The sequence below is a fragment of the Octopus sinensis genome, linkage group LG14, assembly GCF_006345805.1.
Source record: "Octopus sinensis linkage group LG14, ASM634580v1, whole genome shotgun sequence".
In the NCBI taxonomy this organism is placed as follows: domain Eukaryota; kingdom Metazoa; phylum Mollusca; class Cephalopoda; order Octopoda; family Octopodidae; genus Octopus; species Octopus sinensis.
Window position 1 is genome coordinate 33,396,310 of NC_043010.1, and position 72,089 is coordinate 33,468,398.

Genomic DNA, 72,089 nt, shown 5'->3' on the forward strand with positions numbered 1-72,089 from the left:
TACAAGGACTTTGAAGCCCAAAGGATGGAAAATGTCAAGACTGGGTGAAATCTATGGGAAAAAAGGGCCATGCAGTGAGCCTCTTTCTCCCAGTAACATGCACTGGGTGATCACTGTTACCTTTTTCAATATGCTTGTTCCATGCAGATTATTATAAATTTTAAAATAAAGTTTAACCAGTACATCTCAGCTTTTGGTTTAAATTGCTATACTGTGTTACTTCTCATATAGTTTTTAAGATATGGAAGGATGAAAATTAGGCATTATTTATGCTTGATGATATGTAGATTAATGAAATAAAACATAGCAAAGACCAGAGTTAATATAATCTTTCATTTTAAACACCTGTGGGAATACATATTACATGAACCACATTTCACAAACTGCTCTTTTTTCTGCTTTTTCCTGCAATTTATTCATGTAAACTTAACTTTTATCATATTAAGAGTTTCCTTGCAATGTCATTCTTTACAGACTATATGGATAAAGAATTTAAGTGCTCTTCAGTAATAGTAGAGTGAAATTTGTTCTTTATAAAGACTATCTTTGAGGAATTATTTTCTGCTTCGCAGCTCATGATAGACATTGTCAAGTACCTTGTATGTCATTCTTTACAGACTATATGGATAAAGAATTTAAGTGCTCTTCAGTAATAGTAGAGTGAAATTTGTTCTTTATAAAGACTATCTTTGAGGAATTATTTTCTGCTTCGCAGCTCATGATAGACATTGTCAAGTACATTGTATGTCCTTGTAGATGAACACAGCCAAGTGTATGTGCATATTTATTTAAAGTATCTCAGATCAAGAATCTTTTGAGAACATCTTTCAAATTTTTGCTGTGCCATTAACAGATTGGATTTTTTTTTGTGCAGATCCCTAGATACATAGCCTAATGCACTTATGATGATATGTAAAAATGAAAATTTATAGCCAAGGTTCAAGAGCTGTATATTTTGCATTAGTTTATCATAAATCTTACCTTTTACCAGAACGTTTTGAGGCCACATTCACATCTACATGCCTCGTGTAATCCCATTATGTACGAAAAGGAATAAACCCTGTATTTCAACAATTAGTCCAAATAATAGATATACTATCTAGTATATTCATTGGGTCAATTAATACAATTACAGTAATATTGTTTGTTCTCTTATTTTCCTTTTAATTCTCTTTCTGTTTCTGAAGGGTGTTGAAGTAGCTGAAGAAGCCATCACTCTGCCTGATAAAGTAATTACAGAACCTGAGGAAATAGATATACAATTGAAAGTAAGCTTGTGTTTTCAAGTTACTTCTAGAAGATCACCGACAATTTTATTGTTGTTATTTATATATCTTGTCTGTATTTCTCTACTGTTACTCTATCTCTACTAAAACAATAGTGAAAACTAAGTTTTACTCTCAATTTTGCCTTTTCTGTTTCATTACCTGTAATGCATGCATTGACTTCTTATACTAACTGGATGTATTAAAGCCAATGATGGAGACTCTTCATGATCACCCAGTATGCTAGAAATAGTAAAACCTTTCTCAAATCTTACCTTATCATCTAAAAAAATTGAAGAAGGCTACATTGGATAATGAAGTCCTAGATGCTCTATGCTTGAAGAGAATAATGATCATGACTGGAATACCATTAATTATAGGTCTGGCCTAGGGCTAAACAATAACTGGATGCATTGTCAGAGACTTGAATTGGCTTAATATTAAGCCAGTTATTGAACCAAACATGCTGTTTAAAGAAATGCATGTACTTTTATTTCACACACACACAAGTACACACCAGATACCTGTGACTGTATTTACTCCTTTACATTTCAGATGAATGGCAAAGAAGAGGTGACGGTGAAATGCCTCATTATTTTGAAACATAAAGACCCTTCGAAAGACGTTATTCCTACCAACTTACCAACCACGTTAAAAAGACAAAAGAAGCACAGACAAATAGGGAATGATTAAAGTTGCTATATATTTGCTAATTAGAAAGTTTTTTTTATTTGTTTTTAAATTAAATCATTTTAAAAAGTACCATTGTAGTTTCTTGTTTTTTAATATTTCTTTAAATTTTGCTTTTGTTTTGTTTTTGTTATAAAGTACCCTTGTTTGTTTTTTAATACTTTCAGATGTGCCTATCTAAGGTCAATCAATTTTCATAGAGGTTTTATAACATTGCTGCTATATGCCATGGACATATTGCATAACATTTTATTTGTGAGTGTATATAATGTGTTCATCTGTAACTGATATATTTACCCTGTTTGCTCTTTTCCCTCTTCTTTGTTCTCATTAGAGACTAGCAAGAAATTCAATATCTCTAACCATAGTGAAGGTATCTTTCTCCCTACCCACCCGGAAACTAAAAAGCAGGACACAAAAAGTGTCCTTCACAAGGAAGTAGATTGGGAAAGTTGTTAGACTCTTCGGCCAGAATACTTCACAGTATTTGTTCTGACTCTCTGCACTCTCAGTCCAAATCCCTCCCTGGTCAACTTTGCCTTTCATGTTTTCAGGGTTAATAATGGTAGATTGGCAGAATTTGGGTCAAGTGGGACACCTGGCAGTATCTGTTCTAGCACTTTGTGGAACAGATACAGACTGGTCTTTCTATTGGAAAAATATTAATGGTGTGAATAGGGTAACTGCTATCTTTAAGAAAGCTTACCTTATTTTAAAAATGTATGTGCAGATGTATATTCAACATAGACTAACCAAGACCCTATCAACCTCCACAGTTTAGCTGTCATTACAAATATTGCTAAGAACTTTCTGCCTCATACAAATACCACAAAATTTTCAATGCTTACAATATTAATTTAGCTATTCTTACCTAGATAACACATACTTTCAACAGTACTGAAATATTTGTTTAATAACATTTTATTTGTACTGTGAATGTACACAATCTATTCATCTGTAATATATATTAACCCTGCTTGCCCTTTTCCTCTCATTTGCTCTCATTAGAGACCAGCAAGAAATTTGATATCTCTAACCAAAATGAAGGCACCTTTCTTGAAGAAACCCATCAGTATAAAAGAATTTCTCTCTTGTTTAATATATATAGCAACTTGTGAAGAAGAGAATTAAAAGTGATACATGGTGGGCAGTCCCAAATACTAACTGTGACTATGTAATATTGTTTTTTCCTCACTGCTTACTTATTTCTAGTGAGCTTTTTTTAATAATCCTTGGAAGGGTTCACAAAATAAGAACATCTAACTGTAAAACAATGGATGAATAAGTAATTATTCACTCTATGCTAGCATGAAAAAATGGACATAGAATGAATGAACAAATTTATTTATTGCTTTTCAAGTAAAGGTTATTTCTGAAGCACTTATTCTCTAAATACTTCTGGCTTCTTACAATATACAATTTACTTACTGAAATATTTACCACTGTTTCAGCAATTATGATGAAGATTTATGCTTCAATGATGAGGTCAGAATTGTATTGAAATATAGCTAGAGTTGACTCCCATGCCTGCTACAAGACTGACAACACTATTAGTTATTATTCTTCAAGACTTAATTTTTTGAGGTTGCTTACATTAAATATGTTAACACTAACTTACTGTTGCTGGTTTTTCATGCCGATGGTGCTAGCATGAAGGGCAAGAAGTGTTCCGCACCCTGGATGATGCTTTTATGGTGTAGCTAGACTGTGTGCCGCAGAGGTAACTCTTGAGGTTGCCACCTACCAGGACCACAAGCTTACACAGGATGGATCTGTTCAGTTTCACTCAGATTTAAAAATTATTTTTTTTAACTAAACAGTTTGAAACTTGGTATACTGGTGTAATTTCTCATGCTGAACACGGTTCACTTTCAACATTTTTGACAAAATTTCGTATCTTAGAAGTTATTTCGTGTTAAAGTTGTCCTATTTGTGTAATTTTAACCAATCAAAGAGGATATGAAAAAAGAAAACAATTACTTATAAAGTTACAACTAAGAACCGTAAGAAGGTAGTAAAAATATTTTTTTATTTCGAGATTTGGAAATGAACTAAATTTGGGACATTTAGGGTGTCCCTCAAAGGTCAGTACGGGGCAGGGGACAAAATTATCAAATATGGGTCATGTCCCTTATATAAGGGACGTCTGGCAACCCTAACCTTGATATACAAAAAACCGAATGGTCGCAGCTGGAGCGCTTTTGAAAATAAGTATGAGACAGGAACCAAAGAAGGAGGCTGCTTCGTAGTTGCGCGCCATGCTAGAAATAGCTGCTACATCTTCAAATCATACCAAACCATTATAAAAGCGGAGGATAATGTAGTTTAAGTTGGAAAAAAAATAAACAGGATAATCAAGTCTAGAATGTCTTTGATCATAGTTCTGTAGAATCAGAGCTGACCTGGAACCAAACAATAAGAGGAAGGTATGATGATCACGACTGGAACGTCTTTGATCATAAATCTGCTAGATTAGGGCTGATATGTATTGGAAACATAAAAAGAAAATAAATACAAAAACAACAACTCCAGTCTAGAAAGAACCGCCACAACAATGACAACTGACAAGATTGCTGACGGAACCGGAAGTGAAATTTATAAATCAGCAACAATTAACGTTGTGTCTTTGTTATTTTTAATTCATCGCTTATCGTAGATACTTTGATATTCTTGAATGTAGATACTCCTATACAAACTGAAACTCCTGGACAAACCTCAAAGTAACTTCTAGCTCATGTTCTATATTTTTCAAGGTCTGTTGGAACGAATTATTGTCTTCTTTTTCTTTTAATATTTAATGTGTATATCTGTATGCAAACAGACATGCATGCTTTCTGAAGAATTTGTTTCATTTAATATGAAACTTGAAGTCACGTGAAAAAAAAAATCAAGTAATACTTAACTACTTCATTATAATAAATATAACTCTGCGCGTCTTGGGTACTCATTTTTGTTCGTGAAATTACTTACAACTTATTTTTAACATCTACGTACGTATGTATTTCTGACTTTTTGTGACTGTTTCGTTGGCACTACCATGGAATTAGCTGTCAGAAGGAAAGTTAAAAAAGAAGTGTGACGTCGTGCCGTTTCGTTTTATTTTGGTAAATTGCTTTAATTCTCGGTTTCGTTCAATAACTAAAAGTAGTATGTAATTAAAATGCCTCTTTCTATATACTATGAACCTTATCGTCTACCAGTATGTATGATCCCTCCCCCAGAAACCTGGCAACTACGAAGTTAACATGAATGTTGGACAGGAAGAAAGCTCACTAAAGAATAGTGTGCTCCTATAAGGCACCCTAGATTCTAAAGTAATTATTAGAAGTTTTGTTGATGTTTATACTCACCTGATTATGAATTTAATGGACAATGTATTTTCATTGGGCCTATCTAATTAAGATCTAAACATAAAAGGATATACAAACTAAAAATGTGTGAACTAGCTAACAGCGAATGAAGTCTAGATTAGGATTCTGCAGTGCGAAAATTTTTACATCTGTTTAGTTGACTTTTGGGGGTTGAGAGTGGACACCAGTCCGCTACTCAATTTAGCACGCATTTTGCCAGTGAACGGGTCTTAATCGCAATCCATGGGTCCACTGTTGTTATAGTTGTGTAATATCTTTAGTCAGTATTTAAAACTAATCTTAAATAATTTACTTACATAAAAGGAAAGATCGCCAGTATCTGTGTTAAACCGAAACAAGTTAAAAAAGTTGATCCAATTAGCACTGTTGACTTCTTATTTTTGTGTTATTGTTTACACAAATACCGGCTTTTTACGCTCTACTTTCAAATTCTGTTGAGGTGAGTTTTAGTTATCAACCTCCGGGGTTGGTCGATGAAATAAGTACCGGCGAAGGTATCGATTAACCCCTTTTCCCTCAAAATTGCTAGCCTTGAACCTACATTTTGTATGTATATTACCGTTAATGTACAGAACGGTTTAGCCCCTGTCAAGGCATTCCATCTCGTCTTCAATTCGGTGTTTCTATGATTATATTACCTTGTGTAGCCTTCCTGTTTGAAGACAGTAGAGATATTATTTGACTGGTAACCGGACGAATGAATCCTTGGCCTTGAGGAAAAAAATGTTTCCAGGTCTGTGAGTGGCAAAAATAAAATCTTGTCCCCCCCCCCCATCCTTTCATTCTGTTGGGGGTGGGGTAATAAAAGACATTCTATGTGAACTGAGACTAAACAACCACCAGGTTGAAACCCAAAGCACAAGTGTCAACATGAACTATTGTTTTTAAAATCTGATTGTCATACCAAGAATGTTTAGTTGATGACAATAGGCAATCAGTTACAGGCTGTCACCATCATCAATTTAGTTTTAAAGACCCACTCCAAATAACGTCTTTTGTATAAGCTAACAATATTCACTGTCAGTTGTCTTTATGAATTTTGCCCTTGTTAATTCTGATGTCTGTAATTCATTTAGCTATGTCATCTTACAAACAATGTTTTCAGTTATATTTGTTATAATTTAAAATTTTCCAGTGTCATTTAATTTTCTGTTATTTACTTAATCTTATATAGATCTGATATCATCAGCCTTTTATCATTCTTTCAGGGTATATAGAACAAAAAGAATTTATAAATTCTTTCATTCTTGTGTGGTGAAATTATTTGAGCTTGGTTCTACAATTTGTGAACCTACTTGTTAGTTTCTACTTAGTTTATACAACTCTCCTTATGTTCATTTTTAATGTTTTTCTGCTTCCAGATAAGGTTGGAAGAAAGGTGCATTGCTCCAATCACTACAAGAACAAGATAAGAATTCTCAACTCTCTGGCCCCAAAAGTTGTCATTATCTGTCCACTGGATCATTGCAGCTTCCCTCAAACATGTTTATCCTTTGAAAGATACAGTACAGCTTGTAGTATGCTGGTAAGAGCTAAGCAGTCTGAAAAGCACTTTAAAATAATTGCTTCCATATTATTAAGATCAATCTAAAATCTGGAGGCTGGGCCCATCCTCTGAAACTTCATCATATCCTTTTTTTTTTGTCTTTACTGCATTTTGTTTTCAGGTTATTTCCTCTCTTTTTCTTCTTTTCTTCAATCATTCTTTAACCATGGAAAATCAGCAGTTTTCTTATGAGTTTTTGCAAAAGTTATTAAAATGTAAAGCGAAAATGCTCTCTGGTGGGAAAAAATTTACTTGTGAAACATGCGGTAAAACATTTCCTGAGAATGTACAGCTTGTACGTCATGTACGGATTCATACGGGAGAAAGACCATATAAATGCGAACACTGTGACAAGACATTCACTGAAAAGATTAACTTGACCAGACATATTTTTACACATACTGGAGAGAAGCCATACAATTGTGAGTATTGCGGAAAGGCATTTTCTCAACGTTTTACTCTATCTAAGCACATTCTTACACACACTGGAGAAAAACCATACCACTGTGAATATTGTGGTAAAACATTTTCTCAAAGTTCTACCTTGTCTAAACACATCCTTACACACACAGGGGAGAAGCCTTATCATTGTGAATACTGTGAAAAATCATTTTCGCAAAGTGGTCATCTTTCCCAACACAGACTCACTCACTTAAAACCAAAATCTTATGACTGTGAACATTGTGACAAAAAGTTCTCAATGAATTCCACTTTAGTAATACACAGGCGTTTGCACACAGGAGAACGGCCTTATAGTTGTGACTGTTGTGAGAAAAGCTTTATGTCAAGCACTGCTCTCAAAATACACCAGAAGATCCACAAACCAAAGAAGCCTATAGAGAGTGAACATTGATCCATCTCATTTGATTGAAACAGTAACTTTTTGTTGCATTGGTAAATTCTATTCGAGATAAAAACACATCTCATTGTGATTATTAACTCCTGCCATTTGTATCAAACAATCTTATTAAGTAAGCATCTGAAGGTATTTTCTAATGCTATTATGTCCAATGTGAAATAAAGGGGACCTAAAAAAAAACTGAGGATAAAGACACAGCATCTACTGGCCCTGGCATCCATTCTTTTGAATTTGTTTTTTAACCCTACTGTGACCCAATTTCTAATGTAACACACAGACTGTGTTTTAGTTCACTTTAGTGAAATAGGTATTTCATTTATGAAATAGTGTTTCGAATGTAACTTAAAATACTCTTACATAAATTCAATATAATTTAAACATCAATGCTTTAAAACAGGAGGTTTTTGTTTGATAAAGGCAAGTTGGTATCAACATTTTTTGAAGAAACAGATATGCTTAGAATTTCCACTTGAAGATGACTATTCTGAGTTAAACTACAATTGAGTCAATCAACTTCCCTCCATGTATAAGAGTAATTTTTGTTACCATGTTTCTGTTGAAATATGCTATCTTCAACATCAATGAAAATAATGATGAATTTCAGAAATAACTTAGTTATTTATTAAGCTGGTGTTTGGAACACAAATTAACATGAAATTTTAATGGAAGGTTTTCATTTTGATCACTTTAAAACAGGAAGTTTGAGTCATAGAACTAGGGATAGTCTTGGGCGGATTGATAACAAAATAGCACTTAAATACTTCTATCTTCATCTCATGTCAGTTATATGACACTGTCCTATTGGGACTTATATGAGCCCTCATAATAATAATAATAATAATAATGGTTTAAAATTTTGCTACAAGGGCAGCAATTTTGAGGAGGGGATAAGTTGATTACATCGACCTCAGTGTTTCATTGGTACTTAATTTATTGACTCCGAAAGGGTGAAAGGTAAAAATGACACTGATGGAATTTGAATTCAGAACATAGTGACTGGTGAAATACTGCTAAACATTTGGTCTAGCATGCTAACGATCTGCCAGCTTGATGCCTTAATAATAATAAGAGAAATGGTTGAATGAGTTTGGAATAGACTGTCCTGTAGAGCTTCTGCAGAAAGTTTGCTTCTTAGGGACAGGAAAGATTATCTGGAGGATTTTGTGAATATCTAAGGTTATATGTAGTAACCCACTACCCACAAAAATTCTGCCAGGAATAAGAATGAACCTGAGTCAAATCAACAACAATAATAGAGTGTAATGTAGGATCATTATGTACTTGCAAAAGAAGCATAAGCTATATCAACACCATAATTTGATTGTTATTTCCCATTGTACACATGAAATTTAATGCTTTCTTTTCTAAACACTAAAAGAGTCATTTTTTTTTTGTTTCTTTCATGTGTAAGTAGAGATATAGTTGACCAACTCCCCTTCCCCCACCTTCTATTTTGTTACTGTTAACTGTTTTACAACATATGTTACACCAAAATATTAGATCATGTAGTAGTAAACATCTAGTCCTACTACCCCCTCAATCTGCACCAAATCCACCACATTATGTCTGACATAATGGAAACTAAAAAATCTGCAATAAAATGCTTCTTTTGATATATTTTGGAGTTTGTTGTGCATTATTTTGTCTTGTTTTCTTATTTGCTTAGCTGATGTAGTTTTTGTAAGGTAGGGAAGGTTTGTAAAAAAAAATATTTTTTCTCAAAGTCAAAAATGCAGTAGAAACTTCTTATTGTGTCCCCTCCCCCCTTTATTGAGGACTGCACAAAGTCAGTACCCTTATAGAAAGATTTTAAAAAATAGGCACTTTTCTTTTTGAATAAAATCAAAATTATCAATCTCAATGCACTTGGAAATATATCTGTGCACAATTTTAAAATATGCATTCTTAAGAAAGTTACACAGAAAGAGTATGTAAAAAGGTGGGGGGCACTAAACTGTAGTTATATCAGAGTCTTTAGGTTGTAGTGGATTCAATCCACCATTGCCAAATTTCAAGTAACAGTTCAACAGAACTTTTCTCACGGTGGAACAATAGTTTTTCTGTGATAGCAGTTTTACATTTTCCAGATTGCCTTAGCTAGGCCGAAATAATGTCTTCACCACTTGACCTTTCTAACCTCTCCTAGACCACCTAAAGCTAGAATTAAGATAACAAATACCACCAACTAAATCCAATGGTCAAATGGAGAAATGAAATTTACTGTCAGCAGCTATGAGACCCAACTCTCTCTTTCACTAACTCACTTTGTCTTTTCTGCACATTACCATATTTCTATAGTTTACTACTACAGTAAGAACACAGGCCAAAATTAACTTTTTTTAATTTGCACACTCTAGGATTTTATCACCTGCCCATCGAGGCAAGGTATATTCGATGTAACAGCAAATAAATATTTCCTTAAAACTTCATGCATTGTTTATCTTTCACATCTTACAACATTATCCATTGTACAAAATTAATGTTTACTGTTGCAAAATAAAGTTTTTCCTTTAAGTCTCCACCACTAAACCATTTTCTGAAAATCAAAAGCAGTCACATGGGATTTTCATGCAATTTGCATTCCCTTACTACCTTTTGATCAAAACTTGGAGAAGCTTAAACTGGTAACCTAATCTGTTTGTAATAACAACTAACTCTCCCTCAAATCACATACAACCTTCTTTAAAAAAGAGAAGGAACACATTTAACAATGGAGAACTTCCACCACCTGAAAGGTTCCAGCTGTTTTGGCTCAATACAATATGTATTGACTGTTGTGTAGTGCCCACAAGTGAGCACTACTTAAGCAGACTTTACAACTGAAGGAATTCCAGTTGTGATCATTCCATCTTTTATAGCAAATTTTATCAGAGTACAATATTCAAGTCTTTCCTTTGCAGGCAGGATGTTATTTAGGAGAGATCTTACTGCTATATCTAGCTGATCAAATGATCTTGTAGAAATTCTATTGTTGGCTCAAGTGACTCACCTGTATTCCATTTAGGATACCACCACCCCATCATCTTTGCCTTTTATCCTTTTGGGGTCAATAAAATAAGTACCAGTTGAGCACTGGGTCGAAATTGCTGACCTTGTGCCAAAATTTGAAAAAAGAAGTTACTACTACTACTACTACATTAGGACTTAGAGAATGGCAGTTTCAAAGAAATAAAGGAATTCAATAATAAAGGAATTGTGAACTGTTGAATAACTAATATCAAAACATTTTCCTGCTGACAATGAATTGTCTATTTCACTGCCAGAATATCATGATGAACTGCAGTGTTTATTTTTTTTCCTCTTGTATCAAGAACATTATTGTAGATACTATCCACAACATGCATCTAGCACCCATGCACACAGCATTCATGTAAATATCTATAATGAAGAAGTCAGTGACCTACAATCTACAAATAGAGAAGAATTAACTATCAAGAAATAATAATACAACTGTAGTATTGCCTTGGCAGTAACTGCAACACTGAAAAATTATTTATTACACAAATACAAATTTGCCTTTAAGTTCAAAAGTTAGTGAAACACCACAGCTCTCAAGTATGCACTAAAACAAAGACATTCCAAACAGAAGTGATACCATAATGAGAACAAGTTTTATTTCTTTAATATTATACACACTTAATCCTTTAGTATTTAAACCGGCCATATCTGGCCAAAATATTTAATCAGTTTTATGTTCAAACTGACCAGATCCAGGCTCTCACACCTACCCTACAATGTTATTCTACATTAGGTAATTACACCATCAAGATCTTGAAGATATGAGATAATGCATGATTAATTCAAATCAATGTGAATCAATAAGCATTATGTTTGATAGAATAATCAGAATACTAAAAGGTTAAACTAGATTAATTTCGCCAGTTGTAGATTACACCACCTTGACCATAAACTAACCTACTCAGCCAGAAGTTGACCAAATAGCAACCTAGATGAAGCCAACTGGAAACCTATATCATGAGTAATAAGATGTAAAATAGCCCAGACAAATTTATTCTCACAAAGGAATTGAGTTCTCTAGAAAATATTGTTATGGACAAAGAAGTATTTGCAAACAAACACCACCATTTAACATCTGTTCTTCATACTGGCATAAGTTTTGACAGGAGCTGATATGCTGGAGAACTGCAATAAGTTCTGTCTGCTTTGACATGATTTCTACAGCTGGATGCCTTTCCTAATGCCGACCACTTTACAGATGGTAATGGGTGCTTTTTACATGGCAGTGGCTGAAGTGAGGCTACCAAGGAACTTGCAAAATAAGGCCTCTCAACTGAGGTTGGATTAGTGTTGAGGAAGGTGGCTTTGTGCCAGGTGATGAGAGGTTAGTGCATGATGGAGGGATAGAAATAGATGTCTACCTCAGGTGGATAAGCGAGAGAGAGAGAGAGAGATGTGTTGGGGCATAGCTTTGAGTTACAGGGAAGCAAATACAAGTGAAATAGGACAGGCTGAGTGAGTAGGTAAGTTTGCAAGAGTGCTAAAGTAAGAGATAGAGGGGAGGGGAATGCATTATGTGGCATACACAGATGGAAGGAGGGGATATTAGGAAGATGAGTTGTGAGGGACAGATTAGATACAAATTCATGTCTATAAATTGTAAAATAGCAGTTTTACATTGGCATGTAAGCAACAATGTGTGTACTTTGTGTAAAAGGTAACAGGTTTTATGTAGATACAAACAAACACATTTTAATGCATCTAAAGATTTCCAATATGGGAAGAGGGCTTCAGATTTGTGACTAATCAAATCAAGTACTTGGCTGTAATATTTATATTAACACACGTTATAATTAAAAAGGCCACAAGTATGTAAAAATATTTATTTATTTTTAAAAAGATTAAAATCAAAAATATAGAAATACAGTTGATAAAGAGTATGTATAAAGATATATAATATAAAAAAAGGGGGTGTCTTTAAACTCAGAAAAAGTATCACAAGGTATTTTTGTTTGAAAGCACCAATTTGTAAATTTTCTCCACACTTGTGTGGAAATCTTTCACTAATAAACAAGTGTATCTGGTATACATTCACACATACCTGTGTGTGAGTATATATATACCAGATTCAACTAATCACATAACTTGGGAATCCACATATATTAAGAACAGATATGTTGTTAAATTATACTTTCATATATATATATATATATATATATATCGAGAGAGAGGGGAGGGCTGATATTTGTGAGCACAAGATTTCTAGGCCATAAATGAAAAACAACCTAACATAATGTTAGGTAGGTCTCAGGATCAAAACCACAAGTAAACATCCAGATATTAGACATGGTGATCAAGTTCTGGACTGAGGAGGTGCCATGTGTTCCTGGAGGACTGCTCCATACCAAATTGACTAAGTGGCTGAAAATTTTTACAACTGGCGTTAGGAAGGGCATCCAGCCATAGAAACACTGCCAGATCAGACTGGGCCTGGCGCAGCCTTCTGGCTTCCCAGACCCCAGTTGAACCGTCCAACCCATGCTAGCATGGAAAACGGACATTAAACAATGATGATGATGTGACCCCGAGATATGACATCCGAGCTCTTATGACTTGAATAACTTAGACAACTATGTTTGGGGCATCATTGAGAGGGACACTAACTGGCTACCCCAGGATTTATCAAATGCTGCTGTCAAAGATATGGCAGATAATAATATGAATGAGAATCACTGGAACCTGTAATTGCTTCCATGGCCACATCAAGACTGAGAACAAGTTTATGAAACAACTTGTTTCTTTGATATCAAATTGAAAAGGTGAAATTGTGAGAAGGACATTTCCTGTAATGATTGTAAACAATTATGATACAGATTGTTCAATGTAGTCCTTTGCAGAAAAAAGAACAATGCAAGGATTGTTCAGTGATGTCATCGTTTTTTGGGGTTTTTTTCTATTCAGAGGAGAGACCTGTGTTTGTTTCCTGAAAGTAACAAGAAATAGAATAAATATCAGCAACTTAGAATTGTTTGTGTAGAAATGTTATTTGCCAAGATCAAGGTCATGACTATGATGTAAATTGTATTCTAACAAAAAAAATCTTTTTGCCACCCAATTACAACAGCATGTATATCGGGAGGAATTGAATATACAATTTTTATATTAATTTTTATCTTTCATATGAAGTGTGCTGAAACATTCTTGGCTTTAAGAGGCCAACCTTCCCAATTCTTTTACCAGGCTTAGAAAAACTGAAGGACTGCTGCAGTAAGTGTGTGGATCTGAGAAGAAAATATGTTGAATAAAATCATAATTGACTGGTCCTCCTGTATTTTCTTTTAACCAAAGCCAGGAACTTTTCAGCACCCTTTCATAAATCACTTTTATCAACATAATTCTTATATCTTTAATTTTACTCTCTCCCTCTCACCCCCTCTCTCTCTCCCTTTCTTGGCTGGGTAACCATGTATCTCCTCTACTACACTCTAATCTTTCATCATCTGACACAAGATCACCTGCTCTAATGCCCCCTCTCCTCTCAAAATTCCTTGTCTTGCAAGTTACTTGGTGACCCTCCTGGTGCTGGTGCCATGTAAAAAGCATCCAGTCCACATTATGAAGTGGTTGGCATCTGGAAAGGCATTCAGCTGCAAAAGCCATGCCAAAACTGACCTCACCTTTGCTGGTGGCATGTAAAAAGCACTCGGTCCACTCTACATGGTAGTTGATGTTAGGAAGGGCATCCAACTATAAAAAAGTATGACTAAACAGACACAGCAACCTGGTGTAGTCATCTACCTGGCCATCTCCTGTCAAACTGTCCAACCCATGCCAGCATGGAAGACAGGCATTAAATGATGATGATGGTGATGATATTTGGGAACTTTCTTTTCCACATCCCTACATATCTGCACAGACCAGAGCTAAGCTCCACCTCCATTTTCTTTTGAGAAGGGCTTCTTAAAATCACAATATAAGTAACAAGTGTAAATTTGTACTTTTTTTTCCACTTCTTATCACATAGTGGCTTTCTAAAAGACATTTAAATTATAGCTGCTTACCATTTTCATTTTCTCACACAGTTCATATGGACTGTTTTCAGGCTCACTAACAAGACAAATCCATATACACAAAAATTGTCTGTCTGTCTATCTATCTATCTATCTATATAAAATGCACCTGTGTTTGTGTTTGCTTTTCATGTGAAAACAGCTGTGCGAATTGCTTCTATATTTGGATGCATGAATAATTTGATCTTGGATGCATAAGTTCTTCAGTTTATTGTTTTATGAAAAATAAATAATATTGCTTCATATATATGATTCACTTTTTTTTAAAATAAAATTATTTTGTCAGAGAAGAAAGTAGAGGAATTTTCTTTCTTGATGCTCCTGGTGGCACAGGTAAAACATTCTTGGGCAATGCCAGGTGCCTCTGCTAGTGTATATATATATACACACTCATATACACACATATAAAATGTGTGTGTGTATATATGGATTTGTAATGTTAGTGAGCATAAAAAATTTGCTCCCAAACTTCTTAGCTGAGTCCCACTGTGTGGCACCATGGGCAAGTGTCTTTTACTATAACCTCAGATTGACCAGGTCCTTGTGAGTAGATTTGGCAGAAACCAAAAGAAACCAGTTGTATGTGTCCATCTGTGTCTTGATATTACATGATTGTTGTTACTGTTATACAAGCAATGACATTCATTTCTGATATTTGGCAAAAACGTATCTGGTCATGGGGAAATATACCATCTTGCTTGGAAACAGGTGAATGTTAGCAACAGGAAGGGCATCCGGTTGTACAAAATGTACCTCAATAAGTAAGTGGATTTGGTAGACGGAAACTGAAAGAAGCTCGTCGTATATATGTGTGTGTGTGTGTGTGTCCTCCCAATATCACTTGACAAACGATGCTGGTGTGTCTACGTCCCCGTAACTTAGCGGCTCGGCAAAACAAAACGATAGAATAAGTACTAGGCTTATAAAGAGTAAGTCCTGGGGTCGATTTGCTCGAGTAAAGGCGGTGCCCAAGCAGGGCCGCAGTCAGATGACTGAAACAAGTAAAAGAGTAATAAACTTTGTTTGACCCATGCAAGCATGTAAAAGTGGATGTTAAAGAGATGACAGTTACGATGTGAGTGTGTGAATGATTGGATTTTGCAGTTTCTATCTACCAAGTCCTACTCCCAAGTTATTGGTCAAGCCGTCACTTTTGCTGCTGAATAAGATCAGATCCAGAACCACAGGGTTGCAAAATACCACACACCAATATAATATATTGCACAGAACATTGACCTCCTGGAATCTGTCCAGAGACGTGCAACCAAACGCATACCCTCCATCAGACACCTACCATATTCTGAGCGCCTTGTTTCCCTGGGCATGGATTCACTGAAGCTCCGGCGTTTGGCGACGGACTTGGTAAACACCCACAAAGTTATCAACCACCTCACCAACAACAACACTGAACACCTTTTTGATCTCCATGTGTCTAACACACGTGGACATGCCTACAAAGTCAGAAAACAATACAGCTCCCATGACTTTCGGAAACATTTTTTCACGCTCAGAGTTGCTGAAGCATGGAATAAACTGCCTGCGTCAGTTGTTGACTACCATGACACTGTATCTTTTAAGGCCCTCATGCTTTCCGAAATCCGCCGAAACTACACCTGATTATATATACACTTTAGATGAGTTGTAGTGCACCTGAGCACTGTACACAATTATTATTATTATTATTATTATTATTATATACAACCAAACCTACACACTTCTTTTTTTCTGCATTAGCCTGTGTGGATTTTTTTACAATGTTTAGCTAATACTCCTTCCTTGTGTTAAGTCTCAAGTAGTAGCAAACGCTTACTTACTCTTAATTTATGTTAACATTAATTAATGTTATTGTTGAACATTCCCTAAAAACTTCGATATCTAACAATCACAGCAATAAAAAAATATTTCAAGGGAGGCAATGGATAAATTCGATTTTTCGCAACTTATTCCCCCTTAATATCACCACCATATTTCGGGGGAATCGATTACATCAATCCTAGTGTTCTACTGGTACTTATTTCACGATCTGAAAAGGATGAAGGGCAAAGTCGACTTCGGCGGAATTTGAACTCAGAACGTAGAGGCGGACGAAATGCTGCCAAGCATCTTATCTAGTGTGCTAACGGGTCTGCCAGCTCGTCGCCCAATATAGCCAATATATCGAAAATTTATTAATTAAATGTAAAAGAAATGTTACTTACTTAATTTTCCCGTTTCCTTTTCTTTCCCGAAAGGTCTGTTGTAGTACTGGTAGATAATATATCCACAACATTTTCCTTGGAAGCCTGAGATTTATTTTGGAGCAATAGGGTATAAAGGTGGGGAAAATGGTCTCTTTCTGGCATATCTAAATGGAAAGCGAGATTGAAATATGTTGAGAAAAAATTGTACAAAAATGAACGGTGTTTCATTTGGGAAACCAAGCGAAGGAAGTTAAACTAAAAGTGAGATAGTAGAAATCTGACGTGAAGCAAACTCACAGGGAAAGAATAGGGCAGAAAGTGTGTGTGTGTGTGTGTGTAAGTGATAGAGGGATGTTAACATAAATTATAGCGACACAAGCACCGTCGGCTGGTAGACAAGAGACTTGAAGAGTTTAGAAAGTGACAGAAAAATAACAAAGCCAACAGAAAACTAGATTTCCATGTTTTCAGATTTTATGAGTGAATCACTTTGACAATGAGAAAGACAAATACAAAGATAATCGGGGGATATTAAAGAAAGAGGAGGAGAGGAAAACAGAAAATGCATATAAATAATGAAGAATGTGAATGAACGAAAGAAAGAAGGGAAATAGAAAAAGGGAGAAATAAAGAAAAGAAGGAATGTAATGAAAGGAAGAGAAAACGGAAGGCAGAATAAAAATAGAAATAATTAAAAAGGAAAAGTAAAAAAACTTGAAAACGTTTAACTTACCATTGGGTTTGGAATGGAAGGAGTTGAGAATACAATAAGGGTACAGTTTATTGAATTCCCTGTCATCAGGTGACATGTGTAACTTTGTAGGGTGTTTAGAGAAATTCTTAAAGACTTCTGGAGTATCAAGTCCATTAAGTTGTACAGATGTTAGCTTTGTCTTAGTGTTGTCTTCATTTCTTAGATTGGATGACACGGCTATATTACTGAGTTCTGAGTTGTTAGTTCTTTCGACATACATTGCACTGTGATGAGATGATGATGATGATGGTACAGCTAGCAGAGGAGATTCTTTGTCACTTCGGTTACACGTTTCTGACAACGGCAATGGAAGTTCACTGTCCAGTGACTTCCTTTGCAAATAATACTTGGCATTACCTCGACTATATGCTTGCGGCAACGCAGATGACGGTTCAGTGTTCTTAGACTTCCTTTGCCTGTGCTGCTTGACATTGACCACAGTTTGCATGTCTCTGCTGTTACCATATTTCTCTTTGCTTGAGTTGTCTTCAACTGCACAGCTACCAGTCCATGATTGTATCGATGTTTCGGTTTGTTGTTGTTGCTGCTGCTGTTTGAACGGCACATATTGCCTTTTCTCTTTATCTTGTTGATACTGTTGCTGATGTTCGCACGGGTATTGATGTTGGTATTGTTCTTGTCGACATCGCATCGGATGTTGCTTTTGCTGTTCGGATATATTTTGTTGTTGTCTGTATGTACTTTGTTGCTGTTGCTGCTGCTTTAAACGATTTTGTAGTTCTAACACTTTCATTGCCATCTGATATACCCGTTGTTTTCGCTGCACCTCTTGTATTTTTTTATTACTCCAAGTTTCTTTTGACTGGTAGTGTTGTGATTGCTTTGATTTCAATCTACGTTCATATTGCTCCTGTATTTGTAGTTCTTGTGTCTGTTGTAGTCGCTGTCGACATTCTGGTTCTTGGGACTGTTGCTGCTGTTGATATATTTGCTGTGGTTGTTTGGACTGTTGCTGTTGCTGTTGTTGATGTATTTGCTGTGGTTCTTGTTGTATTTGTTGATGAGGTTGGTGCCGTTGTTGCTCTGGATGGTATTCTTGCTGTTGATGTGGTTGTTCTAACTGTTGTGGTTGATACTGTTGCTGAGGAGGGTGAATTTGTTCATATGATTGGTACTGTCGCTGCTGTTGTTGTTGCAACTGTTTATGAGATTGTTTATGCAATTGCTGTGGTGACTGTTGGTGTAAATTTTGCAGTTGTGTACCACAGACTCTTGAATATTTTCTCTCTCCCTTCTTCTTCCCGTTACGACCCACTGCTACTGTTGGTGGTGAAGCAACAGTTAAAACTGCCGCAACAGATTTGTCTTCCAAGTTGGCTGTTTGGCTCATATTTGCTGACTCAGTTTGCACAACCTTGCTTACTTGAGATTCAAACCCTAGGTTTGATTTAGTTGTTGAACACAGATAGGAACCCTGAGAATATTTGTAGATCACAGCTTTGCATCTTGCCTCGTGCACTAAAAGTAACTGAGTTAGTTCAGCTGGCGACGAATTCATCAAAGGCTTTATAAGACCTGAATAACAACATCAACAAATAATACTGATAATTGTTTTTATGAAAATGTATAACGGTACAAATTTAGAGAAGGGGATTAGTTAATCAAATCAACACCAGGAGAGTTGGCACTCATCGAGATTTGAAAACAGAACAAATACTGCTGGACATTTTCCCAACATTCTACTATTTTCACCAATTCACTGCCTTAATATTACAACTAATTGTAGTTTCTATTTTGGGCTCAAGGCCAGCAATTTTGAGAGGTGTTAGTCGATGCCACTGACTCCATTACTTTACAGGTACTTTATTGACCTTGAGATAAATGAGAGGCAAACTTGACAGTGGTGGGATTTGAAATCAGATCGCAGAGAACTGGAATAAATACACCATAGGTTTTTTTCTGAATCACACGATTCTAACAAATTATAATTTTAATTTTGGCACGAAGTCAGCAATTTTTGAGGGGAGCGTCAAGTAGATTTCATAGATTCCAGTACTTGACCGGCACTTTATTTTATCGACACTCAAAGAATGAAAGGCGGGATTTGAGCTTAGAGACTTTAGAGCCAGGAGAAATGCCATTCTGAATTTTATCTGATGTGCTAACGACTCTGTCTGCTCACCGCCTTTAATAATCATTATCTATTACAGGCAAAAGGCCTGAAATTTTGGAGGAGGAGGCTAGTCGATTACGTCGACCCCAGTGTTTCACTAGTACTTGTTTCATCAACCTCGAAAGGATGAAAGGCAAAGCTAACCTCGGCTGAATTTGAAATCAGAACGCAAAGACGGAAAAAATGCTTTACAGCATTTTGTCCGGCGGGCTAACGATTCGGCCAGCGTGCCACTTTTAATAATAATAATTCTAATTAAGACACAAGGTTTTTTTTTTTCTTTTTAGGGCGGGGGTAGTCTAAAACAAAAGAAATTTTGCAACTTACTTTCCTGAACTGTTGGACGCGGGACCGAGTTTATTGGGTAAACCTTTTCCATAGCCAACACCATATTAAAGATTACGTCTTCGTAAGTTTGAAAATTCTTCTTGATTATCTCGCTTGCATTTAGTATTTGGCGTTGACTAAAGTTATCTTGCCTAACCTGCTGCTGAGATTGCTTCAGTTTCATATCCATGTCTATTGTTAATTATTGAAAAAAAATTAACATAAAGCAATGCACTATAAAATAAATAAAATAAAATAAAGAATCAATACAGAGAAAAACAACTTGTTTTAAATCTCTGAGTGAGAGATATACAGTAACAGTATTGGATAGTAATGTTTATATGCCAACAGAATGTGGCAGTCCTATAAAGAACGATGTTACTGCCGTTTTAGCCCCAGGAAATATCTTTTCCAGTTCGCTATCGACACGCAGTTTGTGTCCGTATAACATTTGCAAGGGAGGTAGGTCATAGCACCCATCTCTAGCCTTACGTGATACTCACAGAACTAGGTTTATGGATATTACCCGTCCTCAGTGTGAGACAAACACAAGCTAGTGACGAAAGCTCTTTCTACTTGCAAATACTATAGATTTTTTAAACGACGCACAATCACTGATCTCGTATAGAGCCGGAAAAGATATTTTCCTGGGGCTAAAACAACAGTAACATCGTCCTTTATAGGACGGCCACATTCTGTTGGCATATAAACATTACTATCTGATGAATCAATGGATCTTTTCGGTTTGAACGGCAGTTTTTTCTAGTGGTGTCATATGAAATTGTCACCCATAATTATGACCCTAGTATCGATCTTTTCCATTTCAATCTATTTTAGGGTTAGGGTATCTTTTTTTCTTCAGAAATGTAAATAAACCCAATCTGTTTCTTAAACGAGGGACATATTCATACGGCACAGAATGTTTTTTACTTCAATAGACGTCAGTGATTGGTTGAAATTGAAGAAAAAAAAACAACAAATATCTTACAAACTATAGAATTTTCTCAATAAAGCCAAGAGAAAAAGATGTTTTATAAACACATTCTACCAGTATACGAAGTTTAAAATTTTTTAGTTACCTAGAAATTATGTTAAAAATTGCCGTCCAAACCGAAAAGATCCGATCAATATATACTCTAGAAGTCTGATGGTAGTAGAGACGTTCATAACACAAGGGACTAATTCACATACTGCATCCAGTACAAGATTGAAATAGCGTATTAAAAAGTTCCATGAGGTAAATTATATAGTCCTTTTGTGGAAAAACATTATGAAGTGCGATGGCTATATGTGATATCATTGTCAATTGACAAGATTGTAGCGTACTTTGTGTTTAGTGTAAACAGTTTGAATCATGAAGTTTTCAACATTCACGCTATTTTGAAAGAAAACATGTGTATCCCACCTAACCAAATTTGGTGTTAGAATATGTTATTCAAAAAGCAAAAATAGGCAGAATGAAAAACATCTTCGAAACGAACCATAAATTAGCAAAATACAGAATGTAATCAATTTCAAGAATGACATAGAAATTGTAAAGATCATGACTGAAATGTACACAAAACTAGTTGACAGTTTTCCAATTATATACAGAATTCCTCAAAATAATGGTAATAACAACAATGGACCCTTTAATAATAGCAAAATATAAACTACCCTACAGAAAATTCATCACAAAATCTACCAGAACTATGACGTTATATAATATTGAAATCTAGTATTGATGATTTCACATGCTCCTCTATAACATACCGTAAATCGCAAAAACACAACATGATAATTATCGCTGTTTCATTCTGATGATGAGACAATGAAGATCTTAAAACGTTAACTGAAAATGCATAGAGGAACACTAATTAATGGTACACAGTGTCGAATTAGGGCATTTCACTTGCAGGAATAGTGCACCCAACAAACTTCCACAGTTTTTGTCTACTCAGTTTGATCCAGGTTCGAGCTGATAGAGTCTATGCTAGATGACAATTGTCAAAATGTTACAGAATGTATTCGAACCTGTGATAACTATATTTCCCTGGGCATGGATTCACTGAAGCTCCGGCGTCTGGCGACGGACTTGGTAAACACCCACAAAGTTATCAACCACCTCACCAACAACAACACTGAACACCTTTTTGATCTCCATGTGTCTAACACACGTGGACATGCCTACAAAGTCAGAAAACAACACAGCTCCCATGACTTTCGGAAACATTTTTTCACGCTCAGAGTTGCTGACTGCCATGACACTGCATCCTTTAAGGCCCTCATGCTTTCCGAAATCCGCCGAAACTACACCTGATTATATATACACTTTAGATGAGTTGTAGTGCACCTGAGCACTGTACACAATTATTATTATTATTATTATTATTATTATTATATCTGGTCGGACATATATGTGTGCGTGTAAAAACTAAAAGCACGCATATTATATATAGTTGCATACACACACACTATCACATTATTATAAATTTGTTTGAGCGTGCAAGGATACATGGAGGCCTGGTACTTAGGCTATTGGGAAAGGTATACCGTTTTATGTTGTTCCAGTCTATTAAAAAGAAATGCGTAGTAATTGAGTGCTGTGTAACCAAACAGATTTTATTCACCGACAGGTACAGCAAATTATTCTAGATATTTAAGAATTATACTTTTATACTGTATCATATAACATCGGAAGTTTCAGTTTGAAGAAATATCTAAGTAAACATGAGATTTAATAAGGAAAAAACATAAGTTACGAGTGGGTAGATATATTTGCTTGCGAAGGGCAGCAAATCAACGGGTTTGAAGCGTGTGTTACACCCCTTGGACAGCGTGTGTCCCTAGATCCTTCACCAAGCTACTTAGTCATGTTTCAGACATCATACATACCAACAAAATGATTTTAACCATTTAAAGCATCTCCCTAATAAACATTTAAAAAAAAAACTCAATAATTATTGTTATAGTCAACTTGTGTCGAAAATTCTGGGACCGTGCATCGCTTGTCAGCGTAACATGGAATTTACATACATACATACATACATACAAGTGTGGCCCCGCCACCGATTTTATTTTCTCATAACTTCCAGAAATATGGATATTCTATAAATGAAACTTTCTAGAAATACGCTTCGGATTGTGTAGATGTCAATTATATAAGAATTTGTTGTGAAAAACTTTTTCCGAGGGTGAGGTTAGGAGTTTCGGAAAATTCACACGAGACAGCTTTCTTTATTCATAACTTTCAAATAAAATAAAATAAAATAAAAATGGGTAATTTTTTAAAAATACCTTTCAGAATATTTTTAGGAAATTAAGATTATATCGGAATTTAATGTGAAAAAAATAAAGGTGGGGGGGAATTTGGTGGGCTCGTACATATATACGCGTCACATATCTAAAAAACGAAACTTGAAATTTCGAAAAAAAAATTGTGATGTGTGTCAGTGTGTACGAGTCCAACAATTTTCTTTTTCATATTAAATTCTGATATAATCGTAAGCTATACAAGCTGAAAGGTATTTGCAGAAGCACAAGAGTGGCTGGGCTGCGTGGTGAGAAGCTTGATTCCCAACCACATGGTTCCGGGTTCTGTCTCACTGCGTGGCACATTGGGCAAGTATCTTCTACTATAGCCTCGGGCTGGCCAAAGCCTTGTCAGTGGATTTGGTAGACGGAAACTGAAAGAAGCCCGTCGTATATATGTGTGTGTGTGTGTCTTTATATCTATGTTTGTCCCACAAGCATCACTTGACAACCGATGCTGGTGTGTTTACGTCCCCGTAACCTAGCGGTTCGGCAAAAGAAACCGATAGAATAAGTACTAAGCTTACAAAGAATAAGTCATGGGGTCGATTTCTTCAACTAAAAATCCCTTTAACGTGGTGCACCAGCATGGCCGTGTCAAATGACGGAAACAAAAGAAGAAAAGAATTTTTTTAAAGGTATGAGGAAACAAAGCTGAGTCGTGTGAATTTTCCGAAACTCCTCATTCCCACCTTGGGAAAAAAAGTATAATAGATCTTTTCGGTTTGAACGGCAGTTTTTTCTAGCGGTGTCATATGAAATTGTCACCCATAATTATGACCCTAGTATCAATCTATTGCATTTCAATCTGGGTTAGGGGGAAGGGTATCTTTTTTCTTCAGAAATGTAAATAAACCCAATCTGTTTCTTAAATGAGGGACATATTCATACGACACAATGTTTTCACCTCAATAGACGTCAGCGATTGGTTGAAATTGCAGAAATTAAAGAAAAAAAAACAACAAATATCTTACAAACAATAGAATTTTTAGAATTTGTTGAAAAGTTCATAGAAAAGTATCAATATTTCAGGAAGTTATGAGGAAACAAAGTCGTGAATGGGGGTGGGGTGAGGACTTACTTGTGTAGGCATGCGTATACAGGAGGAGTGGCTGTATGGTAAGTAGCTTGTTTACCAACCACATGGTTCCGGGTTCAGTCCCACTGCGTGGCACCTTGGGCAAGTGTCTTCTACTATAGCCTCGGGCCGACCAAAGCCTTGTGAGTGGATTTGGTAGGCGGAAACTGAAAGAAGCCTGTCGTATATATGTATATGTGTGTGTGTGTGTGTCTGTGTTTGTCTCCCTAGCATTGCTTGACAACCGATGCTGGTGTGTTTATGTCCCCGTTCCTAAGCGGTTCGGCAAAAGAGACCGATAGAATAAGTCCCGGGGTCGAGTTGCTCGATTAAAGACGGTGCTCCAGCATGGCCGCAGTCAAATGACTGAAACAAGTAAAAGAGTAAAGAGTAATGTACTCCTGAAAATCTGCCCGTGATGCGAAACTGTAATGCGAAATTAATTTCCCTGTTGATTCTTATATTATCAAGTGAGAATTACAGGTCAGTCTTCATAGAATGCATATTGTGGATCTTTTCCCTTTCAACGGCAGATTGAGAAATTAATTTTTTGTAACTAAACACTTTCAAACTTCGGACACTGGTAGACTGTGTCATATAAAACATCTTTTACTCTTATGGTTGTTGAGAAAAGTTTATATTTTCAAAGTTATTTCGTGTTAAAATTGTCGTATTTCGGTAATTTCAACCAATCAATTGAATTAAAGAGAATTTTCTCCTAGGATATGCTACAGGATCTCTCAGCCTGCTTCGATGTCTCAAGAAAATGACACATTGAGACAGACGTCAGTGGAGGTGAGGTGGGGTGGGCTAATGCAGTTTCGCAACTTGCCTTGAAAAATGCATTTTTTTGAAAATATTTTTTTCGCATTCCTACGTTTTCGATATTTTCGAGATTACAAATATACAAAAAAAAAATTCAATTTCTACCCCCCCCCCAAATGTTTTCAAACAAATGCATTTTTCAAGAAGTGCGAAACTGCATTAGCACCAGTCAGGGATAGGTCGCCCACATAAGTTGGATTTTCTCCGTCTTGATGAGGTTTTTTCTGATATTTTTTCGCTGTGCCTTTGGAAATGATAGGGGATGATCTATTTAGCAAAACAATTATCGTGAAATGATTATTTTTTCTTCCTTAGCTTTTTCCATAGCGAAACCATATTCAACGCCGTATTTATGAATTTGTTTCTCTCACCATAATACATGGAATTTTCAAAAACCTTTTTCTATTACTCAAACGAAAAATAAATGAAGCTAAAACAATTTTTTTCAAACTTATTCCATTGCACTTTTTCTATTTCTATTACTCGTTTGAGTAACAGAAAAAGGTTTTTAAAAATTCCATGTATCATGGTGAGAGAAACAAATTCATAAACACGGCGTTGAGTATAGTTTCACTATGGAAAAAAAATTAAGGGTGATTTAGCTGTTGTTTTTAGCACACCTCACGACCATCTAATACCTTCCTTGGTTCTGCCCACATTGAATCATATAATTTACTGCATCAAAAAAATAACAGGTTGATCACAGCTAGAACAGTTATGATCATAGGGTTGAGAAGTGGAGTAAAAAAAAATAAAAACAAGGACACTTGAGAGAAGAAAAAGACATCAAATACACATACACAAAAAGATCATCTGAAGCCACCATCTAGCATTACAAGAGAATGCACCTGACCTAATCAGCACTGTCATAGAGCCATGAGGTAGATTTACATAAGTTAGCTTCATTCCATTTTGATTAAGCATCGACGTTTCTCCTTCGCGAATTAATTCCTTTTCATATTCTATCATTGAAATGGCCACGTTCTCATTTAATATATATAAACAATTTAAACGAATAAAGCATATTGTACATTACTGAACATTATACAAATTCATATTTTAATATTTTCTAAAGCAACAGTTCGTTAGGTGAAACTATTTCATGTAAATAATATACAATATGGCCGAGCGTTGACAATGTAAACCTACTGGCGTAGTTTGAGGCATAGAATGTGTAGGTAAAATAGCGAGGCAAGTTGTGGTGGTTTCGCTATGATTCGATAGATATAGGGCCAAATGCGTCCAAGCCATGATCAACTTCATTTGGTTCTACGTTATCGATTCCTTTACTAAGAAAATAATGTGTTGAGCAACCACACAGACGGTTGTTTAAAATGTATATTAAATCGCCAAACTTACCGTTACCGTGTAATGACAGATAATCACTAGCCTTGGGTATAGACAGTTCCAAAATGAAATGAATTTGGTAAACAGAAAGCTGAACGTTTTCTTAAGTTGTCAAATTCTCACTGCATAATCATCAGTAGTAGGATTCACCACAGGTCATTGGCAGCAGTCACAAACTAATGAATTCAGTCACTGACCAATGACAGTCAACAGGAAAAAGAAGCTATGATCATCGCCTTCAGAAAGACATCTGTTCTTGATGACCATGACTCATTGACCAAACAATGAAATCTAAATGCCATACCTTGCTACCCAACCACATAGTTCCGGGTTCTGCCCCCCTGCGCACTGCGTAGTCTTTTATTATAGTCTCCAGGTCGATCAAAGTCCAGTGAGTGGATTTGGTAGATGAAAACTGAAAGGAGCCCATCGTATATATATTTTTACGGTGTCTTTCTATTTGTGGTTGTCTCCCTACCCTACCCCTCTTGACAACTGGTGTTGGTTTGCTTATTTAGTGGTTTGGCATAAGGGACGATAGAATAAGTACCAGGCTTTAAAAATTAATGCTGGGGTCGATGCGTTCGTCTAAGTAAAATAAAATATTTTAAAAAAATGCGGCACCCCAGCATGTCCGCAGTCCAGTGGCTGAAACAATATATGAAGGTATACGCTGTAATAGCACGTTGCAGCATCCACCATTTGCTGGTGCTTCACTACTCTTAGTGAATGAAACCTTTGCACCATTCAGCCAACAACCCTCCAACCCATGGATCTGTTTGGGTAATTGTTGCTGGTGGGGGTTTTACGAGATCGGAGTGCAAATACTACCTCAACCTCTTTTAGTTACCTTTTACGACACGCAGAGAAAATGTTGGTTCTATTCTTTGACATGCCGGTCTCCACACAATACTGAAACAAATAAAAGATAAACCTAGGGTATTTTATAGGAAAAAAACAATCGACTGCAGAACTTCACTATATTTTATTTCATCAGCATCCTCGCCACAAAAGTGAATGGGTGGGGGGAAGAAAAAATAGACGCCGGTAGGATTTGAACTCAGAACATAAAATGTGCGTAACTGAATACTGCAATCTATTTTGATCATTAAGAACAGATACATTTCTGAAGGCTACGATCACAATTTCAAATGGTGTTGGCTGTCATTTATCAGTGAGTAAATTCATTGATTTATGATTGCATTCAATAGTCTGTGGCTGCAGTCTCATAACTGACAGATAAACACGGTAGGACTTGGACAACTTCAGAAAATGATTAGCGCATCTTGGATTTTGCGAGTCCACTGAATGCAGCGAAGGTGATCCTTATCTTCTGACTATTCCATATTTCGTATTATTTATGTATCATATATGCAGTTTCTTTGCTTCTTTTCCTCCTCCTCACACACATACGAATGAGTGGACAAACGAAAGAAAAGGGTACTCAAGACAGTAGGAGTTACATGTATTATTCAAACTGTTATACACACACACACACACCAAAGAAGCGACATGTCTGTTAGTATAAGCATATATGCGCACAGAGTGATGTTCGAAATTTGTTCGATTGGACGGTAGTTGGCAGTGGCATGATAGAACTGGTTGATTCTAGAAATTGAACAGACCTGTGACCAAAAATGTTTTAGTTGGGATTATTCTGTCTCATTGTATATCTAGAATGCATTGACCAATGTGTCTCTTTTATAAAGACAGTACCTCTTAAGTTAGCTGTGAGGAGAAATGAACAACGTTTGAGACATGTTTCACTTCTTTTCAACGATAAGCCATCATTAACGTTATCGTACATTCCTTCACTCGAAACAGTGAAGGAGTTTCTACATAATTGCTTTTCTTCCAAGAAACAGTAGCTAAATTTCCCTCGAATTGTACCCTTCCGTCTTAAAAATAGATTTGTTTGAATAATGTAGTTCTTAGTTCCTTGTACACGGAAAAAAAAAGCCGGAATAGTTACAACTGAAGTATTGTTGATCATTATTCTGTCTGATCAGGGCCTACCTGGGGTTAAACATCTCATTGGAACAAGCAAGGATACCTCTACGTGGTCGCCCAACCTGCTCGTATTCGTAGCCAAATCAGTCAAATTGGATCAAGTGATTCATTAACGGTCATATTTTGAATGTCCGTAATCGTATATTTGTCCGATTAGGGATCACAAACATGTAAACCAGTGGTTCTCAACCGGGGTCCATATAAGATTTTGGGGGTCTGCATAACAAAATAGCAAATTAGGGACCCGCAATTGTATTTTAAGGCACCCTGAAAAAAGTTTTGCTTTAGATTATGTATTGGTATGTATTGCAAGAAACAGCTAGGTTTCGTTCTCCAGCATTTTACATAATTCAAACTACACAATGTGTGTAAAACAAACTAGGAACTTTTTAAGAAGTTTCTGTAAAACTAGTTTATAAACATCAAATGGAAATGGGGGTCCACCATAAAAAATAGTAATGAAAGGGGCCCATAGAAAAACAGTGGTTGAGAACCCTTGATCTAAACAATAATATAACTTCTCATAACATACGAACTTATTCAAATTCCTTCACTTCGCATTAGAATTGTCTGACATAAGTAAGTGGAGGAACAGTAGGATTGTCTGATGTTAATGGGCGGGGAGTAGGTTTTGCGTGACATGTGAGTACAGTGTTTGTCTCACATTGGTAGAAAGTCGGACATTTATAGAGGGCGAACATTAATCAATGAATGTTACTTCGTTTAACGACCCTGGAATAATGAAATACGAGCTGGTCTCGGTGGGATTTAATCGTGACTGTTGGACATTTAAATTGAAAGAGAAAGAATCAAATGTCCGTAGCCCTAAACTCTTATTTAGAAGTCAAGGATGAGGAAAGCCTTGGGAGGTAGATTGTTCTCCAGAAGATACTTTTTCTGTTTGTGGATTGTTTAAACGTTAGACATTGTCCAACCCTCCATAGCTTCTCTTACCTCACTAATAACAACATTTGATATTGGTAGAAATTTTTACGGCTATAAAAGAAAAATAAGAAGTAGTGGCGATCAAGCAGGCATGAGTGTAGGACAAAATTCTCCTAAGGAAAAAACCCCCATGAGGACAACCCTAGCCCCGCAGGACAAAACTGCTAGAAAAAAAACCCTGAGGACAAAACCCACCTAATATAAAAAAATAAGCAATTTTTAAATCAAAGTTTTTATTCTTATTATTTGTTGCATGTAAACACTTTTCTGAGATTTAAGATATTGTACGAGTAATTAGCTTTACAAGCCGAGACACGTGCGAATTTTTGTCTTGAAGTACGAGCGAAAATCCGCAGTACAAGCAAGTTCATAAAGCGACCGCTAGTCGGCGCTGAGCTCGCACACGCTCTCCCAACAAACGCAGTCTCCGTTTGTTTAGTTCAGGTATTTATTTCGTTTTGTGGCAGTTTCCCTGTTGTGTTTTACCCAGTGTTTTTGTTTAGTTTTGTGGATTTGTTACTATTATTTCATAATAATTAGTTGTGTTAGCCACGGGTCCTACGAAGGTTAGGAGGACGGTGTTGAAAAGAAAAATCTGATTACGATAGAATTTAAGAACGAAATCATAGACAAACATGAGAGAGAAGTGATTGTAGTGGACATAGCACATCAATACGATCGAAGCACATCAATACGATCTGCACCATCCTGAAGAAAAAGGACGAGATCAAGGCCGTTACAACAGCAAAGGGTGTCTCCAGGCTCTCTAAGTAACGCACATCTATCCACGAAAGGACGGAAAAATTGCTTCTCCTGAAGTAACTCGCAGGGGATACAATTACGAAGACCATCATCTGCGAGAAAGCACGAGCGCTGTATGGGGAACTCCTAAAGTAGAACTTTGGAGCATCGACGGAGAAGACATCAACGGATATATTTAAGGCCAGTCGCGGCTGGTTTGATAATTTCAAGAAGAGAACTGGTGTTCATAGCGTCGTCAGACAAGGAGAAGCGGTGAGTTCTGACAAGAAGGCAGCTGAAGATTTCGTGCGTGAATTCCATCAGCTCATCGCAGCCGAGGGGTACGTCACACAACAGGTATTCAACTGTGATGAAACTGGCCTTTTTTGGAAAAAAATGCCCAGAAGAATCTACATAACTGCAGAGGAGAAGAAAATGCCTGGCCATAAGCCTATGAAAGATAGGCTAACTCTCGTTCTTTGTTCCAATGCAAATAAAGACTTGAAGATTAAGCTGCTCCTTGCCTACCATTCCGAAAACCCACAAGCGTTCAAGTAACACAGTTTCCTGAAGGAGAAGCTGCAGGTCATGTGGAGGGCAAATGTTAAATCCTGGGTCACCAAGTAATTCTTCTCCGAGTGGCCCACTTTGTCTTCGGACCAGCAGTGAAAAAGTATCTTCTGGAGAACAATCTACCTCCCAAGGCTTTCCTCATCCTTGACAATGCTCCTGCTCATCCTCCTAATCTCGAAGATATCCTGGACGAATTTAAATTGAAAAAGAAAATTCTGTACCATTTGCGCAACACCACCCATATCTTGCAGCCCATGGACCAACGGGTGATTTCTTATTTTAAGAAATTGTACATCAAACACCTGTTACATCGGTGCTCTGAAGTCACCGAAAATACAAATCGTGAGTTTTGGAAGGTGCACTACAACATTGTAAACTGCTTGAAAATCATCGATATGACCTGGCAGAGTGTTACTAGGAGAACACTGAATTCTGCATGGAGGAAACTGTGGTCTAGCTACGTATCCGAAAGAGACTTCGAGGGGTTTGAGTCTGAGATACCTCTAGTCGAGGAGATAGTGTCTCTTGGTTAGTCTATGGGCTACGAGGTTGATGTTGGGGACATTAACAATCTCGTCGAGGAATACTCAGAGGAGTTGACGACAAATGAACCCCTGCAGCTTCAGGACCAGCAGCATTTGGATGCGGTAGAAGAGATTGGTTCCCTGGAAGAGGACAGAGTAGCGGAGAATGCTATCTCAACGATTGACATAAAGGCAGTGGCAGTATGTTTCTGAATTTGAAGAAAAATATCGTCCTGAAAAAGTAGCTACAGGTCGGGCTGCTGCTGAATTTAATGACACTGCTCTGGCGCATTTTCATAAAATTTTGAAAGGCAGGAAGTAGCAGACTTCTCTTGATATGTTTCTAATGAAACAACATGCAAGCGTAAAAATGAAAGAAAGTGTCGAAAAAGCCTAAATTAAGCGAAGTGAGAGAGAAAACGCTAGAAATTGTTTTTCCTGAAGTCTTAAACTCCTTCAAAACAGTATTCCCCTTCCAAACAGTAATCCTCCTCCCTGCTCTATCGTCTTCCTCACGCACAAATCGTCTAATCTTTAATTTTGTCAATAAAACCAGTTTACATATTTCTTTTGCATTCTCTTTTTCTATAATTGTCATTTTACTTGTAACCACACCGTTTCTGTTTTGAAACCCATAAATAATAATTTTGGGGTTGTTTGCGGGTGGGTGGAACGGATTAATTATATTTTAGTTAATTTTAATGCGGAAAATTGATTCGTAAAACGAGTAAATTGTAAAACGAACTCAGTCATGGAACGAATTAAAGTCATCTTGCAAGGAATCACTGTATTTATATAATAATCTCAATCACAAAAATGAGCATGAAAACATCCTACTGTATCTTTGAAAACTAAAAAGACACACAATATTGAAAGCCTCATTTCGCATTGAAATGCAGCACGGAATTTTGTCAGTGAACAGGTCGCGGATTCAAAGCGACGAAAATATCTTGACAAATTAAATTTAAATGTTGAAGTGAGTCTAACGGTTTTTGTATGTTCTTTGCACGCTGCAATTGGTTCATTTAAAGTACCTTTTAATATAACCTGATGCTGTGCCCCACGCCATTCAGAAATTTCTCCATAGTCTTCCTTTCATTTACATTGTCCACACGCTGTTGATGCTCATTTGTAACATGTCTGACATGTTTTCTTTTCGTACTATAAAATTAAATCTCGAATGAATAATTACTATTTAAGAACTTCTTTTTAGTCACAGCACGATTTTAAGCCATTCTTTCATCTTTATTGTATTTTCTTTTCAATATAAAATTCACATAAAATACGTTGGAAAATTGCTTGTTCCATATTTTCTCATGATTACATTAGTAATAAATTACTTCACTTATATTTTTTCTTCTAGTTTTAATAGTATTAAAGTTCAAAAAGCGAAAAATATGGCAGTTTTTTTCTGGACTACTATATATATATATATATATATAATATAAATAATATGTATATATACATACATACGTGTACATAGTTACATATATATGTATATACACATGAATATCTGGGTACAGGACGTCAAAAGACGTAAGCAACATGAAACACGAGAACATAAAATACAAAAACATGAAAAACGAACATTTTTTTGCTAGAGGAGAACGATGACCTTTCCTCGCATATACTAATCGGACAAAGAGTGTGTGTCGTTAGCCAGCTGGAGATGTCTTCCTGGGGCTATAAACGTCAGTAGCATTGTCTTGTATAGGATACGACACTTAGTTGGCAGTTATGTTACGATATATATATATATTTCATAACAAATACACACATATACGACGAGTTTCTTTCAGTTTCCGTCTAGCAAATCTACTCACAAGGGTTTGGACGGCCGAGGCTATAGTAGAAGACACTTGCCCAAGGTACCATGCAGTGGGACTGAACTTGGAACCGTGTGGTTGGGAAGCTAGTTTCTTACCACAGCCATTCCTGCGCCTATCTATAACGGTTAGTAATTTATCCTTGTAGCAAATTACTTTGGGAATTTTATGACCAGCAAACTTCTCGTTTGTTAGTTATTTTTGTTCTTGTTTTGAGAAGAAAACCTATTTTTTACAGATCGATTGTGAAGCACTATTTTTTAAACCTGAGAAAAATAAGTGGGTGGGCACGGCCAACCGGCACTTCCTGTTGACTATCCCAGTTTCGCTAATATCTTCAAGGTAGTGCCTCAGCATGGTTACGGTCCAATGACTGAAACAAATAACCTTTTGTTGTTGTTTCTTCCTGTGATAAAAATATATCCGAAAGTTCTTTTGACGCAAATAACAAAAGGTTGACCCCGTGGGGATATTTGACCTTTGTGCTAATTTATTTAGATTGTTTGCCGTTGTGTGTGTATGTGCGCACGTGTAAAAAAGAAAGGAAGGAAGAAAGAAGTGTAAGGGAGAAAACTAATAAGGATAAATTAGAAGGGAAACAACTTTACAAAATTAAATTTAATTCTCCGTTGAATAGAGAAAAGGCATTGAATTACTAAACTCGTTAGAGCATCCGAAAAAATTGCATTGCAATATTTTCGGTAGGGGATCTTTTCGGTTTGAACGGCAGTTTTTCTAGCGGTGTCATATGAAATTGTCACCCATAATTATGACCCTAGTATCGATCTATTGCATTTCAATCTGGTTTAGGGTTAGGGGTAGAAAAAAATCCCATTTTCCGTAGCGGTGTCGTATGAAATTGTCACCCATAATTATAACCCTTGTATTGATCTATTGCATTTCAATCTGTTTTAGGGTTAGGGTTAGGGGTGGGGGAAGGGTATCTTTTTTTCTTCGCAAATGTAAATAAACCCAATCTGTTTCTTAAAGGAGGGACATATTCATACAGCATGGAATGTTGTTTACCTAAATGGAGGTTAGCGATTGGTTAAAATTGCCGAAATGCTCGATTTTAAAGTGGAAATATCTTACAAACTATAGAATTTTCTCAATAAAGCCAAGAAAAAATTATGTTTTATAAACACATTCTACCAGTATACGAAGTTTAAAAGTGTTTAGTTAACTAGAAATTGTGTTAAAAACTGCCGTTCAAAAGGAAAAGATCCGGGTATCTTTTTCGTTCACAAATGTAAATAAACCCAATCTGTTTCTTAAACGAGGGACATATTCATACGGCACAGAATGTTTTCACCTCAATAGACGTCATTGATTGGTTGAAATTGCAGAAATTGAAGAAAAAAACAACAGATATCTTACAAACTACAAAATTTTCTCAATAAAACCAAGCGAAAAAGATTATTTATAAACACATTCTACCAGTATACGAAGTTTAAAAGTGTTTCGATACGTGGAAATTATTTTTAAAAAACTGCCGTTCAAACCGAAAAGATTCAACACATTTGTGTAGGTATGCCGGGAGGAGTATTTAGTTGCTATTTCTAGCAGATTGAGCAACCACGTATAAGCTTCCCTTCGTTTGTTGTTAAACACAACTGAGATAAATCTCTGTTGAGACGTGCTAATTTCACGGTGTTATTAACAAAGTGACCCTCTCTAAATATTAATCCGAACACAAGACTTCTATTCGTACTATTTTGAAAGTAAATGCTGTGTAATCTTGTCAGTGAGAAGACCGCAATTTAAATTCTCGCCCATTTTCATCTTAGACTCTAGGCCCTAGAGCACCCCTCCCTCTACTCAGCTGCTTGACCTGCTAGAAATATCAGCTAAATCATATCTTTAAACTCATACTTTACCGTCTTAAAATAAGGAAGGTCACATCAAAGAATTTAATAGATACATTTACGCTTGAGAAAAAACGGGATAGTCGTGGTTGGAACACCTTTGATCGTAAATCTACTCGACTGATGTAGACCCGGGGATAAACAACCATTAGTATTGATAGTGGATAAAGGTACTGAAATGCAGCGCAATCACCTAGAGGTTATGAGTTCAATCCTAGGCAAGGCACTAAGGTGAGTCACAAGACACCTGAAGAAAACTGGAGCGTAGAACAGCCGAAACGTAGGGAAAAGCAACCACCAAGATGAAAATGCCACTCTGACTAATACATTATATGGAAATATTTATATTATTAATTCAGCTTTACCTTTCATCCACCGGGTGCGATAAGATAAAAAGTACTATTAAAGTCGATGTAATTGACTAACCCCATCCTGCCTCCAATTAAAAAAAAATGCTAGTGTTGCGCCTAACTCAGGAATCATTATTTGCAAAATAACTCAGAATTAATACTTTTTGGCATTTCCTGCAGTTGTGTAACTATCTAAACCAAAGATCGCCAAAATCTACTTTAAAAATAATTATTTTTAAGTACTATTTTGTTTTCTTCTTTAAATATATATTTAAAAGGCAATTAAAGTACTTTATTTTTCTCATATTAAGTGAAACCTAGGTACGGGTAGTAGGGAGAGATTTTCCTTCGTTTATCTGTCTAATTGTTTATCGGCATCTACACAGAACATCTTTAGTTGGGGGAGTATTTTAGTGTGAACACAACTCTCCATGCAGTAGTAATTTGTGTCATTCGCGACCTGTCGGCTCCATCCATGCAACGGAGTAGCAGATAATAATTATTTTGTTTCAATGTCATTACCGAAAGATGAAGAAAAGCTGAAAACGGAACCTGACCGTTTAACGAACTCAAACCATGCCAAGAAAAAAACTAAAGGCAGAGAATTCACCAGAGCCCACAATGAAGAAACTAACCCTTGTGTCAGAGTAAGTTAATTAACTTCTCACAGTCAACTGTTGGTAACTAATTGTTTGCGCCTCTAAGTGGTTACCCGACCTCCTAGAAATAACCATAAAATCTTGAAATCACCGACAACCGTCTTGAAAAAAGAGGGAGAGATACATTGGAAAATGTATATTCTATCATAGACTTGTTTGCTTACTCTGTCAGAATTGACTTTTGGCTAAACAATTGTAAACTTCAGTTATTTTAATTCTTCGTCTGGAATAGCGCTGATTTTTAAATGTGAATCCACGAATGCACAGTCTCACAAAAAGAAAATTCTTATTATTCTATCCCTATGTAAACACTCATCTTAACTTATATTTTCAAAAAACATTTCAATTAGTTGACTTTGCCGTTAATGTTATCCATTAAATCATCCTGTAATTGCGGGATAAGTAATTGATAAAATAGGAACAAGTATTAAGGACGTTTGATCTCGGTTGACCTTCAACCACTAGTCTTTTAATAAATAATCTTTATTATTGTTGTTGTTTCGAGCGGAGATACAACGGCACTGTTACTGAGGTTCTGGATGTATTACATAATTGTAGGGTAAAGTTGGCACCGGGCGATCTTGAAGTAAAGCGTACCTCAGTAAAGAAACGAACTAGCTTTCATATTTCTTAAAGATTTCCATCAACAATTTATTATTATTTTTACATTTGATGATGTCCTCTCGATCTGTAGTTTTCGGTGCAGTGAGATATTTTAGACAAATAGGGAATTAAGGAAATATTCGAAAGTTGTAAATGTCTATCATCCATGTGATAAGGCTGATAAGATGACGAGCTGGCAGAATTGTTACCGCGCCAGTTAAAATGCTTAGCAGCATTTCATCCGGCTCTTTACCTTCTGAAATCAAATTTCGCCGAAGTCAACTTCGGTGTCGATAAGATGAAATATCAATGAAGTACTGAGGTCGATTTAATCATCTTCCCTTTCTCCCAAACTGGTGGCCTTTTACCAAAATTTGAAATCATTTAAGAAAGTTGTTTTATTAAGAAACAGTTTGTTTGCTCTCTCTCTCTATCTATCTATCTATCTATCTCTTTATTTCTCATCATCTGTCACAAGTAAAGAACTTGGTGAAATTTCTTTATTGCAAGAGCATTCATTTGTGTAGCTGGCAAAAGTGATTACAAATTTTGTTTTATTCTCTTGGATCGCTATGTGTTTACCATTCTGTTTTCTGCTCAAATCTCACTGGTTCATCTTTGCTTCCGACAGTCGAGAAAAACAAGTACCAGTTGTGCACGTGGTTGAAATAAATTCATTATTGGACGTGTTGTAATCGACAGAAAGTTAACAGCATCTACCTTATTTTACCTGTTTTGTTGTTTGTACTCTATTCAAATCCCATTAGAGTTAGCATTGAGCTTTGCCTTTTCACTTCAGCAGGGACTGGGATTAAATTCAGTTGATTATATCCCTCTTGGAAAAATTCAGGACATTGTATCAATGTTAGGTGTTATTTACTATTAGGTCAGGACTGACCTGGAACTAAACAACAGCAAAAACTTTACATATACATACCTCCTAGAACTTCAGCCCTCTGAATTTGTACATGATTTTCCTACAGATGTCAACCAACATATGTTCAAGTTAGGCCATATTGACTTCACTAATCTCAAAGAACCTCAAAAATATTATGGGTGCTGCACCCTTTTCTAACTCTAACAATCGAAAAAAGTTTTATACATACTCCACAGTTAGCAAAAGAGATCAAGACTGGTTTAGCAAAAGAGACCAATAAAATAAGTCTTGGGGTCGATTTGTTTGACTAAAAGGCAGTGCTCCAGCATGGCGACAGTCAAATAACTGAAACAAATAAAAGAATAGGTTCCTTGCAGTAGAATAAGAGAGGAAACTTCAGCAGAAAGATAGAAATGGAGAGAGTGGGTGATGTAGTGGTGGATGTGTGTCAGGACATACCCTCAAGGTATTGTGAGTGGATGATTATAGGTGAAGTGATAACACTTCACATGGTGCCAACACAGTAGTTCTTTCACATGGTCCCTGCAAAGGTGTTCTGAGTGGTTGGGCAGGGAGAGAGGGAAAAAACTTCATAAAAATGTTAGGGGAAATTGTTAGATGAGATAGAGGTTGCTGTAGTAATAGAAAGTAAGAGATATAAGGATGGCTCAGGGGTTGGGGTGGGGTGGGAGAGATAGGGAGTGAAAGAGGTGTTAAGGGATGGAGTATTGTAGAGAGGTGAACGCATGGTTGGTGGATGATAATGAACAGAAGGTTTTTTTTTTTTAAAACCCTTTAATAATCAAATCACTTTGTCACGTGTAATGCTTATCTATTTACATTGTTTCAAATTTATCCTGCATTATTTTGTAGCCTTGAAATTTCATTTATGTGATTATTTATTTTAGATTACCATTGTAGGGTAGATATGAGAGGCTTGAACCTGGCCAGTTTTTGGCTGGATATGGTCAAGACATAATGTATATACTTTAGAGACCTCATCAGACCTACATGTACCTCATACACTCTACCTATACTTCCCACAAGTCATTAGGTATCAACATTTACCCACCTCTTACTATTCACTACTCTCTCACTCCAATCATTCCTAGTACTGGTGCTATAATTAAATACCCCTAGTAAACTCTGCAAAGTGGTTGGTGTTAGGGAAGGCATCTAGCTGTTAAAGCAAACCAAAAATTGAACTTCAGTTCTCTAACCCATCTCAGAAAGCAGAAGAGTCTCATCCAGTATGGAAAACAAATATATAATGATGATGATAATGATGTTTCTAGGATTACATTACCAAATGAGTCCTTCTTTAAGATGACTGGGTGTGATTTGATGGAGATTTGGCTGCTATGTCTTTCAAATGAAGCAACTATCGAGACTCTCTTTTTGGTTAACATTTACTTACCGATCCTAGGATCAGACACAGGGGAATTGGGAAAGGTAGACTTAGTTAGAGCAGTGCAACAGTTGTTGTTCTTGTGCATTTATTTCTGGTTATTATGCATCTTGGTATTTTGTTTGGCTCTAAAGGGATATTTTATGCTTCTGTTATTTTTGTTTGTCTAAGTCAGTGCTTCTCAAAGGAAGGTATAACAACCCATTTGGGACTTTATAGAAAATTGAAAAATAAGCAAGATTGATACAGATGATGGGAGAAGAGTAAAAAATTGTCTCACCAGTGACATGTAAAACACACCTTTCAAGTGTTAGGCCTCATGGAGGCGATGACAAATAACCAAGACCTTTCATAATATGCCATGCTTAAGAAGACAATCAAGCCAAGTGAAATCATAGTCGTGGCAGATACTGGTGTCACACAACAGGCAGCTGTGCCGGTAGCACATTAAAGCACCCACTACACTCTTGGATTGGTTGGCATTAGGAAGGGCATCCGGCCATAGAAACTATGCCAAAATAGACACATGGAGCTTTGTGCTGCACCCTGCCTTACTAGACCTGGTCAAACTGTCCAACCCATGCCAGCATGGACAATGGATAATGATGATGATATTACAAGCTGAAAAGAGGTATTTTAGCAAAAAATGGTTGTTGAGAACCACCAGTCTAAGCTGAGCAGAAGAGACCTTGTTTGTGAATGTCTAAACTGAACGGAAATGTCTGTACAGTGTTGCATTAGTGTTATAGATTCTTCTATATCATTTTAAGCAAATATGTTTGGTTTAAAAACAAAACAAAGAAATAGCAATAATTCAGGTTTTAAATTCTTTCATATTTTTTTTACTTCTACAGGAATCTCTGATGTCCTTCAAATGTCTCGATGACAATGGCTATGTACGTGATAAATGTGAGAAATATTTTACCAACTATCGCAACTGTCGAGAATTTTGGGTAAGTTTCTATTTGGTAATTTATGATCAGATAATTTTTTCCAATGTCTGGTCAAAACATGTTTGAAAGTTTCCAAGCCAGTGGATAAGTTCTTTAGCATTTAAAACAGTCACATCTCACCCAAATATTTAACCTGTTTTAGTTTCAAACTGGACAGATCAAACCTCTCACACCTACCTTACAATGTTATTCTAAAAATAAACCCATCATCAAAATCTCAAGGCTATGAGATAATGCATGATTAATTCAAAACAATGTTAATAAATAAGTATCACATTTAACAGAATTATCTGAATATTAAGGGTCTAAAAAGTTACTGTTTTTTTTTAAATCCTAATGATGGAATCTCTACACATTTGCTCAAACTGCTAGGTAAATCTCCCTAAAATGATAACTGTTGTCAGTGGCATGCTTAGAATGTATGCTACATGGGCTAGTCCATGAGTTGTCTCCCCTCACACCTGCTGGGCCCCCAAGCCTATAAAGGCTTATATACAGCAAACCCAAATGTGTCAAGCCGATAAAAGTGTTGCTCAGTGTGGACTGCCACCTTAACCCCTTCTTGCTAAACCATTGGCTACTGTCTTAAAACAAGATGGACACATTGGATAATGCAGTTCTTGATAGGATGGTCATTACTGGAATAACTTTGAACACAGACAATGCTTTTGCAAATGATATTTGGTAGATGGAAACTGAAATAGACCACTGTGTGTATCACCATCACCCCCATCATCATCATCATTATTGTTTGAAAGTTCACTCTTCTATGGCAGCATAGGTCAGGTGAGAGATCAATAAGCAAAGTTTCCTTGACCAATTGCACTTCCTGATGCCAACTGTCACCATGTTTTGAAGCAAGGTAATAATTTCCCAATCTGTTGAACAATAAACAGCCTGGATTGTTTTACGTGGAGAACTGGAAACAAACAACACGATAAGAGAAATAAAAACTCACTCACAGAAATGAATGCATACGTACATACATTTATTTTATGTCTACCAAGTCCATACACAAAGCTTTTGTTGGACTGGGGCTGCAGTAGAAGGCACTTGCCCCAGATGCTGCTCAGTGGAATTGAAACTTAAATCACATAGCTGAAAAGTTAAATTCTTAACATCATAGCTTTGCCTATGACTATAATCTGTGTGCTTTGTGTGTGTGTGTATACATACACAAAGCACATGCATGACTATTTGGCTACAGAGTTCACTTCATTCATAACCATTATCATCATCATCATCATCATTTAGCATCTGTTTTCCATGCTAGTGTAACAAATAGCCATTTTAGCTATTTTGAAATACGGTGTGAATTGGCAATATGATGTAATGTATTACCAAAGAATTATTTTTTTCGTTTTTTCCATTGGTTAATATAACTACTCATATAAGGATTCTAAAAAGTTACGTAAAGAATATTTGTAATGGATTTCGATTCTTTTAAGTCAAGTTGAGCAGTTATAAAAACCCTGGATTTTGGGGAAAACTTTAGTGTTTGTTGGATGTAACTGAACTCCACGACACTCATCCCTTTGAGACATTGGTGACTTTCATGCCATGTCCAAAGATAATCACAAGTCTATTTTGAATTGTTGATTAATCTATTAGTTAGATTTACGAATTAGCTAATGAATATATAGTCGTACTTCTACACAACAGAAATTATCTTTCCTTTCTAATGTAAATAATATACTAGCATAGGTTGGACGGTTTTACAGGAGCTGGCAAGCCAGAGGGCTGCACAGTGCTTCATTCATCTGTTTTGGCATGGTTTCTACAGCTGGATGCCCTTCCTAACACCAGCCACTTTACAGAGTGTACTGGGTGCTTTTTGACCTGACACCTGCACAGGTGCATTTTCTATGTGGCACAGGTGCTTTTCACATGATGCCAACACAGGTGTTCTTTAACATGGTCCCTGCAATGGTGCTTTTTCACATGGCACCAGCACAGGTGTTCTTTCATATGGTACCTGCACAGGTGCTCTTCCACATGACACCAGTACAGGTGCTCGTTTATGTGATACTGACACAGGTACTTGTATATGTTATACTGGCACAAGTGCTCTTTTATGTGTACTGGCACAGGTGCTGTTTTACATGTCACCAGCACAGGTGCTCTTTTACGTGGTGCTGGCACAGGTGCTCTTTTACGTGGGGTGGCACAGGTGCTCTTTTACTTGGCGCTGGCACAGGTGCTCTTTTACGTGGCACTGGCACAGGTGCTCTTTTACGTGGGGCTGGCACGGGTGCTCTTTTACGTGGGGCTGGCACAGGTGCTCTTTTACGTGACGCTGGCACAGGTGCTCTTTTACGTGGCACTGGCACAGGTGCTCTTTTACGTGACGCTGCCACAGGTGCTCTTTTATGTGACGCTGGCACAGGTGCTCTTTTACTTGGCGCTGGCACAGGTACTCTTTTACGTGACGCTGGCACAGGTGCTCTTTTACTTGGCACTGGCACAGGTGCTCTTTTACGTGGTGCTGGCACAGGTGCTCTTTTACGTGGTGCTGGCACAGGTGCTCTTTTACGTGGTGCTGGCACAGGTGCTCTTTTATGTGGCACTGGCACAGGTGCTCTTTTAAATGATGACAGCACAGGTCCTCTTTTACATTCTGCTTACACCTAAACCATGTGGTATAATATTCTGTTCTGTTTTGCATGACACCTTTTATATGTCTCTATCTCTAGCTTTGGAGTACTTTATAACTTGGAGTAAAAATGCGGATTGTGAAAGGAAAGCCTGTTGACTTTGGAACTGTTAATGATATTTTAATTATATCGACACCAAAACTAGTACGAGGTGTATATTCTCGACAAAAACTCTTGAAGCACGGCCACAATCAAATGACTGGAACTGATACAAAATTGTATTAAAGAATATCAAAACCAGATGCTTAAAATATTTTTCAATCCCCTGGTTTACAAATTTACATTATTCTAAACATTAAATTATCAAATCTCCGCTCTTTCTTGGCAGTGCCTACTCGATTTTATGAAGGACTTTAAACTGTCCTTCTTCCTTAATACCATCAAAACAATGGGACTTAGCAAACATATGAAACCTCCTCCTCCTCATTCATCTTTGAGAAAACTAGACATCGTTGCGTGAGATCTATGGTTTGTTGTTGAAGGGAGATAACTTTTGATTGACTTATCTCCCTCAAATTACTCGTCTTGATATAGATGCCGACATGACTGTGTGGTAAAATGCTTGCTTCCCAATCACATGGCTCCACGTTTAGTCCCACTGCATGAAGCCTTGGCCAAATGTTGGGCTTCTACTATAGCCTCAAGTACACCAAAGCCTTGTGAATAGATTTGGCAGATAGACAGAAACTGATAGAAGGCCGTTGTGTGTGTGTGTCTTTGTTTCTGTGTCAGTCCACCACCACTTGACAACCAGTGTTGGTGTGTTTACGTCCCCATAACTCAGCAGTTCGGCCAAAGAGACCAATAGAATAAGTACCAGACTTTTAAAAACAGATAAATACTGGGGTTGATTCGTTCAACTGAGAATTCTTCAAGGTGGCATCCCAGCTTGACCACGGTCTAATGACTGAAGCAAGTAAAAGAAAGATAAAAAATCTTGCAAAAGGAAATATGCATTAGATGATGTAGCAGCCCCATTCAACCTTTATTTTTCAATGGCTTTGTTGTGGGAGGAAGGGCAATGTCATACCCTTCCTGATGGCTTTTGTGACTGACAGAAAAACTGGGCATAAAAGGAATCATACAAGGGGAAGTCAAAAATTACCTGCACTTTCGCTATAACATATCTTTATTATTGTCACACTACTTTCTGTACGTGTGTACTATTGTGGTCACATGATTGAAGTTTGAACCTGATCGCACCATTTTTCTGTCTGGCTTTACAGTGTAAGCATGGTCATTCCACTAACAATGTGTACCTAAGAAGAACAAAGAGCAGTGATCTGATTTCTCTGGTCAGAAGGTGTGTCAGGTGCTGAAATTTATCAGAATCTTTCAGCACAATACAGGGACAATGCACTATTGTGTTGAAGTGTGTATGAGTGGATCGAGAAGTTTAAAAGTGGCCGGACAAGTGTGATGCACAAAGAGGGAACATGATGCCCATCAACCACCACCACTGCCAAGAAGATTGAGCAAGCTCGAGAGATGGTAGTGGTGAACCAGTTCACCATTACCATCTCTCGGATCACTGCTGTATGTTCTTTGGTGCACATTGCTAGTGGAGCGCCATCCTTTCACTGTAAAGCCAGAAAGAAAAATGGTGCGATCGGGCTCAAACTTCAATCACGTGACCACAATAGTATCAATTATAAGTATGCATGCACAGAAGGCAGTGTGACTATATGTAGTGTGCAAGAAAGACAACCGCACTGGTATGGGCATGTGATGTGTATGGATGAGGAGAGCTGTGTAATGAAGTGTCCATTACTTAATGTGGATGGAGCTTGTGGGAAAGAGAGACCCAAGAAGATATGCGATGAAGTGGTGAAGGCTGGTCTCAGGATCTTTTACTTCATGGAGGTGATGACTAAAGACAAAGATGACTGGTGATATGTAGTTATCATGAAGACCTGCTCATATCAGCAAAACTAATCATGGAACCACTCTGTGTGTGTGCGCACGGACACATGCACACAACTGGGCCCTTCATCCACTTTCCTCTTCATGACAAGCCCACCTCCCATTATCTCTGTTACTTGATGCAACTAATCTTCGCTACCCAGAACCATTTCACTTGATATTCATTCTTCATTTTTAATACTGTCCTCTCCGTCCACATTTTACATTGATCACCACCACCCCTGACCAACCAAATTGTCTCTCACTCCCCCTATGCATTACACCTGCCTCTTTCTCACCCTCACAACCCACCTTACTACATGTCGTCTCTCTCGTCTTACCTCTGTGTACTGTATCATTGTTACTATACAGCTTCTCTTTGCCCTCATGCATTATTAATCACCCCTCCCAGCCCTTATCCACCATGCACTACATCTACCCCTCAACCCTATCCAATCTCTATGCTTGTCACTTATTCATCTCTACCTCCCCTACTTATCATCCACTCAACAGTTATTCTTCATTCATATATACTCCCACTGCACACCTTCCCCATCTCACTCTCCCACACACACTTGCAACCTCTAACTCACACTTCTGGTTTTTCTGTCCCTTCTCACTTCTACTTACCTTGCACTTTGAAGGCACCCCCCCCCCACGGCATCTCATCAATATTTTTATTTCTTCCCTGCACCTTCCTGACCACCATGATCCACCTTCTCTTGTAAATTGCAAGTAGCTATGTATTTCCTCTACAGCAAGAAACCTGTTCTTCTCTGACCCCTCATCTAACATAAAGCTACTTCTCTTGAGGGTCTGTAGTCTTGCAAGCTGCATAATGGCCTCACTAGTGCTAGTACCACAGAAGAAGCACCCAGTACAGCTGTAAAGGGGTTTACATTAGGAAGGGCATCCAGCCATAAAACCCAAGCCAAAGTAGACAGTGGAGCACAATGCAATCTTTGGACCCATCAGATCCTGTCAAACTGTTCAACCTATGCCAGCATGGAATGTGCACATCAAATGACGACACTAATTTTCTATATACACAGGATGCAATGAATAAACTGTCGTCTAAATTATGCAGAAATGAAAATAACAGACATCTCATTTTTACAGATTTATTTACCAAAATCACATAAAAATATCTTGAAATACTAAAGAGTAAATGTATTCAATAAAATTGCCATTGGCTTCAACCATGGCCTCCAGACAACTTCAGAATTTCCTGCAGCTTTTCTGGAGGGTCTTTTTGTTTAAGTTGGTGAATGTTGTCATAATCCTTACCTTCAGTTCATCTTTGGTGTTACAAGGAGTTTTGTTGGTCTCTTGCTCAATTGTGCCCCACACATAATAAAGTGGGGTGCAGTGTAGGGAGTTAGGTGACCAGATTTTTGGGATGATGTGGTTGCAGAAATTGTCTGACACCCATGATTGGGTTCTCCTGCTTGTGTGGTACGGTGCAGAGTCCTGTTGCCAGACATAGGATCTTCCAGCAGCCACCCTCTTGACCCAAGGCAGCACTACTTCTTCCAGGCACTTAATGTAAGCCTTCGTATTGAGTCTGAGGCCATGTGGGAAGATGAGTGGAGCCATAACTCTTATCAGAACAATCAGAGTGAGTTTTCTGAGCTGCTGTACCTTCATAATCATCATTAGACTCATCCAGCTCTTTCAAAATTTTCTACTCTGTCCTCAGATTGACACTCAAACACTCTGAAATGTTCATATTGGAGCTTCCAGCATGAATGCCAAGCAGTACAGCATGTCATTTCTAAATTTCTTTCAAAGTGAATTGCATCATGGTGCTGTTTTTCTCACAGACAGTGCCCAACTGACCCTACTATACTGTGCAGTTGACAAAATCAAAAACAGCAATCAACTATCAAATAAGGGATGGAGCTTATTTCATTACGCAGCAGACTAAACTGAAACCAGCCAAGTAAGATGGCTTTCTCAGGAACAACAAAAGAAATTGATATTGCTTAATAAAGGATCAATGCAAGAAATTATTTTTCTGATGCTACCTAACTCTAAGCCAGTTTCCACTATACTAGAAGCCTAAACTGATTGCGACATTGCTCATCCTTGTACTGATCTTCTTTTTTCCATATTCTTCAGAAATAAAAACGAATTTAGGTTATTAACCCTTTAGCATTTAAAGCAGCCATATTCGGCTAAAGTATTCTACAAAATAAAAAATAAAAAATGGCAACAATTTACCCATCGCATCCTGTGTGTATATATATATATATATATATATATATATATATATATATATATATATTCTTGTCATCATCATTTAACATATTTTCTATGCTAGCATGGGTTGGATGGTGTCACCAGGGCTGGCAAGCTGGAGAGCTGCACCAGACTCCAGTCTGATCTGGCATGGTTTCTACAGCTGGGTGCCCTTCCTAATGCCAACCACCATATATAATGTGCTAGATGCTTTTACATGGCACTGCATGGATGCTTTTATGTGGTGCTGTACAGATGTTTTTACATGTCGCTGCTTGGGCGTTGTTATGTGGCACTGCACAGGCGCTTTTATGTGACTCCACCATGGGTGCCTTACACAATTAGAAGGATCTGTCATGACACTTCAGCTGTGGGGTACAGGTCTTCTTGAGTACAGCCAGGTACTAGATATCTCAGTCCTTTGTCATCTTGCCTGAAAGGTTTAGCTTCTTGAGGTCATTCTTCAGTACTTCATCCCATGTCTATGGTTCAAATGTATACAAAACCAAAGACAGGCAAAGGAACAACAAGCGTCTTAGTTTGACGATTCCTTTATTGCCTGACTGCTAATCTCACCTATGCACATCTACTTTGCTTTTCATATTTCTGTGGTTAATTGATATTGATCTAATTAACTATACCTTAGCTAGTGAAGCTCCAGAATGGCTACAGTCTTATGATTGAAACAAGTAAAAGAATATCATATATAAATATACAGTATATGGTTCATACTCATGCTGGCATTGTTTTCCCAAAAACTTCTCATATTCATGACCAATAATAAACCTTGCTTTCTCTTCTGCATTTTTAACCTTATTTTTCTCTTCTTCACCACAGTCAGTCATTGTCAGGGAACGAAAACGAGCTGGGATAACACCTAATCTTCCTTCAATCGAAGATCGAGAAGAAATCAGAAGGACTAGATTTGGACCTGTACTGTAAGAGCTGATTCCATTCCTGAGATTGGACTGTCATTTTGGACTTGTAAAACCTCAGAATATTCATAGTGATGCAATCCAGCCTGAGATAGCTGTGACACAAAAACCTCTTTAGTATGTGTTTGTAACAGCATTTTATAGTGTCACCTAACAAAAAAAAAATAGAACAGTGGAATAGTTTATTTTATTTTTTATTATATTTATTAATTTTTATTCCAGTTCAAATCACACCTAGAATGACTTTGTCTTTCATCTTTTCAGGATCAATAAAATTGATGTCTGTTATTACAATGGAATTGATTCAATGAACTATATCACCAACTTGACTAAAATATTGTTTTGCCTTAAATATTTACATCCATTCTTTTCATACTGAGTGGAGGTGCGTGGCTTAGTGGTTAGGGTGTCAGCACCATGATCGTAAGATTGTGGTTTCAATTCCTGAACCAGGCAACGCGTTGTGTTCTTCAGCAAAACACTTCATTTCATGTTGCTCCAGTCCACTCAGCTGGCAAAAATGAGTAACGCTGCGATGGACTGGCGTCCCATCCAGCTGGGGAACACATGTGCCGTAGAAACCAGGAAACCGGGCCCATGAGCCTGGGTAGGCTTTAAAAGGGCGCATTTATTTTTATTATTATTTTCATACTAACACTGATATGATGGCGTTTTTGTTTGAGTGATCATATTTATGTAGTTGGATGGATGTTGCTCATCCCTTCCAAGTGTTAACCACTCGACTATCAAATAAGGGATGGAGCTTATTTCTTGCCCAACTGACCCTACTGTGGTGTGCAGTCGACAAAATCAAAAACAACAATCAATTGTCAAATAAGGGACGGAGCTTATTTCATTATGCAGACAGACCAAACTGAAACCAGCCAAGTAAGATGGCTTTCTCAGGAACAACAAAAGAAATTGATATTGCTTAACAAAGGGATCAATGCAAGAAATTATTTTTCTGATGCTACCTAACTCTAAACCAGCTTCCACTATACTAGAAGCCTAAACTGGTTGTGACACTGCTCATCCTTGTACTGATCTTCTTTTTTCCATATTCTTCAAAACTAAAAGCAAATTTACGTAGTTTAATTTTTAGGTTATTAATCCTTTATCATTTAAAGTGGCCATATCTAGCCAAAGTATTCTGTCACTTTTATGTTCAAACTGACTAGATTCAACATCTCACACCTACCCTATAATGCCATTGTAAAAAATAAACAATTATCATCATCTAACATCCGTTTTCCATGCAGGCATGGGTTGGACAGTTTGACTGGGGACTGGCAAGCCAGGAGGCCTCACTAGGCTCCAATCTGATTTGTGAATGTTTCTACAGTTGGATGCCCTTCCTATTGACAACCACTCCGAGAGTGTAGTGGGTGCTTTTTATATGCCACTGGCATGGGAGCTAGTCACATCATCAAAATCTTGAATTCACAAGGCAATGCATGATTAATTCAAAACAATGTGAATAAATAAGAATTACGTTTGATAAAACGCTAAAGGGTTAAACATAAAATATAATAATTACATTAGGGCATTTAGTGAAGGGGTTTGAAGAAATTGATGAGAGTTTGGCTGAGAATTTGGATGTTTGTTTGCTGCTGTGGAACTTTATAAAAGGGGGATTTTACAAAAGAGTTATAAAAAAAGAAAAATGTCTTTCAGATTAAATTTGTTTTCTACCTCATGTCAGCGTTTCTTGTTTGTCCCTTATTTCTCAATGATGCTCCTTGTCGGCATGGAATCACAGGGCTGAGGGAAACACTGGCCAATATGTTATATTTCATCATCAGTCCTATCCTGTGTCCATAGCAAAGAAGATATTAGTTAACTTTTTATGACTTTTGCTTGTGAAGGTGTGTGGCTTGGTGGTTAAGATTATTTGGTTTAGAATCATAAGGTCATGGGTTCAATTCCTGGCAGCCTGTTGTGCCCTTGAGGACAACACTTTATTTCATGTTGCTCCACTCCATTCAGCTGTCAAAAATGAGTTATTCCTGTTTTTCAAAGGGCCAACCTTGTCACATTCTGTGTCATGCTGAATCTCTGAGAACTGCATTAAGGGTACACATGTCTGTGAAGTGCTCAGCTACTTGGGCATTAATTTCAAACGCAGGCTGTTCCAGTGATTGGATCAACTGGGACACTTATAACTAACAGAGTGCCAGTTTTTTGGGGGGTTTTTTTCATGGTTTTGCTTACTTGCTGGTTCTTATTGTTTCAATCCAGATCAGCCCTGTCCACCAGACTTATGATCAAAAATATTTCAGCCATGACCATCCAACTGCTTATTCAAATACAGTGTATATGTAGGACCACATTACCTAGTTTAGCCTGCCTGTTTTAATATGATATGGTATGATTTAAGATAGGTTTGGTTGCTATTTTCACATATAGTTTAGCCATTGTTTTGTGGGTTGCAACCTTTGACTTGCAATATTTTTAAAGATTCTTTATTTTCAAACTTCCAGAAATCATTATCATCATCAGGACTTGATTAAGACCCATAGAGGCCCTAAGCACTTAAAAGGTTTTGGTGCCCTCGAGTATATGTAAATGGTCCAAAATATTAACAAAAATAATTCAAATTGTAAACGATAATAAACCATAAAATAAATTTTTATTTTTCAAAATGAAACAAAATTCACAGAAAGATAATGTTTATTTTGGTATGCTTCCATTTTCTCCATTTTCTCCATTTTTTTCTTTTTAATTACAAAGTGATTGGTGATATCGTTAAAATTAATTTTACATAAAACTTCTGCTTCTATACTCAGTAGAGATAAGACATTACGAATATTATTTTAACAAGTTTAAAATGATTTCTTTTGTACTGTAAACCATTTTCATTTCTGTGGCGCCTCCATCCTTTGATGCCCTAAGCACATGCTTATTTAGCTTAATGGGTTAATCCTGTGCTGATCATCATCCTTACATTTGGGGTTTCTTTTCTTCCATACTGTCATGGATTGATTGGACATGTTTGCCTTACATCATAATGCCATTCATCTTTGTTCTTCGTCCCCTCATCTGTAATCCCTAACATTGCAAGATCAATCCTCATCACTTCTATCCATCTCTTCCTCAGTCTTACTCCATTCACAATGCGCAGCAAAGTATCATCCATCAATCCTCACTTGTTCATAACCCATGCAGGAGTTTATACGCAAATACTTAACCTGCAAAAATAGCAGCCAAATCTTCAAATCATGGTTTATTGCCTCAAAAAAATGTGAGAACACTTAGGACATGGGCATGGCTGTGTGGGAAGAAGATTATTTCCTAATCACATGGTTCTGGGTTCAATCCCACTGCATGGCACCTTGGGCAAGTGTCTTCTACTATAGCCTCGAGCCAACCAAAGCTTTGTAGGTGGGTTTGGTAGAAGGAAACTGAAAGAAGCCTGTTGTGTGTGTGTGTCCGTCCTTGTTACCCACCACTGCTTGACAGCCATTGTTGATGTGTTTTAAATCTCCATAACTACTTAGCAGTTCAGCTAAAAGAGGCTGATAGAATTGGCACAACAAAAGGAATAAGTACTGGGGTCAAATAATTTGACTAAAAATTCTTCATGGCACTGCCCCAGCATGGCCACATTTGAATGACTGAAACAAGTAAAAAAATAAAAGGAAAGGTAAAAAGATAAATTTGCCTAAACAGTTGCAAGACTATAAGGTTTATAACTGCAAGAATGTTGCTATTGAACTGTGTCTCTGATGGACTAAAACAGTGGTTCCCATCCCTTTTATTTAAATGAGTTTTCCCACGAACCCCTTTTAATATGCTTATCCTTATGTTTGTGTGTGTGTATATATGTATGTATATATGAAATTCTGAATTTAGTTCATGGAGCTCCAATATTGCCTTTGTGGACCCCAGGTTGGGAACCACTGGACTAGAAGGTTGCTAACTAGTTACCATCTACCAAATTCACTTACTAGGCACTGGTCAGCCCGGGGTTATAGTAGCAGATACTTGCCCAAGGTACCATGCAGTGGGAGTGAACCTGAAACCATGTGGTTACAAAGTGAGCTTCTTAATTGCACGGCTATACTTGTGCATATACTCTTTTACTTGTTTCAGTCATTTGACTGTGGCCACGCTGGAGTACCGCTTTTAGTTGAGCGAATCGACCCCAGGACTTAATCTTTGTAAGCCTAGTACTTATTCTTCACACATACACACATATACAATGGGCTTCTTTCAGTTTCTTTCTACCAAATCTACTCACAAGGCTTTGGTCAGCCTGAGGTTATAGAAGAAAGACACTTGCCCAAGTTGTCGGTTCAAAATTGTACAAACGACAAACATCAAAAGACAGAAACAAGTGGGAGAACAACAAACAATGTATATTAGTTTGGTGCTTGGGAAAAATGGAAGAGTCTTTGACATTTCAAGCTTACACTCTTCTACAGAGAGCAATGAGGAGAGAAAACAATAGAGAGATAAAAAAAAAAACAATGGAGAGAGGAAAAAAAGTGTGGCAAAGTACTTCACCACCTCTCCACCCAGATTATGCTTGGAACTTTATATTTCTTGGACTCTCCCATCATGGATCTTATTGTACATTGTTGTTGATCTGTATGTGTGTGTGTGCGTGTGCATTTTTCCCTTTGTCTTGCTTCTGAAGATCAATAGTTATGCTTTTAGCAAAAAACTATGAGAAATATTATTGTTTTCTATATAAAATATGAATATTTGCAAACTACAAGCATTGTGTACATTATATACATTATTTACATTTGACGGATATTTGTCCTGATCTTGTTTGTTTTTAACATAATGTTTCGGCTGATATACCCTCCAGCCTTCATCAGGTGTCTTGGGGAAATTTCGAACCTGGATTCTCATTCCTAAGGTATTTTTTAATGTTAGTATTATTATTATTATTATTCAGGTCACTGCCTGGAATTAAACTCAGAATCTTGGGGTTAGTAGCCCGTGCTCTTAACCACAAGATTCCAGGTTCGATTCTAACCCCAAGATTCTGAGTTCGATTCCAGGCAGTGACCTGAATAAAAATAATAATAATAATAACATCGAAAAATACCTTAGGAATGAGAACCCAGTTTCGAAATTTCCCTAAGTCACCTGATGAAGGTTGGAGGGTATATCAGCCGAAATGTTGTGTTAACAACAAACAAGATCAGAACAAATATCCATCAAATGTAAATAATGGACATAATTCCTCATCTCTTAAATATAGAACTGAAGCATTGTGTACATGAACTTTAACAAATCATGGTCAGAGGTTTGCTTCTCAACCACATGGTTCTGGGCTCAGTCCCATTGCATCATGCCTTAACAACATTTTCTATTATAACTTTGGGCCAACCAAAGCCTTGTGGGTGGATTTGGTGAACAGAAACTGAAAAAAGCCTGTCACACACACACGTATGTATGTATATATATATATATATATATATACACACACGTATATATATATATATATATGTATGTATGTCTTTGTGTCTTTACTTAACTGGTGTTGGCATATTCACGTCCCTGTAACTTAGAGGTTTGGCAAAAGAGACAAATAAAATAAGTACCAGGCTTGGAACAATCAAACTTATGGAAAGAATCAATGGATGAAACCAAAGGATTCAAGGAACCAACAATATATTTGAATGGTATTACAAACAAGTTTCTTTATTCTTTCTTTTTCTTTTCCTCTTTTACCCTAATGTTAATCTTGCTTGATACTGGGTCTGTTTGATTCTGTATTGATGCAACAGGGATGCTACTTCAATCAATATGTCACTTCATCCAACACTGGAATCATGTAACCAGTTAGCTGTGTTCCAGAGGACTCTTTCCTGCAATGAAGTATCTAGTGATAGGAAGCAGATCCTTTAGCATTCAGATTATTTTGTTAAATACAATGCTTATTTATTCAAATTTTTTTGAATTTTATTATGTATTTACATATTACTTTGGGATTGTGATAATGTATTTGTTTATTTGTAGGATGACTTTAAAGTATAGGTGTGAGAGGTTGGATTTGGCCAGTAAAATCCATTGAAGTGGAAGAATATTTGGGCTGGATATGGCCAGTTTAAATGCTAGAGGGTTAAACTCAATCCAAAAAATTGGATTCAGAATTCAAAGATATGGCAGATCATTCTGTCTGATGGCGTAACAATTTTGCAAATCCACTTCCCTACACCGATTATCTAATGATCACCTGACTCCACGTCAACCCCACCCCAAAAGAAAGAACATCAAAGTAGACTTTGGAGGATTTGAACTCAGAATCAAGAAATCCAGAACAAATACTTCAATTACATTGAGACTTACTAATTTGCTTGGAAGTTCTTTTACAAGATCACAAGCCAATGTAGGTGCCAATACATGATACTCTAAAGGGTAAAGACCCCCTTAAGTCACAAATGAGCATGGGATTATACCTAGAAAGCCCCCCACCAAGGCACAACTCCAAGCAAGGTAGTTAGTGGAAGACCAGCAATTGCCCATGCATACCAGCTTCCCTTCTCTATGCCACTGATGTCCATGAGAAAGGCAAAGGCCAATACAGCTTTGTACCAGTGACACCACAGCTCATTTCTACAGCTGAGTGTGAACTGGAGTAACATGCAATAAAGTTCCTTGCTGAAGAACATAAAGCCCAATCTAGGAATTAAACTCACAACCTCACAATTATAAGCCCGATTCTCTAACCACTGAGCTGTGTGCCTTCACATGATACTCAGCATGATAGAAATAGTAACTGATTCTCCTTCAAATTATGCTCTGTGTTTGTTCATTGGACACATGTTTATTCTGTGCAAGTTTGGGTTAAAGCAAGAGTTATTGAAGCAAATTTTATGACCAGATGCTCTTCTTGTAGTCAGTACTCACCTGTTGCTCATACACCTGTCTTCACCTTTTGTTTTTCTATAAATTTCAACTATATAAGTATATATATATATTAAGTATATGATTTAAGTTATGGAATGAAATTCGACAAATTCAATCATATTTTCCATAAATGGAGAAGATCAGACATTAATCATCATCATCATCATCGTTTAGCGTCCGTTTTCCATGCTAGCATGGGTTGGACGGTTCTACTGGGGTCTGTGAAGCCAGAAGGTTTCATCAGGCCCAGTCAAATCTGGCAGTGTTTCTACGGCTGGATGCCCTTCCTAACGCCAACCACTCCGAGAGTGTAGTGGGTGCTTTTTACGTGCCACCCGCACAGGTGCCAGACAGAGCTGGCAAACGGCCACGAACGGATGGTGCTTTTTATGTGCCACCGGCACGAGGGCCAGGCGAGGCTGGCAACGGACACGAAACGGGTGGTGCTGGCAACGGTCGTGAAACGGAAGGTTCTCTTACATGCCACCGGCACTGGTAACACATCTGCAATTTCCATTGATCGATTTCGATTCTGATCCTCACTTGCCTCAACGGGTCTTCACAAGTAGAGTTTCGACATGCCACCGGCACTGGTAACACATCTGCAATTTCCATTGATCAATTTCGATTCTGATCCTCACTTGCCTCAACAGGTCTTCACAAGTAGAGTTTTGTGTCCCAAGAAGGGAAGGTATGCATACGTATGGGATAAAATATATATCACATTGAACCATTAATCCCAACACATTTTCTCTCTTTTTCTCTTTTCATTCTCTCTGGGGTTTTTTCCCTCTCAATCCTTTCTGTCAAAGAGTATAGGCTCAAAATGTCAAAGACTTTTCTATTCTTCCTGAGTGTTAAACTAACACACCTGCTTGTTGTTCCCTCACCTGTCTTCATCTTTTGTTTTCTGTAATTTGAACTAAATACACACATATATGTATATATATATTATATATATATAGCGCAGGAATGGCTGTGTGGTAAGTAGCTTGCTTACCAGCCACATGGTTCCAGGTTCAGTCCCACTGCGTGGCACCTTGGGCAAGTGTCTTCAACTATAGCCTTGGGCCAACCAAAGCCTTGTGAGCGGATTTGTAATGTATGTGTGTGTATATGTTTGTGTGTCTGTGTTTGTTCCCCTAGCATTGCTTGACAACCGATGCTGGTGTGTTGACGTCCCCCGTAACTTAGCGGTTTGGCAAAAGAGGCCGATAGAATAAGTTCTAGGCTTACAAAGAAGAAGTCCTGGGGTCGATTTGCTCGACTAAAAGTGGTGCTCCAGCATGGCCACAGTCAAATGACTGAAACAAGTAAAAGAGTAAAGAGTAAAAGGGGCACGAATGTGGCTGTGTGCTAAGAAGCTTGCTTCCCAACCATGAGGTTCTGGATCCAATCTCACTGTGTGGCACCTTAGGCAAGTGTCTTCTAGTATAGCCTTGGGCCAACCAAAGCCTTGTGAGTGGATTTGGTAGACATAAACTGAAAGCAGCCCATCGTGTGTGTCTGTGTTTGTTGCCTCACCATTGCTTGACAACCAGTGTTGGTGCATTTATGTCTCCATAAATTAGTGGTTTGGCAAAAAAGGGATCAATAAAGTAAGTACTAGGCTTACAAAGACTAAGGCCTGGTGTTGATTTCTTCGACTAAAACCCTTTAAGGCAGTGCTCCAGCATGGTCTCAGTCAAATGATTGAAACAAAAGAGTAAAGGAGAATATATATATATATATATATGCACTAGCTGAATAGCCCATCGTTGCCGGGCAATTTTTACAATAGAATGCCTTATGCAAATCTTTATTTATTTCCTGTCAGAGTATGCCTTCCCTGACAGATAAACCTCTTAATCCAGACAGATTCGTGCAATTTTTCACCAAAAAACTTTGTTGAAGATTTTTCTCTTTTTAAATTTACATGTCTTTTCGACCATTTCACATGATTTTATTCATTAAAACTTCAGAAGTTCTTACAACTTTGGTCATTATAATGCTTTGCTTTCATTTTGTGATAGATAGCTATCATGCTTCCAAATCCTGATTTCTGATTAGGTAAAATTGATTAAACTTTAAACTTCAGTAACATTTTTCTGCAATTTTTCTGGAACAAATGAATAACAAAATCGGACTTAGCGTGGATAATTATTTCAGTTTACCAAAATTTGAAATTTTGATGTAATTTTAAAATCTCACAATATGTTTCAGCAACAGGGAAGACCATTCAAAAGTAGAGAGACAGACAGTTATAAGACATCATACACACACACACACATTTACAAATGTACACACAGATAATCACAACTTTAAAATGGTGTATAGTAGACATATGTATGTATGCATGCACATATGTATGTATATATATGTATGTATGTGTGTGTCTATGTGTGAATGTTTTTTTGCTATGGACAGCGGAAAAGCCACCTACTCCCTCTCTCCTTAAAGATACGTATTCCTCACACCCTGCTTTCTTTTGTGTGTTGTATCTATGTATTTACAAAAGTATGGATGCAGTGTCACATGTATATGACAGCTGTAGTAACGTTACCATCCCATTCTTACTGCTGTTCTTGCCTTCATTGATATAAGTCAGCCTCTCTCTGTTACTATCTTTCCCTCAGACTAATAATTCTGTAAGCTTCTCATTCTAAGTCGCCCAACGCCCCTGTGGGGTACATTATAGATTTTTTATTGAAATCCAATTAGCCTGTTATTGAACTGGTTGTTAGTGTAACATGTATGCAAAGTTTTGTGAATATTGGTTCACTGGTTTAGGCACTAAGATGGTAACAGACAGACAGAAATTGCCATTTATATATACAGATTACATATGGACGAGGACAGCTGCATAAAGAAGTGCTGATCTCTAACTATGGAAGGAACGTATGGAAAAAAATAGACCCAGGAAGACATGTGATGAGGTGATGAAGCATGATCTTTGAATGTTGGGTGTCATGGAGATGGTGACAAATGATTGAAACCTTTAGTAATTTACTGTGCTTGAGAAGACACCTCAAATCAAATGAAATCATAGTCTGGCCAGTGCTGGTGACACATAAAAGACACCCACTACAATCTTGTACTTTCAGAATGAAATACTGACACTGTTGCAATCTTGAAATTAATGAAAATGTAAGTTACAAGGAAGATAATGTTTTGCAAAATCTTATCTATGTCAATGATAATATAGATTATAGAGTTATAAATGTTGCATAACACTAAAAAATGCAGTGGTTGGAGTGGTGGGTTCTAGGAAGAGCATCCAGCCATAGAAATCAAGCCAAATCAGACAGGAACCTAGTATAGCTCTCTGTCTTAACAGTTTGTCAGACCATCTAACCCATGTCAGCATGGAAAATGGATGCTAAATGATGATAATGATCATGGTATACACACACACACACAATGGACAGGCTTTTACACAGTTGCTATCAACCAGATTCATTCATAAGATATTGGTCACTCAGAAGTGATAATAGAAGACACTTGCCCAAGGTTCTATGCAGTGAAAGAGCATGGTTGCGAAACAAATTTCTTTATCGCATTGCTGTGTCTGTATCTGCTCTACAATCTTAAAAAAAAAATCAAAGGTCACATTGGATGTTACAATCTTAGTTAACATATATCTGAAAAGAAAAGATGGAATGGGCATAAATGGAATGTCTTTGATCATAGCTTTTGTTCCATTCTAAGAGGGCTAAACAACCAAGAACCATAAAGAAGAGTTGAAAAAATGTTTAATGCCATGAGCAATGAAGAAATTCTTGATCTCAGGAATTATTGTTTAAAATTATCTAAAAATAAAGAATTTTCAAAAATTATCAAATAAAAATTTTCAAACATATATAAATAAAGAAAAAAAATTTTTTTTTTTAAATATGGGGGAGGACAAAAAAAAATATTTCTGAGTTGCTTCTTTTGTACATTTGAAAAAAATTTTTTTTTTAATTTTTGTTTCTGTAACTGAAGATAACAAGAGCAACAACGGAACCAACAGAAGCAATGAAACCAACCATCTATCATAGACTACATACATACATACATACATACATACATACATATATATATATATATATATACACACACATATATATATACACGGATACACACACACACACATATATATCTGTGTGTGTGTATGTATACATTTATATATATGTACATATGTATAATTATTATAAATTGTGTATATTATGACATATATGCATATTTATGTGTTTATATATATAATTATATATACTTATAAATTATATATGATGTATATGTGTGTATGTGTATATGTGCATGCATGTATGTGTGTATATATATATGTATGTATGTATGCATGTATGTATGCATGTATGTATGTATGTATGTATTTATGTATGTATATGCCACAAAAAATTTTAAAACTCAATGCACATTAAATATCAGAATCACTTTTGATATCTGGTAAAGCAGTAATGTGTAAAAAAAAAAATCCTTTTGTTTGTTTGTTTTTTGTTTGGTTATTTTTTTTTGCAGATTTTTAACGAGAATTATTCCACAGATATTTTCATTTTTCCCAATCAATCACAAAAATGGTAAATGGCTTATTTGTTTGTTTAAGTTGTTTTTGTTTTTGTTTGTTTATTTCATCATGTTCACCCACTCACACACACACACACACACACACACACACAAGCACACTTTTGGCAGCATGTTTTTTTATAATGCTTTTTTTATTGCCATTTCTGTGTGTATGCGTGTGTGTGCGTAAAAAAAAAGAAGTTAATTTTTTTATATTGTACACACACAAAAATAGTGTGTATACAGTAAGAGAGAGGAAGAAAGAACCACTGAGGGAATATATAAAAAAAATGAAATCTCTCTCTTTCTCTCTTACTGCCACAGTACTCGCTCTATCTTGTCCTCACTCTCAACCTCTCTCTCTTTCTCTCACTCTTTCTTTCACTTGCTTTCTCTCTCTCTTGTTTTCCCTTTCTTTCTCTTACTGTTTCTTTCTCTCTCTTTTCTCTTTCTCACTTTCTCTCCCTCTCTCACTGTTATTGTACTCTCACTTTTCCTTCTCTCTCTTTCTTTCTCATTACCAAACACTCTCTCTCTCTCTCATTACCAAACACACACAATCTCTCTCTCTCTCATTACCAAACACACACACTCTCTCTCTCTCATTATCAAACACACTCTCTCTCATTACTGAACGCCCTCTCCCTCTCTCTATCTTCCCCTTCTCCCCTTCTCTTTCCTCCCCTCTCCCCCACCCCCTCTCTCATCAATGGCCATCAATAAAAAGACAGTCTGATCTGCTTGAAAACTATATTTTACTTTATTTTACCATTTTCATAGTTCCAGGATTTTTTTTTTGCTTTATTTATTCATTTATTTTAATTTTTTTTTTACATTTCCGGCAGCGACACAAAGAATAATGCATTTTTTTTCAGATTTTCTTTCAAATTTTATGCTTTTTTTAAAAACCAAAATTTTTTTTGCCCATTTTGTGTTTTCATTTTTGTAGCTTTTGTAATTTCATTTTTATTTTAATGTTTTTTCAAAATGTAAAGAAATAAAATGCAATATCATTGTATGGTTTGTATAGTAATGGTAAGTTGGTCTGATGTGGAATGGATTTAAATGAAGCATTACTGGTTGTATTGCTTTAAGTGATAGCGGTAGTGGTGGTGGTGGCAGTGGCAGCAGAAGCGGTGCCAATGGTGGCAGTAATGGCAGCAGCAATGGTGGCAGCAGCAATGGTGGCAGCAACAGTCATGTTGGTGGTGGTGGTGGTGGTAGAAAGTATGACGATGGTTTGACAGTGATGATGATTCTGTTCATGATGTGGATGATGATGATGTAAATGATGATGACGAAGATGATGATGATGCAGAGGAGTTACTATAAGGTTACTTTCAGTCGTTATTACCAGCAACATAAATCACTACCATCACAATAACAACAACCACAAAGATTTCAGCCACTATAACTCAACTTTACTACTACTACTACTACTATAACTACTACTACGGCTGCTGCTGCTACTACTACTACCACCACCACCACTGCCACCACAATGACTATACTACTACTACTACTACTACCACAACCACCACCATCATAGTCTACACCAGGACAAATCATAATCCTAACTTCTAAATGGTTGCTCAATTTGCCAGAGAGAATAGAAGAGAACTCTTTGAATCTTTTATAGACTTTGGTGGCACATTCAGAGCAATTTTCTTTGGCTGGCAGGATAGTGTAGGGTGGAGTGAGGAGAGTCTTCATTCATCTTCTATCAGTCAATGGTTCTTTCTCATAGGATGAAAGGAAGATCACTTAGCTGAAATAATTCTTTGAACTGAACCAACTGAAGAAAATGAAGAACCTGTTGTCGAGTCTTTGATGCGGTTGCATCCTCGTTTTTCATTCCTGGTTTCTGTAAAGGGGTTGGCATTAGGAAGGACATCCAGCCGGGAGCTTGAACTCCTTGCAGTCCTCTCGTTTGTTGGATCCTCTCAAACCATCCGATCCATGCTAGCATGGAAGGTGGAAGGATGCTAAACGATGATGATGCTGATGACAATGATGTTGAGGAGGAGAAGGAGGATTGATGATGATGATGATTATGGCAATGGTTGTGATTATGGCAATGATGCTGGTGATGCTGATAATGAAGAGCAAGTTAATTTAACCATCTTGATCAGGGGTTGATGATGAGACAGACGATGACGATGATGATGATAATGGTGATTATGCTGATGATGATGGTGATTATGCTGATGATGAAGAAGATGGAGCCGTTTTAGTCATGGTCATTGCTATTTGAACGCTGAAAAAGCCAAAGTTGATTATTTGGTTTCATAGTTGTGGTGGTAGTATTGCTTTGAAGAGGTAGACTATCACTACAACTACTATGACCACAACCACAACACCAACTACCACTACAACTACCTCAGAAACTACCATAACCGTAACATCATCATCATGATCATCGTTTAACATCTGCTTTCCATGCTGGCTTGGGTTGGACAATTTGACATAGAGCAGGCTAGCAGGGAGCCGTCCAGACTCCAACTGTCTGTTGGCACATGGTGTCTAAGGCTGGATGCTCTTCCTAACATCAATCCCTTAACAGAGCATGCTGGGAGCTTTTTATGAGTCATCGACACAGGTGTGTTTATGCAGCATCAGCACAGGTGCGTCAACTCAGCACTGGCATGAGTGCTTCTTAAGTGACACTGGCACTTGAAAGGACAAGCCAATATGTACTTTCTCTTTTACTCTTTTACTTGTTTCAGTCATGTGACTGTGGTCATGCTGGAGCACCGCCTTTAGTCGAGCAAATCGACTCCAGGACTTATTCTTTGTAAGCCTAGTACTTATTCCATTGGTCTCTTTTGCTGAACTGCTAAGTTATGGGGATGTAAACACACCAGCATCGGTTGCCAAGCGATGTTGGGGGGACAAACACAGACACACAAACATATATACACACATACATACTTATATATATATATATATATACATACATATATGCGACAGGCTTCTTTCAGTTTCCGTCTACCAAATCCACTCACAAGGCTTTGGTCGACCCGAGGCTATAGTAGAAGACACTTGCCCAAGGTGCCACGCAGCGGAAGTGAACCCAGAACTATGTGCTTCGTAAGCAAGCTACTTACCACACAGCCACTCCTGTGCCAATGTGTGGCAGACAGCGATTTTACTTAGCTTGACATGTTTTAGCAAGTGCAGCAAATTGTCCCATTTCCCAGTCCCTTGTCATTGCCCCACTGAGCCCCAGCGTCCGAAGATCCTTTCTCAACACTTCGTCCCACGTCTTGCCCTTCCACATGACCCTCCACAATTAGAGCCTTCTTTTGCAGCTGTTCTCATCCATAACCACTACACTAATTACCACAACAACTACTGCAGCCACGACTACTAGAACTAATACCACTACAGTTATAACATTAATTACCCATACAACTATTACAAGTACTACTACCACAGCAGTTACTGTTACCTATATCATCATCATCAACACTATCACCATCACCACCACCTCTACACAGCACCATCATTAACACAGACACTGCCACCTATACACATCCTTACACAGACACTACACTATACTAATGCTAAAGAGCCACTTCCTTAGCAGTATTACCACTTACCACTACCGCCACCACAACCAACACAATTGTCACTACAACAACTGTCAAAATTAATGCATTTCACACTACTACAACCACCACCACTACCATTACCACCACCACCACCATCACCACACCACTAACATCATCACCACCACCACCACCACTGCCAATATCACCATCATCATTACCACCACCACCATCACTGCCACCACCACTACCACCTCTACTACACTTCATACTACCACCAACACTCCTCACTTCTAGTGATTATTATATGTTACTCTATTTGTGAGAGCTAAGATGGTCAAGCTTAATAAGAGAGTGGACAGCCATCCAAAAATTTAGTTGTCCGTCTTCTTGTGTCTGTGTTTTATGTTGTTTATTGTAACTTTTATTTGTTTCACTCATCAGACTGTGGTCATGCTGGGGCATCACCTTGAAGAACTTTTAATTGAATCAATTGACCCCAAAGTACTATTTTTTTTAAGCCAGGTACTTATTCTATCGATCACTTTTTGCCAAACTGCTAAGTTATGGGCATGTAAACAAATTAACAACGAAATCTACTGAAGCAAGTTTTTTTAATCCCTGTACACAAGAGTTATCTCCCTTACAACCATCCTAATCCCTGTTGTTTTGACTTCTCTCAATAATCTTACACATTCTCAACGTCTTCATTATTATATCGTTGCTAGTTTCACTACTTTAACCGTATATTTCCCTGTCAGTTTGTCATTTTCCATATTTACACCCCCAGAACCCACTGCACAAACTGAATTAAAATTTTTCGAAGCGGGGGAAAATATATTTTCTACTCTAGGCGCAAGGCCCGAAATTTTGGTGGGAGGAGGCCATTCGATTAGATCGACCCTAGTACGCAACTGGTACCTAATTTATCGACCCCAAAATGATGAAAATCAAATTCGACCTTAACGGGCCAGTCAGGCGGTTCTGGCAGAGACAATGCTCAAAATGTAATTTTTAAATGCTACCTGCACAGGAGCCAGTCTGGCAGCACTGGCAACGACCACGCTCGAATGTTGTTTATCACATGCCACTGGCACATGTGCCAGTAAGGTGACGCTGGCAACGATCATGCTTGAATGGTGCCTTTTTACGTGCCACCGGCATGGGAGTCAATCAGCGGCCCTGGCAATGATCATGCTTCGATGGTGCTTTTAACGTTCCACTGGCACTTGTGCCAATCAGGCATTACTGTCATCAGCCACATCAGCAATTTTTATTTTGATTTCACTTGCCTCAACAGGTCTTCGCTAGCAAAGTTTATTGTCCAACGAAAGACCAGATAGCGATGTTGAACCAGATAACAGAATGAATCTACGTCTCCAAGATCTCAGAATGGGAAAAAGTGGAACAAATACAAGGTTTTCTTGATTGATGTTCTAGGAATTCTGCCATTCTACTGTCCACGAATGGTACATTATTTAAAGCAGTTTTATTTCAAGCATGAGGTGTTTAGGGTGACATGTGGACAACATCTGTAAGTGTTTGAGAGTTTAAGGAGGATTCAAGAGTGCTTATAATCTGTATAGGAACATGTCTTATTAGAAATAACATCATACAGATCATCAGTGTACAGAAGAAAGTGTCATCATCATAGTCATCTACATCATTGTTTTACCGTCCATTTTTCCATGCTTGCATTGGTAAGATGGAATTTGTTGAGGCAGATTTTCTAAGGTTGGATACCCTTGCTGTCACCAACAATTGCCTGTTTCTAAACAATTTAATATTTCTCCACAGCCAGATATGCTTTCACAGAAGCTTGGAAACAAAAGACACACATCTGCAGCTATCACATGAAGTCAAGACAACTAGACAGTAACACACACACACATACACACACACACACACACACACACACACACACACACACACGTACATACACAAGTATATACAACAGGCTCCTTTGAGTCTCTGTCTATTGAATCCACTCAGAAGAATTAGCTTGACCCAAAACTATAGCAGAAGACATTTGCTCAAGGTACCATGCAGTGGTACTAAATTTGAAATCACGTGATTTGGATGCCCCCATGCTTGTTGGAAACATGACAGAATTTTGAGGCACACCTGATAGAATGTTGGCTGGAGAAAGTCCATTAACACACACTACAAATGCTAAGTCAAACAGAAAGCTTCCAATCTAAGAAATGATAAATAGATAGATAGATAGAGAGAGAGAGAAAGAGAGAGAGTGCATGTATGCACGAGCTTGATGGTTGTATAGATAGATAGATTGATAGAAAGTGAGTGTGTGTGTGCGTGAGCTTGATGGTTATATAAACAGACAGGCAGACAAACAGACAGACAGACAGATAGATAGATAGATAGATAGATAGAGAGAAAGACAGACAAGCAGACATACCAAAGCATGTCTAAATGACTGAACACAGAAAATAAAAATAAAAGAGATACATTCACACTCACATGCATATATATATGTATATTTGTATGCACATCATCACCATCGTTTAACGTCCATTGTCCATGCTGGCATGGGCTGGACAGTTTGACTGGGCTGGCATGCTGGAAGGCTGCACCAGACTCCAATCTGATTTGGCAAGATTTCTACAGCTGGATGTCCTTCCTAATGCCAACCACTCCGAGAGTATAGATTAGTAGTGGGAGAGGATGCTCTGAGAGCGTGATAGCTAGAATAAGTATAGGATGGAGTAAATTCAGAGAGCTGTTACTCGTTGGCCATGAGGGTTTCTCTCTCCGAGTAAAAGGAAGATTGTATGATGCATGTATACGAACAGCAATTCTACATGGTAGTGAGATGTGGGCCCTGAATGCAGAGGACATGCAAAGGTTAGAAAGAAATTAGGCTAGTATGCTCTGTTGGATGAGTAATGTAAGTGTGCATGTTTGACAGAATGCTAGTATTTTGAGAGAGAAGTTAGGCTTAAGAGGAATTGGTTACTGTGTGGAAGAGAGAAGACTGCACTGGTTTGGTCATGGGATGTGGATGGATACCAACAGCTCCATAAAGAAGTGATGATCTCTCAAAGTAGATGGAGCACATGGAAGTGGGAGACCCAGGAAGACATGGGATGAAGTATTGAAGAACGAGCTCAAGATGCTGAACCTTTCAGGTGAGATGACAAAGCACTAAGATGCCTGGTGCCTCAAGAAGACCCATACTCCAGAGTAGAAGTGTTAGACCGAACCCTCTGGTGGTGTAAAGCACTTGAGGTGATGTCACATAACAGCCCCTGTACAGTGCCATGTAAAAGTACCCAGGGCACTCTAAAGTGACTGGCATTTGGAAGGGCATCTAGCCATAGAAACCATGCCAAATCTGGTCAATCTGTCCAACCTATATCAGCATGGACAACAGATGTTAAAGGGTGATGATGATGATGATGATGATGATGATGATGATGATATATCAATGTGTGCATATGTCTTTGTGTTTGTGTTTGTCCTCTACTACCACTTGACAACTGGTGTTGGTGTGTTTACATCTCCATAATTTAGCAGTTCAGCAAAAGACACTGATAGAATAAGTACCAGGTGTAACAGAAAAATAAGTACTGGGGTCAATTCATTCGATTTAAAGCAAATTGTTTAAGGCAGTGCCCCAGCGTGGTTGCAGTTTAATGACTGAAATGAATCAAAGAAGAAAAGGATCTTGAAATCAGTGAAAATATAGCACGAGGAAGCTAGGTGAGACATGAGATGTTGTGGCTATTTAACCAGAAGAGAAACCAAGGGTAGAAGGTTTTATGATGCAATGCTCTGTGTCATCGAAATGGAGAGTTATGGAGTATTGCTAATTAAAAGGAAATTGTACTAAACCAGACTGTCATCGGGGAGAAAATGTTGTGTATCAAACAACACTGGCTCACTTGTTCTCAATGACATTAAGTAAAAAAGAAAGGGCATGAAAGTGTCACTAGGAGGGGTTGTTAAATGAGAACTAAGGAATAATATGAGTGCAATAGTAAAAGCCTAATCCAAGTGGAATTGACAGAGGTCTCAGCAATCAAGGTTATCTCAATACAGCTAGTAAGGCCATTAAGGGTATGTAGTCAAGAATAGTTGCTGTTAAGTTGAAGGTACCAGTCTAAGTAGGTCATATGCTAGTTACTTGCAGGTAGTTAATCAAGTAGTACAGGAAAGCATTTTCCACAAAGACTGGAATAACATTATCATTGTGTACTGCTATAAAGGGCATATTAAATGCATTGGAGAGGAATAATTACAGAGGCTTCAAACACAGTTGGGTTTCTAAGTTTTGAAAGTAAGTGAAAAGAGCCACAGTAAATGTATAGTGCAAGACTGTTATTGACTTTTATCAAAACAAAATTGTATCACACATATCGCACGCGTGCACACACACACACACACCATATGTGTGAGTGTGACGAAATTTATAATATATACAATATATATCATGATATATATAATATATATATATACATGTATAAAAATAGTTAATCCAAACAAGAAAGCACAAAAAACACAACAACGCGAGGACGTGGAACAAATATAGTATTATTGGATGCTCAGGAAAGAAGGAAAGAAGGATGGTTTAACGTTTCGAGAGGAGCTCTTTGTTGGAAACATAGGAGAAGGAAAGATCCAGAGAAGGGAAGACAGAGGAAAAAAATATATATATATATATCATCGTGGAGGCACAATGGCCCAGTGGTTAGGGCAGTGGACTCGCGGTCATAGGATCGCGGTTTCAATTCCCAGACCGGGCATTGTGAGTGTTTATTGGGCAAAAACACTTAAAGCTCCACGAGTCTCCGGGTGGTGGTGAACCCTGCTGTACCCTTTCACCACAACTTTCTGTCACTCTTTCTTCCTGTTTCTGTTAAGGGTACACGTGTCAGCCACTTGCATGTTAATAAATGAGCTGCAACGTCACTAGTGTCAAGCTGTATCGGCCGTTGCCTTTTCCTTGGATAACATTGGTGGCGTGGAGAGGGGAGGCTGGTATGCATGGCCAACTGCTGGTCTTCCATAATCAACCTTGCCCAGACTTGTGCCTCGGAGGGTAATTTTCTAAGTGCAATCCCATGGTCATTCATGACCAAAGGGGGTCACAATATATATCATCATCATCATCATTTAACATCCGTTGTCCATGCTGGAATGGGTTGAACGGGTTTGATTGGGCTGGCATGCTGGAAGGATGCGCCAAGCTCCAGTTTGATTAGGCATGATTTTCTACGGCTGGATGCCTTTCCTAACGCCAACCACTCTGAGAGTGTAATGGGTGTTTTTGTGTGCCATTTGTGTGACACCAGTATCTGCCACAACTGCGATTTTACTCAGATCGATGAGACTTCTTCTCAAGTATGACATAATGCCAAAGGTCTTGGTCATTGCCTCCGTAAGGCCCAACACTCGAAAGGAAATTGGCCACTTTGCCCCAATGGGAGTTCCATTTGGGACAAAAGGAAAATGACAAAATTATCCAATCATATATGATCATTAAAAGATAAAGGTGTCAGTTACAACATCCATTGGAAGATTTTAGCCAATGGCAGTGGAAGGTGTGGTCTATGCGACATGGAAAGATGGCTCATCTGGAAAAGCAGTTTAGACCCCACTACAAGTCTGAACTCAAGGACAGAACTTTTCAGATCATGTCCACATGTGGCCAAGTTTTGTTATGTTTTTGATCCCCCCAAGACTACAGATAGAACTTGCTTTCTATATTGTGTCCATGCACAAGTTTTTTTTATCTCATTATACCTTTTACTTTTATTTTATTTATATTTTTTATACATATATTTCTTACATATTATAGAGAATTTTGTTTATAGATATATTTTTTTACACATAATTTTTTCTGTACTCTACCTTCCACCCTGCATTTTTCCCTGTGCCTATATAGACGTGTATATGGAATCCTTTGTGTGCACGTGTGGATGTGTGTATATAGATGTGTGCATGTGTGTGTTCATGTGAGTACGTGTGTATATAGACGTATTTTACTGAGTGTTTTTACACATTTTCCTGTATTTTTTCTTTTAGACGTATGTATAATCCTTTTTGTGCATTCATGTGTGTGTGCAGGTATGTGCATATATGGGTGTGTGTGTGTGTGCGTGCATAAGGGTATGTGCATATATAAACGTGGTTTACACTTTGTATACTTCCTTTTGCCTTTTTTCTGTATTGTTACCCTTAACCCTGTTTTTTCTTGTGCTTGTGCGTATGTATGAACTTTTACGGTGTGTGTGTGTGTGCGGTGGGGTTGTATGTATATGCATATACATTTGGCGAAGGTTGTGAGTGAAGATGTGTACGTTTTTCTAGTGAGGGTGGATGAATATATGCGTACGCACGTGGGTGTGTGGGCACACATGTGTAGGTATGAACAGGCACACTTACGCGAATACTATGAACTTTTTACCCCCTTACCTTAATTAGCGGTCATTCGAATAGCTCTTTTGTCTTATTAGCGGTCAATAACACAGTAATTTCCCTTTGTGTAATGGTAATTTTTCATAGTGTTTTTCCGATGGCCAGATAACTGAAGAGATGGTGGCGTGGATTTTCGCCTCGGCATCCGAAACTCAGAGTTTTATCTTGGCTACCGAATAATTGTCACATATTACATTTACAGATAAATTCCTCTATTTACATAATACCGAGGTCTCTTACTTTCTTTTGTTATCTTACTGTTTTTATCAATATATATATATATATATATCCGATCGTGGCCGTTCGCCAGCCTCATCTAGCACCTGTGTCGGTGGCACATAAAAACACCATCCGAAGACCCGGCAAGACTAGTCAGGCCATAACCCATGGCCCCTACCTGGGACGTAGTCAGTCCACCTGTGCATACCTTCCTTCTTGTGACACTTGTGAAGACCTGTTGAGGCAAGTGAAAATCAAATCAAAACAAATCAAAATAGATGAACATCAATGGAATCTGTATCTTTGTGGTACCAGTGCCGGTGGCACACACTTTGTGGTACCAGTGTCGGTGGCACACAAGAGAACCATCCGAACGTGGCCGTAGCCAGTTCCGCATCGACCGGCCTCCGTGCTGTGGGCACGTAACAAACACCATCCGATCATGGCCGTTCGCCAGCCTCATCTGGCACCTGTGTCGGTGGCACATAAAAACACCTTCCGAAGACCCGGCAAGACTAGTCAGTCCACCTGTGCATACCTTCCTTCTTGTGACACTTGTGAAGACCGGTTGAGGCAAGTGAAAATCAAATCAAATCAAAATAGACAAAATAGATGAACATCAATGGAATTTGTATCTTGTGGTACCAGTGCCTGTGGCACACAAGAAATCCATCAGTGCCGTAGTCAGTGCGGTGGGCACATGACAAACACCATCCGATCGTGGCCGTTCGCCAGCCTCATCTAGCACCTGTGTCGGTGGCACATAAAAACACCATCCGAAGACCCGGCAAGACTAGTCAGGCCATAACCCATGGCCCCTACCTGGGACGTAGTCAGTCCACCTGTGCATACCTTCCTTCTTGTGACACTTGTGAAGACCTGTTGAGACAAGTGAAAATCAAAACAAATCAAAATAGATGAACATCAATGGAATTTGTATCTTTGTGGTACCAGTGCCAGTGGCACGTGGCACATAAGAAAACCATCCGAACGTGGCCGTAGCCAGTACCGCATCGACTGGCCTCCGTGCTGTGGGCACGTAACAAGCACCATCCGATCGTGGCCGTTTGCCAGCCTCATCTGGCACCTGTGTCAGTGGCACATAAAAACACCATCCGAGCGTGGCCGTCTGCCAGCCTCGTCTGGCACCTGTGTCGGTGGCACATAAAAACACCATCCGAGCGTGGCCGTCTGCCAGCCTCGTCTGGCACCTGTGTCGGTGACACATAAAAAACACCATCCGAGCGTGGCCGTCTGCCAGCCTCGTCTGGCACCTGTGTCGGTGGCACATAAAAACACCATCCGAGCGTGGCCGTCTGCCAGCCTCGTCTGGCACCTGTGTCGGTGGCACATAAAAAACACCATCCGAGCGTGGCCGTCTGCCAGCCTCGTCTGGCACCTGTGTCGGTGGCACATAAAAAACACCATCCGAGCGTGGCCGTTTGCCAGCCTCGTCTGGCACCTGTGTCGGTGGCACATAAAATCACCCACTACACTCTCGGAATGGTTGGCGTTAGGAAGGGCATCCAGCTGTAGAAACACTGCCAGATCTGACTGGACTGGTGCAGCTTTCGGGCTCCCCAGACCCCAGTTGAACCGTCCAACCCATGCTAGCATGGAAAGCGGACGTTAAATGATGATGATGATGATGATGATGATATTTATATAGATAGATAGATAGACAGACAGACAGATAGATAGATAGATTGACAGATAGATAGATAGGCAGATAAATATATATATATATATATATATATATATATATATATATATATATATATATATATATAGATAGATAGATAGATAGATAGATAGATAGATAGATAGATAGATAGATAGACAGACAGATACATACATACATACATGCATGCATACATACATACATGCATACATACATACAGCTGAATATATTCAGAAGATAAACACATATGTATACCTATGTAGATATTCATATATATACATATATATAATTTACATTGAGCATGAATAATACAGTTTACTAAGGAGAGATGCATATTTTTTTAACTTGACAGCTGTTTCTAGAAGTTCAGAATTACATAATGATCATAATATTCATAATTAGCAGATGGAATGTGCAAGAAGTCATGGATAAGTAACCAGATATTAACATATCTTCTTTCATCCAGTCTTACCTTATGTGGAAACAGATGAGGTGAGGGTTGACAGCAGGAAGGGCATCCAGATGTACAAAACACTCCTTATCAAATCCTGTCTGAACCATGCAAGCATGGAAACTTGGACATTAAAACTTATTTCTGTAAATGTGCTCAGCACTGATGCTGATTATAGTTTAATCAGTAAGCATAGGAGTGAAGTAAATGCAGTAAAAATGGGGGTGTCAGTGGGGCCCCATTTAAGTGGCCCTCCAAAAATTGAACCTCCTTACGATACTCTCTTGGAATTCATGGTATGAAATTCATTGTCATTGCTCCGATTTGGTTGCCAATGCAATGTATTTAGTTTAAAATGCAGTAACAATAGGGGTATCAGTGAGGATCCAATTAGGCAGCCCTTAAAAAAATGTCCTTAGGACATTCCCTGAGATTAGGGGAGTTGCTGGTTTGAGTTTTGTTGTTCTTGCATCAATAGTCTAGGAGATGGTTAATGAACATAAAAACATCTATCAAATTTATAATAGGATATCTTCATTATCACCATCATCATTTAACATCTGTTTTCCATGCAGG

At 37.7% G+C, this 72,089-nt stretch overlaps 4 protein-coding genes across 6 annotated transcripts in view; 3 read left to right on the forward strand and 1 right to left on the reverse strand.

The window, feature by feature from the left end:
- Positions 1–2,027, forward strand: part of LOC115219082 (39S ribosomal protein L9, mitochondrial) — an 11,473-nt gene extending 9,446 nt beyond the window's left edge. Inside the window, exons 7-8 of the mRNA XM_029789148.2 lie at positions 1,188–1,268; positions 1,821–2,027. Coding sequence (XP_029645008.1) covers positions 1,188–1,268; positions 1,821–1,958 — 219 coding nt within the window. The 3' untranslated portion in view covers positions 1,959–2,027. The remainder of the gene's footprint in view (positions 1–1,187; positions 1,269–1,820) is intronic.
- Positions 2,028–4,361: 2,334 nt separating this feature from the next.
- LOC115219035 (zinc finger protein 239-like) lies at positions 4,362–8,667 on the forward strand. 3 transcript variants are annotated; one of them, XM_029789081.2, is made up of 2 exons: positions 4,362–4,708; positions 6,688–8,667. In XM_029789081.2, the coding sequence occupies exon 2, from the start codon at positions 7,039–7,041 to the stop codon at positions 7,723–7,725; it is 687 nt and encodes a 228-aa protein (XP_029644941.1). In that variant the 5' UTR covers positions 4,362–4,708; positions 6,688–7,038; the 3' UTR covers positions 7,726–8,667. The 3 variants fall into 3 exon arrangements, with proteins under 3 accessions (XP_029644941.1, XP_036364740.1, XP_036364741.1); XM_036508847.1 differs by lacking the exon at positions 4,362–4,708 and adding an exon at positions 4,737–5,059; XM_036508848.1 differs by lacking the exon at positions 4,362–4,708 and adding an exon at positions 5,071–5,269.
- Positions 8,668–13,271: 4,604 nt separating this feature from the next.
- On the reverse strand, positions 13,272–37,803 carry LOC115219315 (mediator of RNA polymerase II transcription subunit 15-like). The gene is made up of 5 exons (XM_036509378.1): positions 37,729–37,803; positions 20,155–20,346; positions 17,673–19,229; positions 16,958–17,103; positions 13,272–13,672 (listed from the first exon to the last, which is right to left on the reverse strand). Exons 2-4 carry the CDS (start codon positions 20,342–20,344, stop codon positions 16,958–16,960), a joined length of 1,893 nt encoding a protein of 630 aa, XP_036365271.1. The 5' UTR covers positions 20,345–20,346; positions 37,729–37,803; the 3' UTR covers positions 13,272–13,672.
- Positions 35,831–47,995, forward strand: LOC115219100 (coiled-coil-helix-coiled-coil-helix domain-containing protein 7). The gene is made up of 3 exons (XM_029789173.2): positions 35,831–36,176; positions 39,931–40,029; positions 47,664–47,995. Exons 1-3 carry the CDS (start codon positions 36,042–36,044, stop codon positions 47,766–47,768), a joined length of 339 nt encoding a protein of 112 aa, XP_029645033.1. The 5' UTR covers positions 35,831–36,041; the 3' UTR covers positions 47,769–47,995.
- The last annotated feature ends 24,094 nt before the right edge of the window (positions 47,996–72,089 follow it).

Coding starts and splice junctions, on each gene's coding strand:
- LOC115219100 (XM_029789173.2), top strand. CDS start 36,042: ATGTCATTACCGAAAGATGAAGAAAAGCTGAAAACGGAACCTGACCGT. Junction 36,177..39,930: donor AAACTAACCCTTGTGTCAGA/GTAAGTTAATTA, acceptor TTACTTCTACAG/GAATCTCTGATGTCCTTCAA. Junction 40,030..47,663: donor GCAACTGTCGAGAATTTTGG/GTAAGTTTCTAT, acceptor TCTTCACCACAG/TCAGTCATTGTCAGGGAACG.
- LOC115219315 (XM_036509378.1), bottom strand. CDS start 20,344: ATGGATATGAAACTGAAGCAATCTCAGCAGCAGGTTAGGCAAGATAAC. Junction 19,230..20,154: donor GCGTCCAACAGTTCAGGAAA/GTAAGTTGCAAA, acceptor GTTGTTATTCAG/GTCTTATAAAGCCTTTGATG. Junction 17,104..17,672: donor CTTCCATTCCAAACCCAATG/GTAAGTTAAACG, acceptor CTTTCCATTTAG/ATATGCCAGAAAGAGACCAT.
- LOC115219035 (XM_029789081.2), top strand. CDS start 7,039: ATGGAAAATCAGCAGTTTTCTTATGAGTTTTTGCAAAAGTTATTAAAA.